The sequence below is a fragment of the Sipha flava genome, unplaced genomic scaffold (genome assembly GCF_003268045.1).
Source record: "Sipha flava isolate LNK unplaced genomic scaffold, YSA_version1 179_pilon_pilon, whole genome shotgun sequence".
Taxonomy (NCBI): domain Eukaryota; kingdom Metazoa; phylum Arthropoda; class Insecta; order Hemiptera; family Aphididae; genus Sipha; species Sipha flava.
The window spans coordinates 1114888-1186976 of NW_020272149.1; the positions used below are offsets into that span (position 1 = coordinate 1114888).

Below are 72089 nucleotides of genomic sequence, written 5' to 3' on the forward strand. Positions count from 1 at the left end.
CCATTTATTAAATATATTTTTAAAGGTTTATACATGAAAAATTTTATCTTATTTTATGATCCTTAATTATGATTACGAGGGAAGTACAAAAAATGAAAAAAAAATCTCGATACTTAAAAATATTTGTGAAATTGAATTGTTAAAAAAAATTAAATTAAAATTAGTGTTTGATGAAAAACTGCGTCATCGGGTAGGAAATTATTATTTGAATACTTAGAATATAATTTTAAAAAAGTATAATGAAAAATAAAAATTTCAAAAGTTATAAGTAGTATTGTTATAAGTATTGGGTCATATATTGGTCAATTTAAAATTTCGTTAAAAATGAATATATTTATTAGCTATCGACAGGGGAGCAACTGTCCCTTCTCGACCCTCTTAGATATGCCCTTGAATGTAATGCATTGTCTTCCGGTATCGTATATTAAGTGAGTAGGAGTCACATGGTGTAGGAACATTTAACTCGTCCTACTATATCGATTATTTAGACGATTTAGGAAGTTGTTGATTGAACGTGATATGCTTTGTTTAATAATCGTTCGTACGATTTAAAACGAGCCGTCAAAATGTAATCTTGAAGAATACTTAGCTCAAAGTGAAGGTCATTTATACAAGTTTATTAGATCCTTGAGATGTGTAAATGGAAAAATATTTAAAAGTAAACATTTAAAAAAGTTTTAAATTTTAACTTTAATTGAGAATGTTCAATGCTATTCTTATTGCAATAACTTTAATTAAAAATAATTAATCGTATATTCTATACAAAATATTGTAATATAGGTATTAAGATATAGATTATATTTAAGTTAATCTTTATCACGAATAATGAAACCATTTTATTCGTATAAAATAAATAAAGGTTGTAATTTTAAATTCAAATATCTGATAACTTACAATAATACTAATTAAATATGTTTAAAAAAGCTCATTTAAAATAAAATAAAAAATAATAATAAAATAATCATTGATTTTATTTATATAAATTTTATATATTTATTAATAAGCTAAGAACAAACATAACAGTAATATGACATAGACGAAAAATAATATTTGTAATCTTAATATTTTTAATCAAAATATCTTGTGATTTTAATGGTGATAATATACTAATAATAGGTGTATCGAGTTACGTTTAAAATTTTATAAATTAGATATTTAGGAAAAATGAACTGACGATAAACATTTTTGTTTATTATTTCAGCATCAACGACAAGTTTATTAGCTTACATCTGCCTTACAATTTAGGTTTACATTATTTACATTACATAATAAAATAAAATTTACATTGGGTCCTGTTACATTAATTTAAACGTTTAAATTTTTTTAAATCAGATTCACCAATTGCTGTTTTGGTATATATATTACTATACGTTATACCATTTAATAATAATTCTTTTAAACGAAATTTAAATCACAGTTTATTAGTTTACTGTTAAACACAATATTATTTAAAGATTAAGTTTTAAGTTTAATAATGTAAAATCATTATATACATATATACTACATCTATTCTTTGTCAATACTGGGATAATCACTCATTGAATTACTGATTAAAAAACTGATTTACTTTAAAACATCCATATGAATCTGTTTAATAATTGAAAAGATAATGAAAAAAAAAATGCTTTGTGATTTGGTTTTTAGCCTTAGTCACTTAAATTACTGATAAGCCTGATTTACGAAGCTCTGACGTGTATTATAAAGGGATCATTTATTATTTTAAATTTAATCATGTTCTATTGACATGGTATACGGTTTTTATTATTAAGCCTACAGTTAAATCTTGGTTTTTTTTCGGGAAATACATTGTGTATACATTCTGAACACATAATTTAAGTCAACGCACTTATTTCCTTCAATGTATAATTGTACATAGGGTTGTAAATTTGAAATATTTGACATGAAATATTGAAAAATATTTTTTTTTACGTTTGAGATAGTGACTGTTAAATGTCATTTAATTAATTGATATTGTACGATATCGTTTCGGTATAGTCTTGGGCTTTTCCATTTAACGTGGTATAGTCTATCAGCTGCCTGTAAATAGGTAACGACGGGGGACTGTAAAAATTCCAAAAATAATTTTGCTGACAGTATTTCAGCCGAAAATATTCCAGCCGGCAGTATTTTAACTGACAAATATTTAGACCGAATAATATTTTACCCGAAAATATTTTACCAGAAATTATTTCAGCCGAATAATATCTTGGACGGTAGTATTTGATCCCAAAAAAATTTAACTGACAATATTTCATTCGACAAATATTATGGCCGAACCGTATTTTAGCCGACGAATATTTTGGACGAAAATAACTTTGATGACTAACAATCATGTCAAAATAGTAATTTCCAGAAAAAAATATGTTATATATTACAAAATCTATAATTTATCAAAATGATACAAAATGTTGTATATTTACACATTTATTATCAAGTATTTAGAAGAATGTTGGTCAATTAGATCACTAATTTTGAGATCAACTAGATCCTTAGGGGGGAAATAAAATCGTTTAACTAAGAGAACCGCGATTATTACAATGTAGATCTATATCTAAATCTATTGATGGCCCAAAGGGATTTAGATGACAGGAGAACAGTTTATCCCACGGGTGATATTATAGATAACCATGGGATCTAGTAGACCCGGGATCTAAGTGATTCATGACCGATAAAATAATTGTCTAAGATACTGTCGGCTATAATATTGTCGGTTAAAATACTGTTGGTTATAATATTGTAGTACAAATTATTTGTCGGGTAAAATACTGCCGGTTGAAATATTTGTCGGCTAAAATATTGTTCTGATAAAATACATGTCCAACAAAAAATGTTTCGGCTAAAATATTTTTTGTCTGATATGCGGTTCGGACACAATATTTTCGGATATTCTATGCGCTCCCGGTAACGACTACAGTTATGTTTAATATTAATATATATGTAGCAACGAAAAAACCGACGCATTACTATTGATAGCAGCTATTTTTATTTTAATATTCGTCTAATAAGTAATAGTTCTAGTCGCCTGTGATTTATTTACATGTTACTAGTCAAGTTTTCTGAAGTGTTTTCAGCTATATAAATTTTAACTTCCATATTTTCTTGAGTATATTAATGAGAACATTATACTTGACTAATTTATGATTTGTTTAACTACGCAAAGGAGCTTATTTTTATTTTATTATATTGTTATCTTTAAATAATATATTTATATTATATGAATTCAGTCATTTTAATTTTAACTTCCATACTTTCAATAGTATACTATTTAAAAATGTATATTTACCTAATGGCTAATTATTATGATTTTATATTTTATACTGTTAAGTTATTTGTTTACCTATGCATAGGAGATAATTTTTATTTTTTTATTAAATTAGATTTATTTAATTAATGCTGGTATAATATTGTGTATTTCACAATATTCACAATATATTTTATAAATATGTGCTTAACTTTTAAACTCACTAGGTACCGATATACTTTTATGATGAGAAACTTCTGAAATAATATGATAGCTGATGAGTAATGGGACTACCGGCAACTTATTTATAAATTCATCAATATTTTGTAAAATTTCTTCAGGTATTACAATGACTATTGGTCTTTTACTTACTCTACTTAACTAATATTGTGTTAATTGTTAATTCATATAAATAAGTTTTTATTTCTATTTAGTACAATCAATAATACAAAAAGTATTCCATAAAACATAAAACATAAAGCATTATATTTTTACTGAAATGAAACATTTTTACTTTTTACTCAAATTATATATTTCATGAAAATAAATTTCAAGAAATTTTTCAACTCTAATTGTACATAACCTATTAATTAATACAATGTTTATGTGAAAATAATATTTCTTATTAGTTTTTTGCTTACATAGAACAACAAAAGTCACCATATTTTAAAATGAATCAACATTTTTAAGCCAAATCATTCACATGATTTTTGATAAATCATCGATCGTTAGACGGTATTGCATTTGTTCGTCAAATTTTTTAAATACACTTACCTGGACTACTCTTTGTAATAGAAAATTACCAAATAAATGTTTATATTATATGAACATCAAACTTATTGATTTAATGTATAATTGTAATTAAGATTATTTTTTCAAAAAAAAAAAAAAAAAAAGATAAAAAATTATAAGTAGAAAATACCAAAAATAAATAAACGATATATTTATGTATTCAATGTTAATACAGAAGATTATTCTTATAATAATACATTTTTTTTTATAGTTTTACTTGTATATTTAGAAAATATGAATTTGTATTTTTAATAATATTGATACATTAATAAAAAAATAAAAATTAATGGCTGACAATAATGATTATTTAGATGAATTCTTAAAAAAAAGTTATGAAATAAAATAAAAGATAATCTATGGTATTTAACAAAATACTCTCAGCAAATTCCGTTTTGACATTTTAAGTATACTAAAATAGAATCAATGTAAAAAATAATGCAAAAATGCAAAAAATGTTTTTGTTTCATTTTCTTGCAATTTTTAATTCTAAATGATTTTAAAAGACCATTACCTTATTTGCTTCAAAATTTCTTTTCTTTGTATATGAGTATACAACTTTATGATACTATTTACTTTTTTAAACTCTCGTCAGAAAATTCAATGGCTTTAAATTCAAATTTAAAGACAACATTTTGTGTTCTTCGAATTGCAATGATATACAGTTGGAATTATATTTATTTAGCTATTGAAGTCATCTGGTTTAATAATTAATAAGTATTTAATAAGTACTTACATTTCTTAGGAATTATAATTCGAATATTTTGAAGTACCATCTTTGGATGCTGTTTTTATTATAACTCCATGTTATTCTCATTATAGAATAATAAAAATGAAGATTTAATTTAATATTCTCCCAACACAATATTTATTTGCGTGAATATTTGCTCAGTATAAACTAAACATAGTGTTGCCGTCGAAATAGAGATAATTATAATATGATATAGCATCGGTCGCGAAACAACAGATCGACCCCCATAAATACTCGCGCACATCAGCCGTTATTTTTGTTTTAATTATATTTTGTGTTTTGTGAATTATATAATATGATAATCAGTTATCGGTGTCGCTGGCTTGCCGATGCGCGTAGTTTTTAACACGGCTGTCGCAATTCTTGTCGCTTTCCGTACGTCGTCGTGAAATAGCTCGTAGCGTCGTTAAAAACAACATTTTTTTTTTTTTTATGCGTGCGCGAATCGCCGTTTTTTTTATTATACTATTATAAAAATTGTTATATGCACAAATTGTATTAATTAATATTATTGTAAATGTGTTAATAATTTTCTGCAATTGTGAGCCATAAGGGCAAATAGTAATATTTTTGTTTAAGTGTGAGCTAATCGCTAATATAAATATTATTTTAATCATATTATTGTTTTATCATTATTTATTTATTTGCTATTTATTTATTACTGGGCCAAGAGAGTCGTGAACTTTTATATACGTTTTAGGGATAGGTAATTGTGGCTAGCCAGTTTTGCGCTCCATCAAATAATGAGTTTTTATTTATTTATTTATATTTATTGTTTTTTTTGTACTTGTGTGATTTATTCGAACGATTATTGAGCTATTTATTTAAATTTTTGTTAAACACGGCTCTAATAGCGATAGTGTGTTAGTGTGAGAAGCGTTATTAATTACCAAATTTTTGTGTGACTATTAGCTTTAATTTTATTAATTTGATGTAATTTAATCGTTTTTGTACATAACATTAGTAATTAAGTATAATACTCACATTTTTTATATACCGATTTATATTATTTATTATTTATTTTTGGGCCAGAAGGGCCAAGGGTTATTATTATTATTCGATTTTAATTATTCTATATTGATATGATTTATTGTTTTTATTATTGATATCTTAATACAGCAACATATCGTTACCATTTTATACTATTTTTATTTATTTTAGTTACCCCTCTTCTAGTTTCAAGTACACACAAAATACACACGTAACACACAATATTACAACATAGCTCACTAGTATTTTCGAGGCGAACCCAACCACTACTAGTTGAACTATCACACCACTACACACCAAAAAAATTAGCTAGTTGGTGGTGTACGACACGCACAAGTCGGTGTCCGGTAGTGCGGCATAATATTTGTAGCACCCGGCCCAAACACACAATTTAATAGGTTTTTAATCAAACAATTATTTTAAAATCAAAGGTCAAAAATTAACGATGAATGATGATCATAGCTCTTACATAATAATTCCAATTTAATTTAGTAATTCGCATGTTTTATGGATTAAGTTTTTTATTTACATAAAATAATTTAATTTATTTGTCTATGTAGAATTTAAATTTCAGTTTTAATAAAGTGCTTCAATAAATTGATAAATTTGAATAACACGTAGTGTATTCTCACAGGCTTATATTCTAAGGTTATGCTTTTTTTTTAATAAAACACTGACAGGAAACACACGAAACATAATCGATCAGTTATTCAATTATTAATATTATTGGCTGATCATCCCAACACATTGTATATTACCAATTGATCGGTATGCTGTGTGAAGTGTGGAAATTCAAGATTCCATAACGACGTGTAACTAATTAGTTACTTTTTGAACTGAGTAATGTCATATTTACGAAAATAATATAAAATATACATCAGTACCTAAAACGTAGTAAAACAACACACTATTATAATATTATTCCGATTTGTAAATAGTATTTTTACATTACATTAAACAGTAATATATTATATAGTTTTTTTACACCTAATAATATTATATCACATCATCATTTAAATGGTTATACAAACATTGATTTCACAAATTCAACAACTTTCATTAAATAAAAGCTCATTCAGTATCCTAAATTTAGTTTTTTTTTTGGTGATAATAATAATTAAATTTAATATTTTATTTAATTAACATCGTTTTGCATTTATATTTCAAGATTTGGATGTATACTGTGCTTGTTATCATTATTATATGGATTTATAATTTGTGATTATGATTATGATTTGTTAAATGTTTCGATGGAGATTATGCATGTGTACAGGATAATGTTGAATGAGTATTTATATTTTTTGTGATTTTGATACTTGAACTACATTTTAATGCGCTGACTTATTAGTTAGATGAGATATTATTTCTTCCGTCTATATTCAATTCATCTTGTTCAGCTGAAAATATTGTTTGAATAATATGTTAATAAAAAATACATGGAAGACATTTGAAATTAATATTGTTATGCAAATATATGTTTTAATTACCTGCTAGAAACATTCTCATTAATTTTTTGATCATTTTTCTGATTGGTTCTTCAATAATAAGATTAATAACCAATGCGTAAGAAAAGGCTGTTAGAATATCGGCATTGATTTTCCAATACTAGAAAATAAAAAAAATATTTGTTAATCCGGGATATGCTTTCTTTCTTCATTTTTAAAAATCAAAATCATTTACTAATTTAAAAAAGTTTTCATATTGGGGTTGACGAATTTGACCAATGCTTTGCAATTGAACAATAAAATGTGACAGGTACAGAACATATGATATTCTTGCTATGACAATGAATATTTTGCATTCCATAAAACTGCTAAAATAACCTAATTAAACAATTTAAAATATATTTTTTTTTGTTTATTTTTTTACTATAAATACATAAGCTCCTTAAATGTATTTCGTAATGAAAATTTATTCATAGTACCTATACTATAATGTGAATAGTATAAAATAAATTATATTACAGTACCTACCTATGCAGATAATTATTTCGGTTCATGAATGAGTTGTTTTCAGTATGCATATTTTTATATTTTCTTCGAATAACGAATATATGATTATAGAATAGAAGCAATAAAAAATGTAAAAGTTATTGAATTCTGTACATTTTAAAATATAAGTATATTCGAAGTATCCATATATTATATAGGTTTATGTATTATTTTTGCGTGGTTTATATACGTAACGAAATCGAGTATAATCAAGCGTTACACTGCCTTAATAAACGAATAATGATGTGTATTGATAGATAAGACGGTTTGGATTTTAGGAACATAAACACTCGGGGAAACATGATAATAAGCAAGTAAATTATGTACAAAGGCTACCACATGAGTTTCGACGGAGCTCGTTCTTGTTGAATTAAATATTTTTCTAGGAATCTCACTGCTGATTCATGCTGCTGAGACATTCCATAATATTCAATTTAATATCAAACAAATGCAGTTACCATATTAGTAGACAATAATAATATTATTAGTTTACATATTATCTATAGTTATATAAAAAGACCAGATTTGATATGGTAATTTTTTTTTTCGATTAAAATAAACTAAATCTGATCAAATATAACATATAGTCGATATAAACCTCATGTATTTTGCCTCTTTAGTCTTATTTATACAACTGTCAACGATTTTGCAATTTTTTGTGCAATGAATAAAATATTTAACTCAATTGAATTAAATGTTTAAAAACGCTATTATGACACACCGATGAGCAGATAATGTATTTCTATACTATAAAACGTAATTTTTTGATGATTTGTCCTATGCATTTGATGCTGCAAATATTATGTCAGTTAAGGCAGCTGTTAATTTGAATATAACGCCTACCTAGTTGAATAGTTTTAAATATGCATCAATAACGGGTGTAGACGTAGAAGATAATTTTTGGTTATACTATTTTTACTATATTTTAATTTTTATGTAATTAATAATAATGATTAATAATTTGGAAATACGAGTATATTCAATTATCAATTTTATTTAAAAAATTAACATTTATCTAATTTTTTTAATACTTCTTTAGAACTATTACCATGTAATTTATTATACTTAATTATATTAATTATAATTATGCGATTTCCGCATAATTTTTGGTGAAACTATAAAATTTTAATAAATTATATTTTTGTGTTTTCAATTCAATTAAATCCGGAATTGAGTTATAAATTATAAGTATATAATAAATAGCTTGTCAAATTCTAACGTTAGTGAAACACTTCATTTGAATATTCAGGATAATACTAATAGGTATAAATTATTAATGTAGAAAAAACGTATTAAATTTGATATCTGCACTGTACCCTATAAGAACGTTTTTTTTTTATCATGTTATTCACACCTCGTTTTCAAAAACTTGAGCTAGTGTTGTTGTATTTATGAATTATTAATTTTGTGAACAAATTTAATGCTTTAAGTTTAGTCAAATACAATTGAACTTTTATTATTCTTCAGTTTATAACATTCTTTATTTCGGAATACAGTGATTTTATAAACGGGACGACATTCAATATTTTTATTTGATATATGTAATGCGTATATTTTATCTTCCTCTCCAGTTGCAGTTTAAATCAATACACTGAGACAGCTAAATTACAAACGAAAAAAGTTTCAAAGCTACGTTTTATAGAATATATTGGTTGGACAATTTATAAATGCCTTTCTTGCGGAGTTTTGTGGGAATATAATAATATATTTTGATATTTTTAAAATTATTAAGATAACTTGTACATAAAATAGGAAATAATGGACTGTATAGGATAAATTACAAGTATTTACATTTTTGCATTATTTTATGATTTCTGAATTTTTCAGGATTATAGAAATAATAAAAAAATAATGATATTTATCGATACCTGTTTGAGTTACTGAGCAAAAATGAATAATTTGAATTGTATTAATATAGTTGAATATTATGCATTTAGCAAAATAAAATGTTTTAAAATAGTATGTGTTAGTTTTATCTTTGGTTGTGTTGTGATCATGAATCTAAACGAGGAAAGTAATATATTTTTAAAAATAAAAAACTCAAGTTATTTTAACTTAAATTTGTAGAGACATAACTTGTAATTCATGTTATTGAAGTTAGGGTTTACATGTTATTAGCTATATGTAAAAAAATAAACGAATTTATATAATACATACATTGGATTAGAATATTCTTTTGATGGAATATTTCTTTTTGAGAATTTGTACAAATACTACAACTGTAAAAACTATCACTTTTTTAAAATTTAAATGTCAGTGATTATATTGTTTTACCTCGAATATTCTTATGAAGTGTTATTATGTTATATGATAATCGATTTGGAATCATCAAGTTATGAAATATTATCGGATTTGATAACTATCGTTTCGAATAGATATCAGATTATTTAATCGTTTTTTTAAGTTTTAATAAATTTGTAGTAGTTTTGATATTTTATTGAATGTTTATTGAATGTACTAAATGCAACACATAATCGTGAACAAAATTCAAGTCTTTGAATCCAAAATCACTCATCACATTCAAATAAAAATAAATCACGTACTGAATACGTTTTAATGTCATATACTTGATTTATTACTTTTGTTAAATCTTTGTAAAAAAGAAAAAACAACGGAATCTTGTGGTTTGTTAAGTTATCTTCAACTCTCTATCATATAATATACTACATATTTAAAGGTTTTAAAATACTATGGTAATATAAATATTTTTTCATCTTGAAGTAATACAAAATAATTTGGACCACATGTAAAATTACTTTCTAAATGATTACATTAACATTTAACTCCACTTTCTAATACAAAAAAAGGATTAAACAAAGCTTCCGAAGCATTAAATTCAACCATTACTATTATAAAAAACTTTTTGAAAAAAATAATTTAATGATTGTAAGCCGATCGGTTAGTGCACACTATACGACAAAGGAAAACTTCCGGGTTTACCGATAACTGATGTAGTTAAATTGAATAAGTGTTCATCTGTAGAATTTGATGGTCGTGAGTTTTAAAAAAGTCTCGCGTATTTAGCATGCACTAAATAGTCTACAAGTTATCTATATTTTGTCTTATAATAATGATTGGTCACCCATTTTCCCGGTAAATAATACTGTGATTGATAACTGAGCGGTATTAAATTTTATAAAAATTACCAAAGTTGGATAGTGAGCCGACAACCAACACGTACGACACGGTCAATGCGTAAACGATTCTCTGGAACGTAAAGTATAGTAAGTGATTCCAAGGGTTGTATTTCAATCTCGGAAGGTATAAGTAGCCGGTCACGAAATAGCATGAGATATGTAGTAAAATGCACAATATTAAACCAATCGTCCTACTTTTCTGGGAAGAAAAAAAGAGAAAGAAATTATATTATTACTATTACTACAAGATCAGAGATAAACAAACGCAGAAATCAATGCAATAAAAATATGTGTGGAAATTAAAAGCTAGTTCTTACCGCTGAGAATTTTAATTTCGATTTTTTCACTTGCATGTAAACGTACGCGGATGCGATGCCAATAAGATACGTTGTAATCCGGTGGTGACTTTTTATGTAAACTCTTTGGAAATGTTCTGTTGTCCTGAGATTTTTTATGTGACTGAAAAACAATTGATTAAATAATTACGTTCCGATATTTGATGATTGGACATTATTTAAAAGGTATGGTTAAAAAAGTTTTATCAATGACTTCTGAAAGCATGGGCAGATAATTACTGTAAGAACAACTACATTAGTATGTTTCACCGCAGATTGTATCAGTAATCATTTGTCATTTACAAAGTAGCAAACTCATAGTTTATGAACATTTCTAATAAGCTTTCGGCTTTAATTTACATAAATTAAAGTCATTATGAGAGCTTTGTAAAAATAAATTGATGACACTATCTGCCTAAAATATTTCATTCTAAAATACTCGTATTATTATGTTTATATTTAAATGGGTTTTTTTAGATTCTAAGAGAAACGAGGACTATATTGGAATCTTATACAATAAAATTTTAGTTGATGTATTGGAGGATAATTTTTATATTTTTCAAAAATTTTTCGATTAACTGAGAAGATGGAAAAAAAATACAAAAAACTTTAATCACAAATGAAATCGACGTTTCTTGCAATTCTCACTTTTCACAGATTAGTATTTTCCCTCAATTTTTTTTTTTTATTTCTATGTACACGATTTGAACCAGAAGGATTATCATTAGAGATTTTTGATAGGAAATGTTAAGATCAATGATTGGTGGTTAATAAAATATTATTTCAAAGCACGATGAGCATTTTGGAATTTGTTTCACAATATTTTTATTGCCCGAATGACTTGCAAATACTCATACCTTCTCTTATATTTCTTCGGTATATTTACTTATTTACAAGTAAACGATAATTGCCGAGGAGTTCCTACTATGCTATAATAATAGTTTTTCTGATTTGATAAATAATCAGAGTATTAGATTGATCAGGAAATATTGTTTACTTTGAACTTCAATGAGGTCATTTTACGATTTTCAAACAGTTTTTGAGCTATTGTTAAAAATTTCATGTTATCTTAGTTTTTTTCGATAATTTTGGTTTAACAAAATTCTTGAAAACATAATACAAAGTTTCTCACAAAAATTGCATATTAATCAATGAAAAATTGGATTTGTTAAAAAAAAATAATTACGAGTGTTTGAATAATACATTTTGTCACATTGATAAATATCACGAAAGTCTGCATTATTTTTTTGATTAATTTATGTTATTACACTTAAAGCTTAAAAATTAGAAACATGATTTTCATTCAATTAAATTTACAGAAAAAAAAAAAAATTTGGAAAGAGATAAAATATTTTTAGAAGTGTTACGAAATAAAATGTTATTAAAATCAAAATGCTATTCACATTTTTGTAACTCACTCGATTGTAAAGTCATACCCAACTTAGTAGTTTTTATGTTATTATATAATTTTTAACATTATATTATTAATGTCTTAATGAAGTTGTCAAGCCCTAATGAAGGGTAAACTTATTCAGATGATCATATAAGACTAACAATTTTCACAATATCTATTTTATTATCATAATATATTAGACAGATAAATATTATACAATACATGGATTCACAACAATTACAAGTGTAATATATCTGACATATAATTTACCTATGGAAATATGGCATGACACCCCATTGTTGATTGTCATAAATATATTTTGCTGGTATGTAAACAGATACAGCAAACATAACACCGAAAATTCCAAAACCAGCTTTCCTCCATCTCCAAAGTATGTAAGTCAAGAATGTTCCAATTATGAAAAAATGCATATCACATGCTAAGTACCATGAGTGAAGCATACACTAAAAAAAAAAAAAATCGATAAAGACGATATAATATTAAAATTAAAAAATTAATAGTATAAATATAGAACATCATAATTAAAAATAATAAATTACAATATATGCATAGACAAATTAATTTACGTATGATAAGCATAATAATATGATACAATATTGTATTGCAAACTTTATCTTACTTTAACATTGTTTTCCAAATCCTTAAATTAAAAAACATATTATTTTAACGACGATACTAGATTTGATAAATATTATAATTTAAAGTATATATATATATATATATATATATATACATTATGATTAAATAAAAAATATATTTTGCTCAGCTAAATTCGTAATATAAAAGTTCTATTATTCAATATAATACTAAAAGACTATAATAAAGTCTTCCTAAAAGCATCATCAAATATAAATAAATATAAAAAGTAAATACCGGGTGTACCGATTACCCTTAAAACCTATTATTATCAGATGGGGAATATGGTTGAATGCTGCACTTGTCTATGCAAAGCATTTTGTAATATTTTAACGTGTAGTTTAAAGTTTTAAAGATTATGGTTTTAGAGTTAAAAAATTGAAAGAATTTATACAAAATAATGCAAGTTGAATGTAGCTTTGTATTCAGAGCTTGTGCGAGTTATTTACGAATATTACAAACGTGCAAAAATCAAATATTTTAGGTTTTGATGTTGTTTTAAATTGTTGACAATTATTCTGGGTACGAAGTATTTTTTGGTGCAGTTATACAACTTAATTGTGTTCGTGCTGTTTATTTTTATTGCTTATAAGTCAAGTGTTAATGATACTATTGTTATTGTTATTATCGTATAGTTTTTCGAAAAAATAATTAGTCCTATTACTATTATAATCATTATAAAATTTATCCAATGCAATATTGTTTTATTACGATGCGTGTATTTTGAATTCATAGACCCAGGAAAAAATTTGAATGGCGCATAATCCCGAGAATTACTCCAGTCAGACAAGATAAACGAGATAGAGTAGGACATGATTACTAAAATTAAAACGTAAATACTCCAATGCAGTACTTAAATACCAAACTTGGAAGTATTCCGAATATAGTATTTTGACACTGTATTCAGAATAATTTTTTTTTAGAGTATTTAATATTGTGTTTTTAATAATTTTTACTAGTATTCTAAATATAGTAATCTCAATACTGTCTTAACCTTCAATCACATTTTTAAACTGTTCTAAAAACAATCGAAAGTGAATCTTTTTTTAGAGCTAAACATTTTTTTTTATCAAAAAGTCTCAAAAAATATCTTAATATATATTTTGAAACATTGACAGTAAAACAAGTGTTTTTAAAATTTAACACACTACACCCTAGCATTGCTGCTATTCGAAGCATATTTAGCATTGATAGGGCTATTTAAAAAAAAAAAAAAGTGATATGATGATTGTTACACATTTTGAAATATATTGATGTTAAAGATTTATAAATTCTTAAATAATTAATTATTAATTTTTAATTTTTTTATGTACTTATTTATATAAAATACAACAGAACTGACCGATTTAGTCTTAATTAACTATGTGATAACTTATTTTTTTATATTTTGTATATCGTATGTATTGTATTGTTTTTTTCGTCAGATATATATTTAGAATAAAAAATGTAATTTTGATAGAAACACAAATTAATGCATATTAATGTTATATGACGGTCAGTTCTTTCGTTTACTACTAGTATAAAAGTACACAAATACTAATAAATGTACGAGCATTAGTATTATATCTGTATAGTACAAGTATATTATTAAAAGTCAATAATAACTTTGAGTATTATTCTTCATAATTATTTAATAAAAAAAATTACCTAATTACAAAATTTAATACTTAAATTAATCACATTATTACAAATATTACAATTTGAATTTATATAATTTTTAATTAATATTTAATAATATTTTATTTATTCATAAATATCGAATTTAAAAAATAAATAATTTTTAAAATTTGAATTATTATTTTAAAATCTCCAAAAAAAAAAAAAAAAAGTATACATATATATTCTAAATATATTAGGAATACTTTTTACGAAATACTACAAATACTTAAGAAATATTTTCATCATATAATATTTGAAATACTTTTAAAAAGTATCTGACGCAAGTGTGTCTTGATACTAATACTGACTGATACTGTCTGATCCAATCGATAAAGTTTTTTAACTAAAAAATCAAAATAATAATAATAATATATTTTTTTTCACTGATTGTTTTTATAAAACCCGTTTAATAACCTTTTTATTTAAAATTAAGCTTAAGGATTTATAGTTGTTTTAATTTGATGCTTTTTAAATTATATTTTCATTTTCATTCTATTTCAATCATTCCATGAAAAAATAATATTTTATGTCTTATGTGTTAAATATTTAATTATTTTAGATATTTAGTATGTACCATAGAGCTTATCGAAAAAAATTAAATTATGTTTTTAGTTTAATATTAATCTGTTTCCATAACGTATACATAGAATACACATATTATAAAATATATAACTATGAAGATCCATTTATGAAATACTGCAAAAATTGCAATACGATATGAATACGAAATGCGGTTTATATGATAGACAGTCAACCGTGTACGTAAAATGTTCACGTTTAGCCATTAACACAAAAAATTGAAGTAAAAATGATACAACAACAATGATAAATCTCTAAATTACAGTAGCGAATTTCGGCGTCACCTCGACTGTCCGTCACGGAACATGATTAATTGAGGTCGTCGCCGTTTATGGTAGTAGCAAGGTCGGTAAAAAGTGGTTCGGAACCAACCATGTGTCACATATGTTAGCAGGATAGTACCGAAAACCACAATCCGTGGCTTATCAGTCACATTTCAATAATTTTCAGCTTATAACACATGGTACGGGCTGAGTCTAGTCATGAGTCGTGATAGTCGGAAGAGCTTTTTTCGCCTACGGGGCTTAGAGAACGAATCCAAACCGTCGTAACCGGTTTTAACGCTAACCGATCGACTAGTCATTACAATTAATTGATAACGTCAATTCAAAACGTAATAGGAACTTACCTATGAAATGAAATATCAGTAACGGACATTGATTAAAATACCGAATTAATATGAATAAAATATGGACGTACAAATATATCGCGATTTACAATACACTGATTGTTCAAGAGTAATATGATATGATTGCATTAAAATTAGAAAAAAAAAAACTTGTTTGCGATTATAACAGTTATGTCATTAACATGGTCTAGTTTTGTAGTTATTCTTTGAAATAATAATATGGATAATGTGATCATAAAAATAAATAATTTGTCCTTGGTGAGAAAAAATCTTTTTGCGATTCACTATTATTATTTCTTAGTATTTATGGTACTTTTCATTTATTATTTTTCATTTAATAAATTAAAGGTTATACCGAATGGTATAATAAAAAAAAAAAAAATAAATAAATAAATAAAAATACGTTCAAAAGACATTTCTTATTTTCTAGAATAAAACTTTTTGGCTAGCAAAATATTAAAATAATATATAGTTATTAAATATATTTCGTTCATGACAACTTCATTTCTCAACAAGTTTTTTCTTTTACAAAACAGTAATGGATCAATCCTTATTATTTCTGAGATATTTATAAAATGTTCACAATTTTTTGGGTTACTTAAAAACTAATATAAATATATACATTAATTTCCAAAATAACGTAGTTTATTTTTTTTATTTAATTGATAATGTAGAAAAATATTTTGTTATGTAAATGTAAAATTATGACATTACGGATATCATTTTATTTAATGGAGATAAAAAAATCTAATAAAAAAGAATTGAAATATGACGTAAAATCCTTTATTAACTCTTAAGGAGTTCAATAATTTTTATGCTTTGTTAATGATTTTATAGACAACTTTTAACGGTTTTTTATTTAAATCGTGGTATATAGTTTTAATAAAAAATGCGATAATGCTTATAGAGTGTGCTAAATTACTTTGTATTTTAAAATTAAATTCAATAGCAGAAACTAGATAATGTTTTTAATGATACTCTAGAGATCAGATAAAATGGCTTACAATAACCAAAATTCATTTTAGCAAGATTTAACATAAATAAAAATAAATATTTAATTTTATTTAATAATTTCATGGGAATTAAATGTTGGTCTTTCTTGAGAAATTGTTACAGGCCAACTTAATAAGTCAGTGAATATCGATCATCTCAAATTTATTTTTAACATACATCTTACAGATTTAGGTTCTTATTATAATATCTAGCGGAATGTAGGGGCTTCAATGTTAATTTTAATGTAGTTTTTGTTTTTTAAATATTTTATACTTTAATTATTGGTAAAAAATTGGCGACATTTTTAGAATCTAAATCTGCAAACGTTTTATTCATTTTGTCAGCAAGTTCATTCTTGTTAGTATTGGTATAGGTCTTTAAGAATATGAATTATTAGTATAACAATATAAATTATTATAACAGTTCAGGGATCAATTTGTGCATGAAAATGGAATCAAATAAATTACCATTTCCTGTGAATTCACGTAATTGTTTAAAAACAATAGGTTGGTCCACCAGTTTTTTCGACAGAACTCAGCTTCAGGATAAATAATGAGTTTCCATAATGGACCATCACCCGTATATGGCAAAATAAATGCAAATATTAAAATGATTGTCGTGTACGTCGGAAGAATCCTAAAATACAATTAAAAACATACACTGAATTATTTTTCCATTAAATATATTAATTATATTATTATTATTACTATTATTCGGTTACGATTTTTAAAATAAAACTTCCGTTATTCACATAATTAATAAACACCACAGTAAAATTAAAAAAAAACACTGAATACGCCTTAACTGAGGTAATGTAATTCTTAATACTTTATTTATTTTAAAGAATACATTTTGATGAGTTACGATTTTAGTTTATTGTTAATTTTGAATTGTTTATTTTAAAGATAAATCATAAGTTAAAAATATGTGTATATATATTTATAATATTTTAATTGATAGAGTTTAATGATGATGGATGGCAAAGTAATTTGATCAAAATACAAACTATTTAACAGTATACGAGTACAAGAAAGGTAATTTTAATTTTAGTTTAAAGGTGTTATTTTGATGGATGACGGATGTAATACTCTAACATTTTAAATCTGAGTAAAGGATTAAGTATGAGAATTTCTATGTTCATGGTAAGAGACAATCACTGATAAATGAACTAAATCAAAATGCATGAATTCAAAAACATTAATTATGGGTATTAAATATCTATACTATAATACACATCGAAATCTAAATCTAGTTTATGTACTAGAATATTGGGTACTATTTTTTTATTCTAAATATAAATATAACTGAATGAAGAATTTTTAATTTGCGTAAAATTTAAAACATTGATACTAATTTCATAGATTTTATGTTCTCAACAACTTTTAGAAATAATTTAAATAATCAATTTTTCTAATTCTATTTCGCAATTTTAATTTCGTTAAATGAATCTTGCAGGTATGAAGTTTAAAAATTAAATAGTTTAATGAAATAAAAATAGTAAATTATTTAGTGTGTTTCAGATATAATTTAAAATAAATTATAATCTTTACGTTTTATAATGAAATTTTTTTTTTTTTTATTTACAAAGCTTTTAGGCTCTTAGCTGCTTCAACTAAATTTTTCCAGCCTTCCCCACCTTCTGAATTTTACAAATTCTTGGATTCATCAATCGCTTTAATATTCTTCGCTACCCTGTCTATCCACGGCTGCCGCGTCTTTCACGTGGCCATATTCCGGGTAAGGTTTTTAATACCACGTTTTTAATATTTTTTTCATCTACTCGCCACATGTGGCCAGCCTATTCGAGCCTTTTGACAAATGACATATATTTTATGCTTGGTTTATTATATAATTTTTTTAATTCTGTATTTTTTCTTCTTTCGTACTGCAAAGTGCTTGAGTTTGTTTCTTAGTATCTTTCTTTCAAAATATAAATACTGATTTTTGTCACTCTTAGTTATTGACCAAGTTTCGCAAGCATAAATGATATTATTCTTCTATAGAAAGTGTACAGTGTTTCTTTCGTTTTCCAGGGTAACATTTTAGATCTAAGTGTCTTATTCATTGTAAAATATGCACGGTTGTCTGTGGTTATCTCTGCCTCACTTCACTGTACATATTATGTCTATGATTGATATTCACTCCTAAATACTTGACATCTTCTACTTGTTCAAACATAAAATTATCAACTTTAATACGAGATACGTCTTCCAGAAATCTTGACAAAATATTGTATATTGTTATGGCATCATTAACGATTAATCCAATTTAATTTCTGGCTTTGATTAGTTTTTCCATTGTGTGTATAACCTCTGATTGAGTATTGTATGATGATTAATATGATGATGTCATCTGCATACGCGAGAATGGTCATATTTCTATTGAGTTCCACGCAGCGCCTTTTCTCTACATTTATATTGAACAGTGGAAAATATATGACTATATTGTTGTTCAATATTTTTTAAATTTTAATTAAATTATTTATAAATACAATTTAATACATTTTACGTCAGAAATAAAATAATCGTATATTTTACATTGTTTATTTATTTTTTATGAAAATAATAAAAAAAAATTAGAAATTAGAAAATATGAACTAAACTGTACATGTATCTGCGTCTGTATATATATGCGCAAATATTTCTTTAAAAAAATTTAATTAACTAATTTAGTAAACGATTTATAGTTGAATTTTGTTTTGTATCCAATTGAACACTTATACTTCATAGGTATACTTTTTATCACATAAACGCATAATACAATTGATCTTATTAACGAAGATCTTTCCCCAAATATGTGTAGGCTTCATCGAATAAATTTATTGTTATCTATGTGTTGAGGCCGATAGCGTAAAATAATATTACGCGCACACCGGTCACCTGTTTGTAAATGCGTGAACTAAATGTGATTTCACTACCGACCGACTATAGTGTGTATGTGTGTATAATTGTATGTAGCTTCGTCAGAACGGTTGGGTTCGCCACACAAATCTGACGAGCTACGTGGTGAGGTGGTGTGTGTGTGTGTGTGTGTGTGTGTGTGTGTGTGTGTGTGTGTGTGTGTGTGTGTGTGTGTGTGTGTGTGTGTGTGTGTGTGTGTGTGTGTGTATGTGTGTGTGTGTGTGTGTGTTTTGTGTTGTGTGTGTTTCTATAAATTATTAGAAAACGAGAGGTAACTAAATAATTGTATAAAGTTATTGGTAACTCTGTTGCTGTTTAATTTATTTTTAAAACAATAATAATAAAAAAGACAAATAAATAATTAAATAATTCACAGCAACAGATATAAATAAATAACAATAAATATAAATAAATAAAAAAAAACTCACTAATTGATGGAGCACGGACTAGCCAGCTGTAACTACGTACCTAACTACTATAATAATATATAAAATAATAAAAATCGGTGATTTGCGCCTACAAAACAATTAAAACAAAATAATAAAAACTGGCGATTTTCGCTCAATAAAATAACAATAATAATAATTTCGCCTATGACGGCTATGGCAATTGTATAAACAAAAATAATAAAATGTTATAGTAAAAAATATAATACTAATTCGGCCTATAACGGCAAAATTAAAACAAAGAAATATGTGCCTATGGTGGCTGCACAAAAATATAATTCAAAAACGGTCGATGTGAACCCAACGACAGTTCGTACGACACAGGCGACAACAAAAATAATAGCACCGGGCCTTTTACAATTATATAACTCACACACATATAAACGGCAAACCATAATCGATAATAATTAAAAGTATAAGCAATGATATGTGTTCGCGAGTACGTGTGGGTAGAGTATCGGTGGTGAACCGAAATAGACCGATGACCGTGAGATTAATAGTTATAAGAATAATATGTTGCGTTAGTGGCGCAAACACTATGATTATGGTCAGTTCGGTATTGATATGAAAAAAATGTTTATGTCAAATCTAAAATATGGAAAATTGGTGTTAATGTTTATTCATCCATACTCCTTGTTCCTTGTCAAACAAATACGTTTTGTGTTCTAACAAGTTATAACTATGTAGTGCAAGGTAATGAATTGTACTTAACTCAATGACTCAAAACATACTATAAAATGCTAATGGTTAATGATCAAAGTTTTCATATATATAGTGAGTGCGTTTGCTTTTTTTGTTTTGTTTGTTAATATGTAGGTAGTTAGTACTTGATTGCTAAAAGCTTAATAAACTACTGATCCATTGAATTTACCTGATCAATCGGAAAGTCAATAGGTACACGAAGTTTAACGATTTTCCACTGTTCAGTCGATCATTGATAATGATGAACGTGAAAAATCCACTTACGATAAAGAATATCTCAACAGTGACCGGAGACTTGAGGATCGACAGCCAAAAGTCAGTTAAAATCTGCGAAAGAAAGGAAATAAAAATTCGAACCGTTTTTCAACAATTTACAGTATTATATTTTCCGTACGTGTTCCGAGTACTCCGTGCTATGTGTCGGCAATCCCAGGTCCAGAGCTACCCTGTGTCCCACGATTACGGATATTATTCCAAGCGTTTTGAGACCGTTGGTGACAGCGAACTCACGATTTTTTATGTCACCCATTAAATTCTTTGTGTTCGACACCATCGAATACGAGTAGAGACATTCACCTGAAAAACCGAATAATTTAAATGCGTCTGAATCGATTATTTTGAATGAATCCGTACCCGACCGATGTACGGACTATAGATAGGTACTCACTCCAAAAAGTCGGGTTTTTGGCTTTTGAACGGTATGAGCATACATCATATAGTGTGCCGATAACCATCAATACGAATCCCGTGATAAGTATGCCGCTACAATTATTTTGATAATACAATAATATTTTAGTATAATAAAATTTATATTATTATTATTGTTATAACTATTTATAAAATTATTGAACGCAACCGAACAGATACAATATCATAATGACATATCATAGTTATTATATTATGTGCACTTGTAAATGCAGTTTTTTTTTTTTTTTATTGATCTAAAAACATCGGCTTCTATGGCCATTAGTTTGGCATTAACTTAAACTATTTTACTATTGTATGGTTGACTTATAATAGGGCTTAAATTAGGTTATATAGCTGAATTTCTTTAATAAATTGTAGGATTTTGGTGATTGATTGAGTGTCGGGTCCGAGTGCTTCTCCGATTTGTTGTGATATTTGGTGTTTTTTTCTCGTGTCTTCGTATTTTTGACACTCAGTGATAATGTGTTTGACTGTGTAGACTACTCTACACATTTCACATATAGGAGGATCATTTTTCTCCATGAGATGCTTGTATGTGATAAATGTATGCCCTATTCGTAAACGATTTAGTATGGTTTCTTCTTTTCTTTTTAATCCTGGGTTGTGCCATGTTTGTATGTTGTTTTTAATTTGGTTTAACTTTGTGCTCTGGTTAGTCCACATTTTGTGCCATTCATGATAAATGCAGTTTTTTTTAAACATATAATGTTAAAATCTATGTATTCATAACTTATGTATTATATAAATTCTATAAACATTAATTGGTTAGAACATAATTAGGTTTAGCTTATAGCGAATAAGGATAAATGGGGACATAGCTGTTTGGACGTGGGGACAAATTAACGTCAAATATATATATATATATTTATAAATTATAAAATCATTGATATTTTATATTCATAATATAACAAATGATATCGTATCATAATATCAAATTTTATCGAATTTTATAGTTTTGGCAATAGGTACTTTTTATATCAATATATATAACTTATTGATTTTTACATTTTGTTATAATTATCACACTTTATCGAAACACGGTGATATACGAGACACGACAATACACATCTATAACCATGTTAATCGTGTACAAATTTCATTAAAGTGTACATGTAAGATGTCATTAATTAATTCAAATCGCGATGGTGAAGTTTTTTTGAATGAATATTTTTGACATTAAAATTTACATATTATAATAAATATAAATAACTTATTTATTTTATTTACTGATTTATATATATTTTTTTTGACGTTCATTTGTCCCCCCGTCTAAACGGTTACGTCCATTCGTCCTAGATCGAACTTATAGATGTGTGACAAAAATCATCTGACTTCCATGTGTTCAATAAAATACATTTTAATAATAATAATATTATGATTCGGTTCCATTTAGATAACTAAAAAATAACTAAATCGATAGTTAGATTATCTTTGAGAAAATGTTTGCATGTCAACACCAATTTTCATAAAAAAAATTTGAACACGTCATTAACGGATTAGCTATAACTAATGAAAAAAATTTTTAATTTTATCACTGCTCATAGACCATAGTATATTATATTTTCAAAATTAAATTTTATTGCCTCAGCGTAAAAATATCATCATTGCCTGTATGAACTATTAAACTATGGAAAACATTGATTTCCAGTCTCTATCTCATCCAATTCCCTGTCAAAATTCTACACTTAACTGTTGCGAGTTACGTTGGAAACTTTTCCGTTTTAATAAATCAATTAGTCGCGTACCACGTATGTTTCAAAACCGAAATCGTATTGCTGTTCTATGGCTCCCGTTACACTTTTAAGATTATAGTTTCCAACGTAACCCGACAACAGACAACGATCACCGTTTCGTGGTACTCACCAGATCCACAGGCTTCCCTCGGTGTTCGGCAGCTCCAAGTCTTTTGACGTGTACATGGTCGAGGGTATGGCCACGTCGATGACCACGTTGAAAGCCCGGAAAGCGGGCACCAGCACTCGGTCCACGGAATACTTGATGTCTTCGCTCGTACACGAGTCCGGGACGCATAGCGCCCACGACAGGGATTCCGGCCCGGTGGACCGAGGAGACGGCGAATCGTTCTGAAAATGATCGTCGAAGGGAAATCGTTACGCGGCTGTTTTTTAACCTACGCCTTTCGTACAGTATACCGACACGCAGCGTCCTGTTGTTAAGCTCGGCGACCGGTAACCGCATGTCACTGCGATCGCCCTTGTCGACTCGACGGTAATCGGTTTCCAACGATGAAAAACGACAGGGGGGGGGGGGTGCGCCGTTGACACTGGTCGCGAACAGTGGCAAGACGAACTTAAACATTTTCAGAAGCAAACATATTCTGTCGCAACCCACCCGTCCCTCAAAATACTGAAAGGCGGCCGCCTTTCGATTACCCATATCGCCACGCCACTGGTCGTCAACGTGTTTCAATCAAGTTACTGCTTACGTCCACGGGACGATCGATTTTAACAACAAGACCATGTGTGCCTCCCTCAAATGCCATTACCGATGTTTGCGGTTTTGTTTCCACCTCCGGCGGGCCTGTTGGCCGCCGTCCCACGTCGTCTTCGTCGGTAAACCGAAAGCGCATGACCGCCACTGCGTAAGCGCCACGGATCCCGAACCGTTCGGACGACACGCTCATACACCGGTCGAAGTGGCCCAGCTCAATTAACTCAGATGCTGTCGGCGCGCCTCCTGGGTATTTGGAGGAGGAGTCGTACACTGCAGAATATTCGTTGATTACAACACTGTCGGTGAAAACATCGAATAATCACTTCCGTCCGAACGCGGGGCGAACCCGGAGCCAGAAAGTATCTATTTTTTAAGATGTTTACCGCCGACGGGTAAGACTACGCGTAATATTTGCTGTGTGATCACGTTTCCAGTTGTCGTGGAGAGATTCACAACGAGTTATGGATCACTACGAAAAAGCGCATTTTTTCGTATCGATTTGGTTTTGCGCTAACAAACCGACGAAAATTCGCCCGAAAAACCTGCCCGCGAACAAATCGACGGTGCGCGACGCGAATGCTTACGGAGATTACTGCGCACCACTAAAACTTCGCCGTCCTGTGCAAACGACAATTTGTCTTTTCAATCGGTCACCGTATCGCATTATCATCATGTCATCATGCGGCTTTGCAATACTGTCGCGTAAGATAATGCCATCGAACGGACTCTACAAGTTGTTTACTTGTTTACTTTATACTAATTTAATTTGAGGAACAATTTAATATTTAGATGATTCTTCGGTGATCTAATAAAGGGTCCGTCAGTATTGATTAATAAAGAAAAATATAAATGAGATTTAAAATAGAAAGATGTTGTGTTGGCAGTTTTATACACGTAAACATACACAAATGTAACTTTAAATGTAAACGTGTTAAGTAAAAGTGTTCAAATGTAACCACGTTTTATATGAAATATACCAATACAAATATCTTTATTGGCAGTTCAAAGGTGTAATCGCAGAGTCAAAACACTGGTTCGGAACCACAAATAAAAATTGTTTCCCAGAACGTTTTATTATACTTGTAACAGCGTCTGTATATATAAGACAACTCTAGTTTTAATTTTTACAAATATACAGTGGATTCCATCTAATGCAGATTCTGGTTAATATGGTTATTCGCGTACTAATAATATAGTCAAAACAGTATAGTCCCAAATCCAATGCATACTAACAAGGTTATATAGTTTATGTGTTTATTTATATTTGGCTTTTGTGAGCAATGTTCATTTTATCATTGCATTAGAATAAGTGTTAAAAATTAACATAATTGGATTTGTTCGTAATTATAAGATTGTGTTTATCAAAAGTCATAAAAATCATTAACTTTTAAACCTTAATGGTGTTTTGTTGTGAATTTAATTGAATGGTATTGAGAGCAAAAAAAAAAAGACGATAAATATGTAGCTTTCTTTTCCTGACGAGAATAATTTCAGTTTTATTTCAGTGAATTCCAATGCTACTTAAACGTTTTTGTTGGTGTATCCGAATACATTTTTCTCTTATACTATACGTCCTAAAATTATATTTTTCATTAATATTTTATGTATTTATTTATCTATTAATATTATTTTACATCTTTTTTTTTTTTTATAATTTCATTGCTTACGTGAGCAAAATAAAAACTTTTCGATATTATAAATGTTAGTGTTTTTGAAGAAGTTCTATTTATATAGCCAAACGCTTATTATGGGCAAATAGGTTAATTCCTAACGTGTCCACATTAAGTGGAATCCACTTTATATAAATTCTTAATTGTCATATTTAAAATTGTTTTTTAATTATTTAAGTTAAATATCATTTTTATTTGAAAAATTTCTATTTTGATATTCAAATTTTATTTTCACCGATGTATTGAATAATTATTATAATAATTATTGAAAAATTTTCATTGTGAGAAATAATATTGTGTAAAATCGACACAATTCAGTAAAATATTTACAATAGGATAACAATATACGAACAAAATAATTCGATGAGTGGTGGTGTAGGGCTTAAAGAACAATTAACTTATTATTGTTCAAAACAATAAAGCAAAAACTTAAATATTAATGATTAGTTAACTGTTTACAAAATATGTATTTTTTAAAACACAAATAATCTATATAATCAGAAACGAAACTCATCATTATTCATAATTCACGTACGGTCTTTTAAATAAATATTAAGGAATTTTGTTGAACAGAGGAACTTTGATTTTACACTCGAATTACGCACAGTGTTCTATTAACTCCACAGCGCATACCTCATTCCATAAAACTGTAAGGAATACATTTATAAAATCTTAAATATTAAATCGAAAGTATTAATTAAGATAATCAAACATCCTATATAGGTATGCAAATGTATTATACACACTTTTACTTACCTATAAATGCTTTATTATCGTAATTAGCTCTTTTTGATTTACTTATTATGATTTAATAAATATATTCTTTACCTTTATATACCTATTATACATTTATATAGTCCAATATTTCTAACAATTCTATACACTTTTTATTACTTCGAATAATGATTGTGTACCTTTATTTTAAAAATACAATTTTTGAAATTGTTTTATTTTTGTGTTCGTCTATTGTTGTTGTATTAATTAATTGTTTTTTTTTTTTTATTACATCTTATAATTCTTTGAATTTTTAAGTCATAACTTTTAATTTGAATGCATACGTTGTTTTGAAATTTCAAATGTTTTATTTGAAATTAAAATTTTTAAAAGTGTAAAGTGATATAGATTATATTGATTTATATTTATTTATAATAGGTAGGAATTACTATTCATGAAATCAATTGTATTTCCAATATTAAATGGCTTATTAAAAAGAGTTCTCATAATAAATAAATAATAATAAATAATTATTGATAATAATATAGGTTGAAAAAGATTTGGCGGAAACAAAAATTGAATCTTTTTCGTTTTAACGAAGACGATACTTGGCAGAAATGTATTGATCACCCCATTTATGTAATTGAGTTTAATAATTATATGCTTATGATGATATTTGATTATGAAGTATCATGATATAACAATGTGAAAATTATTACAGATGAAACTAAAAATATTTACAATTACATTGACATCATTGAAAAATTAGCAATTTTAAAATAATTCAAATATTTATTATTTTTATACTATTATTTTGTTCTCTTGTAAACTAAAATTCTGTAAACACACTAATATTCGTATATTGTGATTAATTTAAGTGGTTATTTTATGTTCATAATGTTTATATTATGTTTTTGAATTTTTATGATTATTATTTCTTTAATTGTGCTTTGAAATTATTTCAAAATTTAATTAATATATCATTACACACACAATATTTCATGGCCTACAATGTCTGTGAAAACCGAATGATTAACTAAATATTGTTCTTTACTTACTTTTTATAGCCCATTGAGTTTGGTTATTTAAGCTTCTCATGAATTGTAGTCCGTCTCTAGTACAATTTTTGTTGACATTCGAAAAAGGTACAAAGTCGTTCATACTATTTGCCATAATATTTCCAAACAACATTCGATGGGAATACATTGTGATGTTATCGTTTTTCAATTGTAAATTGTTTTCCATGTTTTGAGTATCATTTGTTTTCTTACCTGCATTGGGTTCATTATTGTTTTTTGAAAATTGAGCATGAGAAGAGCCAACGAAAAATAATATCACTATTACTGTAGTGATCCAAAAATATTCTGACCACATTGTCCTGCGTATACCTGGGAAAAAATTGTATGAAATGGTATAAATCAGTCAACTTAAACATGTATGAGCAATTTATCAACTATCATTTTAATAGTTGTACAGGTATGCTCCTCTGAATAAAAATCAATGACCCTATGCACGTACATGGTTAAAATCATAAACTCTTAGATTAACATGCTGAAGTAGTAGTAATATTATGGAAATCCCCTAATCACAAATCGTGCTAAGATGTAACTAGTCAAAAATTTACCATATTAACTTTCGAGCGGGTGTGCTTTTGTATAAATGCAATATTTTAGTACTTTTTTTTTTTAGTTATATTTAATTGTTATCTTATTGGTGGTCACGGGTATGAAAATGTTATTCTCTACGTCTTAGACCTTAGACTACTTTTTAAGTGTCTCGGTTTACTTAACAGTCGACAATCGACGAAGGACTTTTCATGTTGTCTCAACGCACAACACGTGCCGTTCCGTCTACCATCTAATTAAAAATATTATACATTTTTTTTTGTGTAGTTAAAATAACAAAACGTAAGTATTTTTTTATATTATCGACATATAATGCACCATACATGAAATATACATAGATATATTTAATAATTTTTGAAGTGAAACTTCTATACGCGTGCTGGGAAAAAATTTTCAAGGTCGCGACACACAGGAATGCAACGAAAATTCGTCACGTTTTATACTAATACACGCGTATGCGCGTCATTAGTTAGTATTAGGAGATAGCAAACGCAGACACTGATAGTAACGTAGGCTGCCGTCAGCGCGTGGCCTACGTTACATACCTTTATTTTATACCTATACACACGCATACGCATGACATTAAAAAAATCAAATGTATATCTATTTTTTTTTAAGTCAGACTTATTACTTCTAAAATTACTATATTTATAAAAATGTATTTATTTTTTTATGACTTACTATTACTTACTATTTAGTATTTACTGTATATTACATTTAATTAAACTGTGATATTATTATACATACAAAAATTTGTGATTTGTGAAACATGAACAGTGGTATTTTAAACTTGAAATAAAAAAGTATAGGCAGATAATTTTAACGGGCAAGTATGTACATTTTTAATTTTTTCTTTACTACATGGATAATGTTAATTTCTTACTGTTAGGGTCTCGAAAAATCGATTTATCCAGGGCATCTGAAAGTCTAAATCCGGTCCTGTTTCCCTCCCTTTATAGATCTTCTCATTTTGATTACTAAATGATTCTCTGCAAAGACAAATAATACAAATGAAACCTCTAAGACAGTAACTGTAGATTGTACATTAATATTTTGATATCACCACGACTGTTTTCGAGGAAGTTTCACTTCTATGACTTGTGCCTGCACATAATTGTTTTTTTTTTTTTTTTGTAATAATGTTTTTTGTTTTTTTTTTATTATTTGTGCATGTTGTTCTTCCAATTTTGGTACGACTTACAACCAATATTATTTATACTTTATTTTAGGTCAAATCATATGGAAGTCAAGCAAATTTAACATTTACTTTAAGATACTTAAATTGAAGTAGACCGTGTGGATGACCTTGAGAGTGGTAGTTTATCGAAAATGTGGATATAATTAATCATTAGAGCAATTAGGAACAAGACTTTTCAGATAAAGAATTAAATCTAAAGACTAGTTTGAGAGACAGCTTATTCAAAATCGAAAAAAATAAAATAACTTAATGGCAACAGAAAAAGTATAAAAATAAAAAATTAGGTAACATAATATAATTTTTTAATAAATAATTATAATCATTTAAATAAAAACAACTTTGTGAACGTATTGTTTATTTTCTTACTGCCATAATTAATATTTATTATTAAATTCAATTTATAAAACAATAAATGTATTATATTTGATAAATGCACAATTTTCACAACATATTAAGACTGTTGTATACTTAACTTTATTATTATATACTTATACATGTAATTAATTTAACATATATTTTGAGTGGTTATTTTATATTCACAATGTTTATATTATGTTTTTTATTTTTAAGATTATTATTTCTTTAATTATACTTTGAAATTATTACAAATATTGCGTGCCAACCGATTGACTGTAAATCAGTATCGCTCAGTCTGTTCAACGTTTGTGTGTAGGTAGATGTTGTTAAATAATTACTACTAATTGTGGTGTAAAAGTAATTTATTTGAATAGTTTAAAATTATTCTAAGTACAAATTATTTAATAACTAATGTGAAATTTTCTAAGTCCTAATAATTTAATAAACTGTGGAGAGTCTAAGTCTAGTGTGGAGGTACTCAGTGTGCTTAGCTAGAACTTGTCTGATTTGCGCTTGTTTCCGGATCCCTTATATACCTTACGTCTATAGTCTATTAACGCAAAGTGTTTGTGCTGTCCCCCATTCGGCCCATGATTAATGACGTAGAGATCGAGGATGTGGCCTACTGTTATTTTGATTATTATTTTTTATTTCATTTTTGCATAAAATGATTATGTGTAATGACGCGTATCCCCCTAGTTGTGGTTTAAGAAGTACGTGTGTAATATTTTGACTTAATTTATCCACAGATGTGATTTTAATATTTATAAAAATTCATTTTAAATAAACGAATTCATCTCTGTATTTCCGTGTGCGTATGCACACCGTTGCACACTTACGCACGATGGGACGCAGGGTGATTATAATACTTATTCCAAACTATTATTATCTAAATACGCGGGATGGGACACAAAATACAATTAATATATAATTACACAAACAATATTTCATTGCCTAAAATGGTTATTTAAGCTTCTTGTGAATTGCAATTCGTCTCTTGTACAATTTTTGTTGACATTCGAAAAAGGTACAAAGTCGTTCATAGAATTTTCCATAATATCTTTAAACAACATTTGATGAGAATACATTGTAATGTTATCGTTCTCCAATTGTAAATGGTTTTTCGTGTTTGGAGTATCATTTGTTTTCTTACCTACTTTGTGTTCATTATTATTTTTTTTTTTTTTGCAAATTGAACATGAGAAGAACCAACGAAAAATAATATCGCTGTTACTGTAATAATTAAAAATATTCTGACCCCATTGTCCTATGCTCGAGAAAAAAATCTAATGAAATCGTCGGGTACAATTCGGGAATAATCTAGAAGGTTCTCGATTGTCCTATCGATGCGTCTGTATCACCGCAAAAACAGTCAAATTTTCTAAACGCGACAAACACCTTTCTTCCATTGACTTATTCGCGCCGGATTAGCCATAATATATACGGTTCGTTGCTACCGGGTGTCATGTGGTGTCGTTGTTTCTTTTGTGTTGGTTGTTGCTGCGTGATTATCTCACGATACCTTGTTATTATTACGTTACGTTAGTGGTTGCCACGTAAGATCTTATTGTCGGCTGTTGCGGTGACGTAGTACGCGGTAAGAATCTTCATTTATACATTTATTGACATTAATATATTGTTATTCATTTATTGGTATTAATTTATTGTCAACTATTACTTGATTTTATTTTAATATTAAAATACATATTAATTAGAATATGTACATATACAGTGCATCTTTTATTGGAGCTTGGTTACCACGATCAAATAGACTTGTTCGGAACCTCCCTTACACATTTTCGTCCTTCGAACCGGATTCAGTATGGTCAATATGGCCCCATCAAAGTCTTCAGAATAAAAATTAACGCAAGCACGCATCGCTTGGGACGTGGCATAAAATTCCATATGGAAAATACATGCGTTGGCCATGAAGGCGAACATGGACGAGCAAAAACGATTAATATTTATCGCACGTCACGAGATATTAGATCGTGCAGTAAAGTCGTTTGAAACGGAGCAAAAAAATATTCTTTCATCACTGGTTGAGTTAAACAGGTCTGACGGATTTACAAGTTTAGATTTAGAAACTACCGAGAATATGGAATAACTGCCTAGAGAAATTACAGGGGTGTTTACGGAAATACGTGGATATCCTTTCAACTACACAACAATGTGCAACGGTAGAGCGCGAGAATGCGTTTTATGTTCGTGCGTTGTTGTCATTGCCGAAGATTGAGCTTCCAAAATTTGACGGTAGTCTTATCAACTGGTGTGCTTTTCGCGATATGTTCACCTCACTAGTGCATTAAAATCGGTCAATGATATGGACCGTTTACATTATTTAGTGTCTTATTTATCAGGATCGACCTTGAATATTGTCAAGTCGGTTCCGCTAACTTCGGATAATTACGCAATCACCTGGTATGCGTTTCGGGATCGTTATGATAACAAACAACTTCTCGCGACAGCACATTGTAATAAATTATTTTTGTTTGGATGCTTATGACGAGAATCGGTTACTTCGTTATTATCAATTGTCAATACCTTTCTCGAAAATGCGACTGCAATAAAGGAACTTGGTATCGTTGATTTGTCTGGATTCATGCTATTCTACATCGACGCCACTGCTATTGACCCTGATAATCGTCGATTATTTGAAGCAAGTGTACGTCAAGGAAGCATACCGAGCCTGGATGAGTAATTGGATTTTGTTGCAAATCGATGTAAAATATATCCACGCAAACATGGCTATGCTATCAATGGGCAACAGTAGTTCTAAAAAAGGCAAGGGCGGCCAGGCGCCCGTAAAGACTACATTATCGACTACTGCCACTTCCAAGAACAGATGTTTGTTTTGCAAGGACGATCACTCGTTATTTAGATGTTTAGGGTTACTAATAAGAAATTATGTTTTGTGTCTGAATCTCTGCGCCTGAATCATGAAGTAAATTTTTGCAAGTCGGAGTACTTATGCAAACTTTGTGAAGGACGACAAACTGTACTGCTCCATTTAGATTCGTAAAATAAAGGTTATGGAAAAACATCAACATCTAATGCAGCGGCAATTCAAAAGACGATCGAGAGCCCTGCAAAATAATACATCTACTGGCTTTTCAGGCGCTGTGAAATCGGATGTAAATGTTGTATTAGCTACTGTGATAGTGAGAATATGAGGTCAATGTGATGAATTGGTGCTGTTGTGAGCTTTATTAGATACTGGATCACAAATTTCGACCATTATCAATCAATGTGCAATTCAACTTGGTTTACCACACCACAAGGGACGAAAATAGGTTAGTGATCTTGCCCAGTAGCCATTACGAACTGTAAAGGGGTCAACCAATTTTAGTTTTATTCCATTATTGTATGATTCACCACAAATATCGGCCACCAACATCGTAACTCTACCGAAAATCACCACCTTTATACCTAGTCAAAAATTAAACCTTTCAATTCTTAAGCAATACGGTCATCTTCTACTTGTTGACCCTAGTTTTGATGTTCCAGGTCTAGTAGACATATTAATTGGAGGGGATTTGTATTTATTAATACTACATTTACATTCTGATATTGTCCATCGTCCCGATCTGCCCTCAGCCTTGCACACGTAGTATGGATGGGTATTTGTTGGAGCAATAGAAGAGTCAAAAGCATGTTCTATAGCTTCATCGTTGGCGGTCCATGTGGCATCTGATAAACATGATATAAGAGAGCTCTGATAAAGGTTTTGGGAAGTTAAAGAGCCTGGTATAATTAGTGGCCCGAGCACGGAAGATGAAGCATATGAAAGATACTTTCAATAAACTGTATCACGGGACAGTAATGGAAGATTTCATGTTGCTTTACTTTTTAAATCCATAATTCTGGATGCCATAAATAAGCAAAATACAAAATGAGACGCTCATTCATTAGGACTAGGATCGTCCTCATATTAATATATTGTTATTTATTTATTGGTATTAATATATTGTTAAACATAATTTGAATTTTATTTAATATTAAAATACATATACATAAAAAAATACATATACAGTCCACATTATATTGGAGTTTGGTTACCCCAATCAAATAAACTTGTTTGGGACCTCGCTCACATATTTTTGTATTGTTTATTTTTTTACTGCCATAATTAATACTTATAAGTAAATTAAATTTATAAAATAATAAATGTATTGGTATTTGATATAATTTAATAAATTTTCATTAAAATTATTATATAAATAACTCAATAATTAGGTGAAAAATGTTTTTTTATAGAATAAACATTTTTGACTAAAAAGGAATAAATCGATTTTACTTATATCAATTCATATTCCTCTTAAATCCGTTGAATTATTCAAATAAAATAAAATACAGTAAAAAAAAAATCTTGTTAATATTAATAAATATACCTTCAATTCGTATGATTGAAATATTTTTCTATATATTTTAGTGTATGTTTTTATTATTAAATGTACTGCTATCACAATTTTCTTGAAGTTATAAAAAAAACATTTGGTTTTAATATATTCATTGATGGTAATCGATTCATTTTAATGAATTAACAATTTTTTAGGCAAAATTCTGAATTCTAAAACATATGACACACATAAAATACGATAAACCATGATTTTGAAATGATATTTTCAAAGTATCAACTTTGTTCAATTTTCAATTTCTAAATATTGCAGTACGAAATTTTTAGTGGGAATCTGCTATCCGAAAATTATGTCTGTGAAAAAATAAAAGACTTCAGTGAAACCAATAAATTCTCCGTTTCACTCAAAATCTTATATGAGTGCCATTCGAAATATACATTCGAATTGATAGGTCACGTGAGAGAGTGAGGTTTTTATTAAATATAGGTATTGTGGGTTATATGTGAATCCGAAATAAAATTCGGATTTTTGGTTTTATCGGATTGTACACAATAAGAATAATTCATACTCTACTCGTACGAATATTGGTTTTGGTTATATGTTTTATATGTTATATGTTTATACTTAGGAAAATTATTTTATTTTTTTTTTTTTTTATTGTTCATTAGAGAGTAAGCAAATTTCCAAGAAAATCGAATAATAGTTAAATATGAATTGTATAGATACATTCAATTTGCGTAATCTTTATTTTACAGAATAATATGTGGTTACAGGTACAAAGATAATATAGAACAGTACGATGAACTGAAATTTCAGTAAAAAAGAGAAAAATATTCGTTATATAATTAAATCTAGCAAATGGTTTCCTAGAAATTAAAAAAAAAATGTATACATAGGAAATTGCATAATGTGGAAAATCGACAATATATTATGTGATTAAATATATTATCACGACGGTTAAATATTAAAAAAAAAACAAACAGAACCATTACCATTCAAAACTAGATATTTTCTACAGGTTAGGCATTAAATATCTAGCTCAAAGTTTAATTGTTTTAAAACTTTTAATTTTAACTAGTTAGTAGATTTACCGATTGACTTGATAATTTACAATAATCCTTGTTATTTTTCTTGGCCTCTTTAGGTTAATTTTAATATAATTAATTAAATAAAAATTAATCATTATTAGATTTTTAGCGTTTGAAACAAAACAAAATTGTATATACAATTTATTAATAAGCATTGTTTTGATAGATAATTAATAAAACCATAAATTATTACTAAAAGTCAGTCAATAATAAAACTAAATATATAATCATTATTTATGTTGTCCTGATGACTAGAAAACTTATTTAAATATTTAATTAGATTTTTACGGCTGAATTAAGTTTATATATTTTAATGTTTTAACGTTTAACTTATAGAGTTGATTTTAGTATTATTTTTAACTGTTCACTTATAATTTAATATTATTTTAATGACTTAACTAACTCAAATTAGTTATTTTTAACAACTCACCTACATTTAGCTGCAGCATGAAATAGTTTATTTAATGTCAAGGTATTGTTATATCAATGTGTTTTTCCATGTATAATATATTTTTATTTTATAACTCTATTAGAGAATAGAGTTATTTATTTTTAGAGAATACAATAAAAATAAATACATTTATTATTTATCATCTGAATTTTGATATAAAGGGATGATAAAAGTTACAATAAATAAATTGAAATGATATAGAAATAAGATAAAATAATAAGACAATTCTTATTTTCTTGATAAAAATTTGTTATTATTGATCGATAATTGCTCATATTGTTTTGATACAAAAATCATCGAAAATCTTGTTAAAAACATGAATTATTTTTAAACTATTGTAGTAGCTTCCAACGAATATTGGTAAAAATATGGTTTGGGTTTATATTACATAAGCAAAATCATCAGATGGGTAATGGCTATTCGATCACTTTTGTTGAGTCTATAGTAATATATTTTATGCGTATTTGTGTCGACCAATTTTCATTCCTAATCAAATGTGTACAAAGAAAAATAAAACAAAAAGGAAACTAACCAAAATACGCTCGTTTGGAAATTAATTCAGTTTTGAGATTATTAAAATAGATAGTCTATAAAAAAATTCACAACCTTACTGTAGATGTAGTTCATATTTTCTAATAAAAATATTTTTATTTATTTTTAAGTACCATTTTATTGTTATATAATTGTTAAATTCTAAAAAAAAATGTTTTGACTCACCAAGAATGTATAAGTTATTTTTATTTTAATTTAGATGGAGATATAATAATATGATGCCCATGAAACCTATAAAAATATTTTAGGAAATCCAAATATGATTTCAAATGTCAAAAAATGATTGTAAAGTAGGTTAAAATAATTAAAATTATAAATGTTGTTAAATTAAAATACCTAAACTTGCGATTAAAATTAAATTTTATTGAGATTTCTATTCAAGTCTAGTTTTTATAATGAAGAAATTGAATTACCTTTATGTTATTTTAATTTCTATAATACAGAATCATATTTTTTAATGAGAATTTACTGTCTTTGATATTTAAATAAAAAAAAAAAAAAATGAAAAAGCGTTAACATTCAGATATAATTTAAAAAAAAAATCGATTCTTAGTAAAGTTGTTAGTTCAAATTAATATAAAATATAACGTTATGATACTAGAATCAGTTATTTTTAGTTTTTAAACACAACATTTTTTTTTTTTTACTTGCCTTTAGGAAGAAAAAATTTTCTAGAAATGAACCTTTGACCAATACGATGAAGAACTTGTTTCACTTTGTGTTCTAATATTACTGTTTTCTAAATATTTTGTTTTACTTTGAAATTATTTATATCTTTGGGTCGTTTAGCGTTTATAATTTGAACACACATTTAAATAATTTTTAGTATTCAGTAGATTGCAATTGTAATCGATTACTTTATTGAACTAAACAAGCACGCACGAGTAAAATATAAATATAAACATATAAATATTATATTCGGACTACACTGGTAGATTCTTAAGTAGTGTATGATTCCATGAACCAGTTCGCCATTCCTTGTACTAGATCGTTTAAAATTCTGAACCATAAGAATAATTTATTGGTTTGTATTGTTTTTTTTTTTTTTTTTAATACTTTGTACGTGTCATTTTTAGTATAGAAAGAATGCTTAAAAATGTATCTTATAGCTTTACACTACATAGATTATGCAAAAAACACAAATCTATATAATTATGACATTTTTAAAAAATGTTGAAATACAATCAAGAAATCGTTAAATGTATTTGATAAATAGAACTATGAAAATAATTTTTAACTATTTTAAAAAGTTTATAGATTATTTATTTAGGGTTATTTACATTTTAGAATATATCAAATATTTAAAAGTGACATTAAGCTGGGATATGAAATTTTTAAATTTATATTTTGTTTATTATGTTTTTATTTTATTTCATAGAGATGTAATATGACCGATTACAATGTTTTAAAATGTTGTAGAATTGGATTAGTCAATTGCTTATTGTGAGTAATATTATATCATTACTAAATATTTTATCTGTGTTTAACAGACTTATAATGCTTAATTAAAAAGTTTATATTTTTTTAAATGTTTTAAATTATACATGACTATGATTTTAGTTATTACTCTATATTTTACTGTCTAAAATGTGTTGATAACATTACAGTGAACAAACCTTCAATAAAATTAGTATTTTTGTGTTGAGAATAAGATAGTTATCGAATATTACAATAATTATTAATATAAAACACTCATTTATTTTTAAGTTAAACAAGTGAAAAAGGTGAAATATTAAATTGATATCATTCCCCCCCCGTACCCCCCCCCCCCCCCCCGTTAGTTGGTCAATGAGTTATTTTATATTTTAAGACTAAAATTGAGAAAATATCATGAAGTAGATACGCGCTGCAGATTATTGTATAAACTAATATATTATATTATTTAAGTATATTTCTCTTGAAAATCGCTACATTTGGTTTGATTGATGAACTGAAATACAAGGTTTATCGCCAGTTAATAAATCATTACGTATGTTTGCGTATCTCCAACGGCTTTAGTAATGTCTCCATGTTAGTACACTGATCATTTTTACTTTACATTATAATACATTAATAAATAATTAAATGAACACTTGATTTTAAATTAGATTTGTGAAATACAAATACGTAATACGATCTCAATGGAAAATATGAGTGTACGGTGGAAAACAAAGGATACGCAATTGCAAACAATTTACAAACGACTGCCAAAGGATATTATATTAAAGATTTTAAAAATAATAAATACTTACTCACAATAATATATAAATTTGTTTTTCGATATATTTGAATTTTCAAAATATTAATTGTTAATGATTCTTCCAATATCTATGTTTATTCACTATAATGATAATGCAGTTACACTAATATAATATGAACTGTATACATAAATAAAAGTTACAATTATTTGTTGTTTAAATATTTAATTCGCATGCATACAAAAATAAAATCCATTTAATAACGGCGGAAGTTAAAAAAAAGAAAAACATGAACTGTGCGAATAGTGTTCGTACAATATCAAGATTCCGTGGCTAATCCTATAGTAGTTCTTCCTTGTAAATCGCTTTGACCAAACCCCCTTCTACTACTCGATCGTAAACGAATCCAGAGTTCAACGTTGTGTAAACTCTGATATATGTCCACCAGAATACAAATGGAAAAAATATCGTTTTTAATTTTGAATTCAATTCGCAAGAATACGTGCATGATCCAAGTCTTATAATTGCTAGTTTTTAAAAATATGTCACTCAACATGAAGCCGTTGAACCAACAGTTAACAGTTAACAGATTTATCAAAAAAAAATAATTAATATTATTCGTGTATCCTATCTATGTTCACGTAAATCACAAATAATGCTTTCAAGTAATGAGGAACTAGAGTAAACGAGTGTATTCAGTTACAATATTGTACTTAAGAAACCAAGATTCGAAACGATAGTTTAAATTTTTGTAATTTAATTTTTAATCAATTTTTAATAACAATAAGCATGAACGTATACATTTCTTGTATCCGACCATTATGATACCAGTTATACCAGTTATACTATGAGTTGTTTTGCTGTAAACTATTGCCAACACTATCTATGTTCGTGATAATCACACTTATTTTGGATACACAAACCAAGATTGTTTAATCATATGTACTCAGAAAATAATATTTAAAAACAACTCGAGAAATATTTTATTCCTAAGTTTAGGTATTTACTAATGGTTTTATAGACGTTGTTCGATAATATGTTCCTTATAATTAAAAGTTATTGATCATTTATTTTTCTAGATCTTTGAATATAGCTAATTGATGTAAAATAATAACTATCAATTATTAATTCAAAGTTATTATTACGATATTATGACTTATAATTAAGTCAAAGTATACCGTATGGATATAAGTTAAAGACTATGTTGATATATGTAATTTAGTTTGAAATATGTTCTTCAGAAATTTTGAAATAAATAAATCAAGATTTATCTTTTAAAATTGAAACTTAATAATGTAGGTATAGAAAACATTTCATGCTAGTTGTTTGCAATATGACGTATAAGCAATTATTGCTTTATTAGTGTAGAGATTAAAAAAATGTGAACGGTTTATATAAAATGTATAGATAATGTAGAAGTAGGCGAACGTCACGTTTCATTTTAAGTTGAAAAATATGATATACATTTTTTCAACATTTGTATGTAACAATTACTGCAGTCAGCGAAACCAATATTGTTAATGAAATCTATGAAAGCCAATTATAGATTTACACAAAATTTCATCTTCATCTCAAGTATTTACACGATTTCTTAAAAGATAATTAGAAATTAATCGTAACGTATTTCAATTGCTTTTTGTGTTATATTTGAATTCGTTTAAAAAATCCTCGCGAATACTTTATTGCACATAATTATCGATTCAAAATAAGTCACATTCAAAATAAATAAATTAGTGTGAATCTTATTGTTTTTTTCTACGATCAGCGTCTGACTAGTTAGTCATCCATGGGAAAGGCAATTTTTATTATTGTTTTACAACAACCAATCGTACAAAATACTGATAATCAACGGTGGTGGTAAAAATTGCATATATGATTAAAAATTGTAGGATATTTTTGTTATTACTAAAACACGATTATATTTTTTCCACAAATAATTTTGTTTTGAATTGTTTTGTGTGATATATTTTTTTAATAAAATACTATAAAAGCTAATACATCTGATTCATCTTGATTGAAAATTATTTTATAATACAGATTTTGAACATCATAATATTTTTACAATGATTTTGTCAAATTTATTAGAAATTGCTTTTTAATAACCAAAATTTACTATAATGATATAATAAAATACTAATTTACAAGAAGTCTGGATATGGCACGTGGTAATTTAAATAATACAGCAGTATAACAACCAGTTTAAGCATACAATTTGTAATGCGCTAATGGCTAATATATAAATTTATTTTATTTTATAATTACTTATAACTAAGTCAAAATATATCGTATGGATATAAGTTAAAAACTATGTTGATATATGTAATTATATGTAGTTATATGATTAACTAAAAAACCAAAATTTGTCTTGTAAGAATTTAGAAAATATGTTTTTCTATTTATACGTACATTATACATCTTACCTTCTATTTGGTTATCCATGTTCAAAATAAAAAAACTACAATGAGTTGGTAAAAATATCAAAAACACAATCAATGGTGTAATTAGAATATACTTGTACAATATGAATTAATATAAATATTGTACTGTAGCTAAATAAGTAGGTACTTTTCACGTAAGATTGTCACAATAGTCATTTTACCAGATAAAAAATATGTGTAGGTACTACTGATTATGCCTTATCTTTATATTATTACAATCTATAATCTTAAATAATAAAAGCAAAAGTATTATTAAATTATATCGATCAAAATTAAGTATTTAAGCAAAAACCTAATTTTTACAGATATCTGGTACTTTTGAAGTGATAATAATTTGTGAACGTAATTGCTGCAAACAGCCGCTAATAAAATATACATAATTTAATATGCAAGAAGTTCTTCTTTAATATAGATGTATTTAATATAATGTAAATTTGAGTAAATTTTATTCAGTCTTCGGAAAAAAAAAAAACGCGTAATTCTGAATCAATTTCATTATGAATGCAATGAAAAAAAATAAAAATATAACGTATTATTATTTCTATTTATAGAACAAGGATAGAACTATTTGAAAAATAATTTTTTTTTTTTTTTAGTTTTAATGTGCCAAAAAAAAAATAAACAATTTATGCCCTAAATTAAAATAAAATATCCGATATATTGAAAAATATCTCATTGAAATAGCTATAACTTGAGTTATAAAAATATTTATAAATTTCCAGTTACATGTCCGACCACGACAGGATGTAGACATAAAAAAAAAAAATTCAATTTTTAAATCAGACAATAAAAACCGCCTAATTTTAATTTGTGGACCACTGTGTGGCGTGCTTATGATCACTGTAAGTTAGAGTACCTACAGAGAAAAAGATGGTATCATGAATCCAATAATTATCTTGTTGATTTGATATTTACCATAAAATACAGACATACACCTACGTGTTATTTTTGGACCAGTGTAATTAAGAAGGTCAGTTGTAATGTTCATACGGTGAAAATCTCAACTTCACCAGTTCAAATAGAAAAATAATAGATCAGTGCAGATGCGTCGAAACATCTACTGAGCGAATATATACAATAGTATGTTGTTGCATTGTTGCAGATGAGTGAACATTTAATACTCATTAAAAAAAAGGGGCGTAGCAATACTCGATAAAAATTTAGTTGATGTAATATTTTTTTATCGGTTTTATTTTTTTATTTATTACAACATTTATTAATAATAACTTATTATTTTCCATGCAATAACAGCATTCATAAAAAAAAAAAAAAAAACTATTTATTTGTCGTACACATAACACGCGACGTGTTTTTGACGATATTTTCTTCTATGTGGTCGATGTATGCGGTCTCGATTATATAATATGTAGCCCACCGAAATTTGGATGTAAAATTACATGCAAGCTACCTTACTCTCCTCTCCCTATCTCACCAATACCGTACGTATGACCCACATGGTTATTATTATATTGCATTGTGCCTTTTTTTTGTTACCAACAACGTAAATCGACAATATCTACATTATTTAGTAGTTGGAAACAGTGGAGCAAAAAATTTTTATAAAATGTACTTTGTTGACTACAAACAGTTTTTAATACTAGCTGACAATAGTATACGTAATTACCAATTAAAACGTTTAATAACGTTTGGTATACCAAAAATTGTGATGTACAAGTTTACATATGATCTATAAAGGTATGGGTGAACCATATATTTCAGTTTAAACATACAATATACATATTATTGATAAAACTGAATTAAACTTAAATGCCATTAAAAACGTAGTTATTTAGTAAGTTTATTCATCGAGTTACACGACAAAAATTATATCAGTTCATAAAGAAAAGTCCAGTGAACGATGCTTAATCAAAATTAGCTGTGCATATTTACGTAATTTATATTAACCGGTGATTGAAATTGAGTGTATTCGATATTTGGTATAATATTTCTTTATAATGAAATAATATATTTATTTTTAATTATGGCTTTATTAAATAAAATATGGTAGACTAAAGCAACGTCGGTTAGATACAGTCAAAAGAGATATGAAGGAGCTGAGACCAGATTGGAATGAAGACATGGACCATGCGTATAATAGAGAAGAATGGAAGAATTTAGTATTGACAGCAAAGGGCTAAATTTCACTAAATGGCCTGTTACGTAAAAAAAAAAAAAAGTATACTAACATAAAGTACTACACATACTATCCAGGAGAAAAAAATAATACATTGAATTATGTTTTAAATGTTTTAAAAATCAACAATGATGACGATGACGTACAAAACGTTATTGAAGAAATTAGGAAATGTTTGGCTACTTCATTTTTTAGTAGGTATTTGTGTATTTGTTTATTTATTTATATTTAAATATTTATTATATTTTATACAAGTGCTAATAATAGCAAATTTTATATAATTATAGATATTTTATAAAATAGAACAGTAGTAATAGAAAAAATGAAAGATATACTAATTGAACAGATATAAATAGTTCTGAATCTCTAGGCCGCGGTCGTCTAACTATAGCATTTGACGAAAGTAGTACGCGTTCAAAACGACGAAAATGCCAAATTCTTTACAAATCATTAGGTTAAAGTGAATTTAGTGAGACAACTTCATATGCTTTAAGGAAAATAGGAAATAAATATACCGCTAAATTAGTAAAAGAAGCAACAAAAACTACTCCAACAGGAGGAGGCAAAATTCGAGGATGAAAAATAAAATTACATTAAAGCCGTCTATAATGAATCCAGAAGTCACTTTGTCTTTAATTATTGCATGTTCGTTATTGAAATTCCAATACAATATACTCTGCAAAAATGTTTTTGCTGAAAAGGTTAGGTCCTAATCAAATATGTAGTAATCGAGGTCACTATGACATACTTAAAACTACTTTATATTCCTTTCCTTTACTTATTTCCTTGAGCGTGGTTGTAAACAATGAATATTAACAAATTTTTATATCTGGAGACGGGTTTTTAGCCAACAAGATAAAATGGGTACTTTAGATAGTAAAAATATTTATATTATTTTTGTTATTAGCTAACCATTTAGAAAGGAATAGTTGTATAAGTTTTAAAAGATTAATATTATTTTTTTGTTTTTAACGGACAAGGAAGAGACTCAAGGCTTTTTCTTGTCCTAAATTACTATTGCGCATTATGTTTAACGATCAATGTATAAATAGGGATGTAGTGCCAATACTTATACAGATACAATGTAACCAGACTTATGAGTAGACCGATACGGTCAAACTTACAACAGTTAACTTATCGGGCTACCATTATGTTGTTTCTCAGTAATATAATAAATTCACATTTATAAATTAAACAGTATTTTTTTTATTTTACTTCAACGAACGTGTAATTTACTGCAACAAGAGGTGACTTCGTTGTAAAACGTTTTGATTGAGTTTTGATCAGACCGGCTCACTACAAATAAAATAACATAAATGTGAGGTGATAAAGAACCAGAATATATTTCAAAATAAAAAACAATAATTAAAACAAATTGTAATATATTTTGTATTAATACAAATGTATTTCAACGATAATTAAATATCATAGTTTCAATTATTTATTTTTGGCCACCTTTGTTTTTCGACCACTGTGCGACAGTCGGTGAGCACTTATAACCAAGAGCTCGGTATGTACGCGCTGGCAGCCTATTGCTAAAAGCGTAGTATAATGCTTTTGTTATATTAGGAAGTATGACGAAATAGATCTTGGACTGGTCCTTTGAAGATTTAACTTATTTAGGATGTTAATCGTATATTGTTGGATTAGGCTTTAATTATTTGAATTGCGTTGTCTGTGCGTGTTTCGAAACAATCGTTATTTATTGGTTTATGACATGTTTCATAATCAAATGGTATACATCATTACAATTTATTTATGACATGTTATGTAGTCGAATGATGCACATTATTATAGACTACTGCATTATTAATACTATTTTTGTGTGTTACCAACAGCGAATGTTGTAAATATTATTCGTCAAATGTAAATATAAAATAATATACAGTACGATAAAAATGCGCGAACATTTTATGCAAATTCTAGTAAATAAAAAATAACTATTTGTTTTTAAATTAAACTCACCGTTTTTTTCAGAATTAATTTAAAATTAAAAATAATCTTATGTTTCGATATGTTTTTTTCTTTTCTGTACTTATTTGATTATAAGTAAGCAGTTCTGCAAAATTAATGATTGATGATCGAATTACAATTTCAGTTTTATTGTTTACGGTTCTTGGTCACTTTGTACGGTAGAATAAAAATAAAAATTTCAGAACGTGGACGCCTTGTACTATTATATACATACTATATACATTTATACATATAATATATATACATTGGTAATGTGGACTGCAGTATAGGTAAAACCACGTAAAATTTTACGTATATTATATTATAATAAATTGATTTTTTAATGCAGTCCATATTTAAGGTTGTTTTTTTCATTTATGGCAGTCTGTATGGCGACAAGTTCAATAACTTAGTCTCGCAAAATTAAATAAAGAAAACGAAGTGAAGGGTAGTTCATTCAATAAATTAGTTGGAACAACTAATCCGAGTTTTTGGACAGTTTTACGGGCAATCCAGTTGGATGAATGTGAAAATATACTGAATAAGAAACATATATCCAAGGCTAAAGATAGTAAATTATTTGATTTATGTAACCAGCATAAACAAAAACAAATATCTAATTACGAATTTTCAAATTATATTTATTTTACACGTCGTTTTTAGTTTTATTTTTAGATTTTTAATTTTTAATTTATATAACAGAAATCTTTGCAATTTTATTTTCTATTATAATACATAACATACCTACAATAAAATTTTACTGTTCATTACATGTATAATATATACTATGACTCGGTCTAAATCTTAACACCGCAAATACCATATCGTAGTAAATTTTACGGATCATGCTTGTTTCAAAATTTTACCTATACTGTAGTCCACACTACCAATATATGCATATAATATATATTATACGTATATAATATGTATAAATGTACATAATATGTAAATAATAGTACAAAGAGTCCGCATTCTGAAATTTTTATTTTTACCCTACCATACAAAGTGTCCGCATTCTGAAACGTACTTTTTTACCCTACCGTATAAAGTGTCCGCGTTTCGCATTTTAAACAATAGACCGTACAAAGTGACCGTTTACCATTGTTTACAAATTATCTTTTATTGTATATATAAATATTGGACACCTATTACGCGTATACATCAGTATATAAAATACTTCTTAATTTATATCATTTTATATTTATATATTATGTATTAAATATTTACTAAAATTATTCGTATATATTCAGGCTTTGTTTAACATTTACATACAAATTATTTCATTCGATTTTAATTTTAAATTTAATTTTAATTTCTTGTTTCTTCAACTACTACTAAATAACATACCTGCCAATCTAAAATGTAACCAAATACTTAGGAGTTCACCTTGATAAGTGAATTTCACAACATACAAAAACAAAAAAAAAAAAAAACAATCAATCACTCGCTCTCATCCTTTTCGCCCATTACTATCACATTCAATGAGTTAAAAAAAACCCAACTTTAATATATAAAACAATTATAACTCATTTTTGATCATATGGTATCCAAATTGAAAGAGTATATATGAGAAATATCACAGTTCATAATTTTCAAAAACTAATGAAAGATAAAACAGTTTTTTTCCATCATAAATTGATTATAAATGCATTATAATAGTCATTATGGATATTTTTGCTAATACCTATTTATTAATAAAACATCTGAAAACGTATGGTTATAATATTTAATCATTCAGTACGGGATGATGTGAAGATTATCACGTTACTAACACATTCGATTTTCATTGAACTTTTTTTTTATGTAGCTCTCTAAATGTCATCCTTAGGGACCATTTAAAATGTGTCTATATCACAGATTCTTATGAAAAATTCCGTTATTCAGCTCAAGTTTTCAAGTCACATTGATTATTTAATAATTTAGATCTATATTTTATGAGCGATAAGGGTTCATATTTCTTTTGTATTACGATAAACAAATAAATTAATTGTTGTTGGTAATCGCTAAAATAAAGAAAGCAATTCAAAATAAAATCGTTTTTTTTTTTTTTTAGTTTTCTGAAAAATTTGAATTTTCAGATATGAACCCTTTTCAAAATTTACGATTCAATTGTTATCGTCTGTACAGTTTTGTAGTCTGTACGAAGATTTTTATGTTTAAATATATATGTTACGGGCAAAGTATACAATTTGGGCAATATAGATAACATATGATATGATTTAATGAAATATGATAAATCGTAAAATATAGTTAAAATAAAGTCAAATTATTATCTGTAACTAGTTTATTTGTTCTTATCGTATTTTTACAATGGGAATGTCCGCTTGTCCACATATACGCGTATGCGGGACATAATATATTATTACTATATTTACTGATTTATAAGTTATATTATATGTAATTGTAGTGCTTATTGTGTAGTCGGCCTTTTATCTATTCTCAAAAAAGAACTATTTAGTAACCGCGAATCGTTTGTATAGTGCAGGTTAATTTATTCAGTGCGTACCTAACTACTTATTCGAATATGGAAAAGTTTAACAAAAATTTAAACAATTTGTTAAAAAAAAAAAGATTCAAATACTTCATTTTTTACCAAGTTAAAATATTATCAATTAATTTTACACATAAATCAATTCAAAAACAAATAAAAAAAAAAAAAAGGAACTGAATGATTATAAACATTAAAAAAAATATGACGTGTTAAAAGTTACTGATGTTAACAAGTTAATTGTACCAGTATCTGAAAACAATGAAATTAAATATTATGTACATAATGAAGAGTTATTTGACGTTATACATAATATTCATTTATCGATTGGACATGGTGAACGAAACAGGATGGAATACGAGGTAAATACAAAATATAAAAATATCTCCAGAGATATGATTATGCAATACTTAATTGCGAATCGTGTAAAAAAAAAAAGGATGCACAGCCAAGAAAGGATTGGTGGTGCAACCAATTATATCAACAAAGATGAATTAATCAATAATATAAATACATGTCATTAATCATTAATTTATCATTTTTCATTAAATCATATCATCCGTTATCTATATTGACCAACATACGAAGGGCATTTTATATACTGTCTGGACAATGTATGAAATGCCCGGGCATTGTATACTTTGTCCGTAAAATATATATTACAGTTGCTTAGATATGTTGGGAAATATAATGGTAGATGTTACATTTTAAGCAACAAAAAAAAATTAATTATAAACGATTCACTGATATTATATGATGATGAGAATTATAGATGCGTATACAAATAAAACACATACAATTACAAATATACCAATCCAATAATTTTGTAATATCAATCGAATAAAGTTTCATATAGCAATAACTTTGAATAAATTAACGATTACTTTATGGTTGTATGTTTAATATGATGTACATGACACGGACTGTGAATTATAAAACGTAATAAACAATACATTTTATGGGAACATCATTGTTTGGTCACTGTATAATATTGCCATTAAAATACGAGCGCTGACTGCAGTATAAGAAGAGAATTGATCACTTCTGCGTGTGGTTCTACATCCCATCTGTTGTTTAACAATTTTAACTTGTTTAACAAGCTTTATCTTGTACTCTTATAATATTGTTATTAAAAGTGCCTTTCTTTTTTTTTTTTTATTTGAACGATTGTACTTTAGAATAGCGATTCAAAACGCATAATACGATATTGCGATATTGTTTTTGACATCAAAAGCCATATCGTAATATTCTTAAATCAGTTTATTTGATTATTTCCGTACATTTTTTCTAGTAAAATTTTTCGCTCTGATTGTTGGATTTTTAATTCTGAATTTCGAACAATATTTTTATTTGTTGCGTAAATAAATATATCTAAAAAAAATCGTATTTATCAGTTACAATTTTGAAACTCATTAGCCTTTTTATGATGCATAATGTTATATAAATTGGTTCACATAAACCATCACAAATGTCAACATAGGCGTGCGCAGACTTTGTCCTCAGTGGGGGCCCCTTAAAAAGGGTGAACCAATGTTTCTTGTACTAAAGACTACAAGTATAATTAAATATTTTAAATTTTATAAATTATTTATTTAATTTAATATGCAAATATAAAAATAAATACTATTTAAACTTACACAATTTATATCTAAGAAATCGTTATTTACATACTATTATACTATTTAAAACTCCATCTTTCTATCCACGGGAGTAAGGTTTTTGAATGTCTCAATTACATCTTCAATTTTTATATTATATGCAAGTTCTAATTAGTCTGATTAATAACTAATAACTTCATTACATTTATTCACAGACATCAATTCTATACTATGAGATTAAAACTGGCTTTATTTTATTCATGTAAAATGTAAAAATGTCCGCTATCTTGTTTAGTATAGATATACGATTATTAAAGGAAAAGCCAGAGTCCGCAGGGGGGGCAGCCCCCCTCCCGTGCGCATTCGTATGAATGTCAAACAAATATAATATTTTGAAAAAAATACCTCACTTTACTCTTGTTTATTGTCAAAAGAAGGTGAATAACAATTCAAGGATTCTTGCGGTTTAACTAACCGTTTATTTCGTCGTTAATATTTTTGTGTACCCCAATCAACGATTGCCACTACAGTGGTTGCTAATGAGCTCAGTGCTTAAACTTAATGCAGGGCATTCTGTACGCAGACTTGCTGACGACGATATTTTTTTGTCGATAAAAGTAATTAATTTTTTTCTTTTGGTAACTCATGTGACAAAAATACATTTATATGATACATTTTGGAATAATTATCGTTCATATTTTTATACATACATGTCAGATTACAGAACAACAGTAACTAAACATGACTAGCGTAGTGATAGGTTAGTGAGGTTGCTTAAATTACATGTATTTAAGTGAATGTACATCATATGATAGGAGAAACATGATTATGCGGGGACAAAATGTCTCCAGAACGAAAAAACGTCAGATTGGCCGATAAATCCTCGGACAACTAAACAACGGCCATGTATATTTATACTTATGTGCCCACTCGAATAAGGGACTTCGGGCTCGGCTTTATCAAAATGCTTATGTTTTATATACCCAGGTTACACCGCAATAACCCAAACACAGTGGTCGTATAGCAGCTCCGCAGTCAATTGTGTAACAGCCGATGTACATTAAGAGGAAGGTATACAGTAAACCGAAATCACTATACCGTGACCATCGGCACGAAACATTTCATAAGTGGTGCTTGTAATAATAATGATAATAACAACAGTAATAATAATAATAATAATAAATTATATTTACGTTTCATAATTGAAATAAAGAAAATAACACAAAACATTAAAATTGTAATTGTTTTTTTTTTCCGACCTTAGTAACGATGTACCTACCAAATGTTTGCTTGTTTAATGTTCACTATTTTATGTATAGCAAGCTTTTCGAAAATTAATTCACCGGGATGCTTACGTTCACAAATTTGATTTAAAATATACCATCTAGTTTTAAAATCATAAACTTTGAAATTAACCATAGATAAGGTATTTACCTGAGCAGGTAATCATAAGTATATATTAAGTGATACAAAATAAATAACAAATAAATAATAAAATATAAATTACTCTAATTATAGAAAAATAGATATTAAACTGTATTACTTGTATGGGTTGACTCGTTTCGAAATCATATTCAGGATAATATCTTACTGATTTTACAAGATTTTAAGATTTATAAAATTTTAAAGATTACATCTTTAACATAAAAAATGATCAAATAAACATTATATTCTTTCATGTTCCATCAAAATATATTTTAAAATTGTTAATTAATATTAATTTAAATATTTATTGTTAATTTCATGTACTAAAAACAAAAAATGTGTATAAAATATATATACATAAATCAAATATTAAATCAGTTTTTAATTTAAAACGAGACTAAGAACTTTCAAAAACTTAGCATTTTGCTGAACCGTCAAAAATATTTTTCAAAGTAAAAACAACAAAATATGTTATCCATGTATTATAATTTTTAAAATATTTACATATACTTTTTAAGTATTTTTAGTTTTAATATTTTTTATATCTAACACGTTTATAATAATTAATTATTTTTTTTTAACGTACATATTTAATTTGAATTTTATTATTACATAAATCAATCTGAAAATAATAATTAATAAATCATAAATTCCGATTTAAATTAAATTTATTAGATCTTAAAGATTTTTTGTATGCTCATTGTAAACGTAAATTTATAAGTTGTAAAAAGCATACATGTATGCATATATTGTCATTTTTAAAAGCTAGAAGTGTTCCACATAGTTTATAAGCACTTAAAATACCAATAAAAAAAAGTCGAATGACAAGGATACTTCGTAAAATGGCAGTAGGATACTCCTCCCACCTGAACGTTAAATACTTATAAAGCTGCTTTTGTGTTCGATTTTTATTTTTTAAAATACAAAATCTTTTAAAATATTATGATTAAAGATATACATTTACATTAATAAACTTCAAAAGATTATTACGACATAAATGTAATTTTTTATTTTTTTTTATTTTACAATTTGAAATACACAATCTATACAACATAGCACAATAAGTATATATGATATTATAATAGTAACATGATTATTTTGAATTAAGAAATCACCTATTGGTGACCCTTGGCTGGGAATGGAATGTAAATTTAAAAATGAATATCATACTTTTATGGATTTGTATGAGTTAAATAACACGTAAACAATTACATTTGACGTTTAAATAAATTTATATTTTTATAGACACTAAAATATTAACTATTCAAATAACATATTTTATTACCAGATAAATTACATGAAAATTAGCTTTTACAAAATAATTGGAATAATGAGTCCATGGGCGAATGTTACAAAAAGTTATTGACTATTGTAATAATAATATAACCATAATAAATGCATATTATCAGTTAGTCCAGTCTTATATGATCGGAAGCCATAAGTTTTCGAGCTACAACTGTTTTTCACTTGTAAATTAAACAAGATGAAAAAATAATTGTTTTACATTTTTTCCAAATTATATTTCTTATATACGCAATAGTAAAATAATATTATAAAAATCTAGTTCATGGTCATTGAAACTGCCTTCTGAACACGTATGTTTAACCGAACATGTTTATCAAATTGTCATAAACTAACCAAATGTAAAAATTTAAGTACCTTAACACGGCCAGTGACATTATTTCAAACAATCAATATTTTATAATATTTAATATGTACGAATGCGCAAATATAACAGAACAAAGTTGTATAAATAAGTTAGGTCTGTTCTAAATTATATTTATTGTTGCAAAGAGCTCTCGTGAAAAGAAAAAAAAAACTTTTTGTGTTTTATTTTATTTTATTTATTTATTATTTTATAGCACGCTCGTAGGAAGTGAAAATTCTTTCGCAGTTGTTAAGTTTGTAGTTCATTTCATTCATGATACTGATATTAGAAACGAAATGAAAAATTTAAAATTAATCGGCTTATCTTATCCCAAAAATTATGTTTTCCGGATTTCCATTGACTGATTTTCGGTTAACTAAATTAGCACCACATTGGTTATTGATCAACGCCTCCACAGTAACTAAAATAGGACATGCGATTTTGCGTATTTCGTATGAAATTAATATTGATATATTACTTTCGTTATTGAAAATATTTATATTAATACCATTGATAACATTTACGAACGCAGAAATGAATGTATATTTTTCTGCTCACATGATAATAATGCAACCCTCTATAAACAAATATTTTACTTAAACTCGTATTTATTTTTATTTTATCTAAACACATTGATTTTATATCATGCGGATCAAACCCAATTCGTAAATAGTGTCGCTGTACAGCCACAGATCAAGTGATATGTAATCGTTAAACGTTTACTTTTAACCAAAATAGCGCAGTGGGTTATAATGTAAATCAGTGGTGCACAACCTTTTTTTGATTTCTCGGATATATTTATTTTGATGAGGTGGTAGGGGAAGAAATACGAGGTGATTCATCTCCTGGCGTATAACTGTAGAGGTGAAAATTATCGTAGTATATAATTTACTTTACGCTAGCGACATACGGCTCAGAGTCATGGACAATCATGGACCGTTTGAAATTATGTCGTATATGAAAAAGTTCCACGGACAGCCTACGGAACAAATTTACCGATATTAGAGGAATTAAAAATGCGTGAGGACAGTCGACTCTTCCCTTCGGTATAGCGTCCAATCCTAATGTTGTGTGGTCGTATATTATTAGACGAGATGGTATAAAAAAAATGAAATTAATTGTATTAATTATTGTATTTATATTATATATTATATTAATTTATTGTATTAATTAATTAATTGTACAAGATAAAGGGAACTAAGGATGATGTTCTAGTTTTATTGACCGAATCAAAGTTTTTACAGGGATCAGGTGAGTAGCAGAAATCGTGTAGGGCATAGGAAATCGGGAAGTTTGGAGAAATATTAGTAGACTTGTTCGAATAGTCACGACGTTCGAAATCTCTAAGAAGGAGCGTCTATTATCGACTGCTAGTCCGACATATTAAAATTTGTCACCGATAACATGTTTGTTACTCGATAACTACGATTGTACGTTAATAATTAGGAAAGGTGTTCGATTGTTGGTCGGTTCATGGTCGGGCGTGAGAATAACGTTTTTCGTGAGTGCAAGAACCCGTGGTTCTACCCCCGGGTGGTGCGTTGCATCCTAACAGCGACTGATCGATGTCGTCCGGAATATCAGATCAATTTTAACAAAGTACAAACATTTTAATTTAATTTATCATTCGATACGTTTCCGAATGAACATATCGTACGTCAATATACGGTACATGATAATTAAATGCTTATTTAGCGATATGATTTTTCAAATATTTATAACTATTTTTTCTATTATTATATTACAACCACGATTTAAACCAACTAAAATCAAATCTTCATCGGTTCTATAGGGTTTTGATTATTAACGTATGATATATTTATTTGAGTACTTTGGTTGTACATTACGAGACACATTAATAATATATTTTAAACGTTTAAGAATTTAAAAAATAGACAGAGTTTGTTCTCGTCCACTAGCCTTTCAAGCAACGAACGAATATAATCACTTTTAATCGTTTCGGATCACTTACAACTTATTTCATAAGGTATTAAGAGTTCAAATTACAGATTAATTTTTCTTATTCTAAAATTAGAAGAGAAAAAAAGACGTTGTATGATATTTATTTAGCAGAATTAAATTCATTCGAAAGAGATTTTTCAATCATTGATACATATTTGATAAAAAATCGTTAAAACTATCGTAATTTATTCCAAATAGTTGATAATTGGATCACGATATATGCTACATTTAATTTAGATACAGTTTGTGTGTTGAAGGTAGCACCATGAGCATAACGTTAAAGCATCTACAGGGCAAGAAGGAAAAGACTTAAAACAATATTAGTTAATAAATTTATGATTTCTTCTTTTAATTAATACTAACCTCACTTGTTATTGGTTTAATGTTTGCCTGAGAGTTAAACTCAGTTTCAGTAATATTTCAAAAATATTCATAATCCCATGTAATCTACTACATTAAAATATTAAAATACCTAATAGCTGATTCTATAATTTTTTTCTGCTTATTATAACTCCGTTTAAATATACTTTCTTGAAAATTCCTGTAAACAATAAATATTAAGTTTTAAGTTTGTTTATTCGGCCTATTGTAACGAGACAGCGTAGTCTCATGCATATGTCGTGTGTGTGCGTCTCTCCCTGACGGAGTACTAATGATTTACGAAATTGATATTATCGATTAATTATCAAGATTAGCATGGCGGTCATCACCGATTGCGACCCGCGCGTTATTCCTACTGTACTGTATTGTATTCATGGACTACGCTGGTAACTGAACATAGAACATTCTTGTATATAAGATCAATGAAATGAACCTACAATCAACTTCCTCCCAGTTTATAAACGTGCTGTCCACCGAATATACGAATACGGTTATTATAGTAAACCCGTTTTAAACGTATAATTTAGTGCACAGACAATCACACCCTTTTCCACTGCTGCTCAATAGCTGCCGTACGGATCATCGCCATCAGGTACATCGGAGGTCGACGTCCACTTCAGAAATCACCAGGAGGAGTCAAGGAGCCATCACCATAGGTCAAATGAGCCATTGCCGTCCAAGTTTGAACGTGGCACCACCAGGAGGCGTTATTTATATATATCTAGATAAAAGTGGTTTAATCTATCTATATCTAGATAAATTCAATTTCTACAGAATTTATCTATATCTAAATCATTTTTTTTTATCTAAGCTTTACACTAGTCGTTCGATGCTACCATAGATTACGCTATATTTTAGCGTAGCATACTGTAACTAGCACGTTGGTAATTGTGTAAATTGTCTAATACGTCTACTGATATTTGTGAGTAGCCCAAACTATTATCTGAATGTTGTGAATTTTTTTGAACTCTGTAACGAGTAATGTTTATTGTAAATGTATACTTATGCATATTTGTGTGATACTTATATCTCTTCTTCTTATCGTGTTGTGAGATGAATATTTATTAATATATATTGTTAAAATTGTAAACATGTTTTTATTATACAAATAAATATAACAAAATTAAGAATGCATATATCAACATCACGTTTTGTTAAACCATGTATAATCAATGTCATATTAAACGGGAAGTAAAATTTTTAAAATCTATTACGCACAATTTCAGAGGTTTCATCGAATACATAATTTTTTTAATTTTTTTTTTTAAATATATTTATTACATAGTGAAGTTTGTAAAACAAATACAGTACAGGTAACAGTACATTGTATGTCTACCAGCATCCACGAAGTGAGTATTGATCAATGTTGCATGAATAGCAGTTTTTCGCAACGAAACGAATCGGTTTGAATTTTAAATTGTGTACCGTTTTAGAGTTTAAGCTATATCGTCTTCGTTAAAAATATTATACTTTTATACTTCTTTTGCCGACAAAACTACACCAGTGTCATTGTAAATTATTTCTAAAGCGTGTAATGAATATTTAAAACATTTTAAATATTAATACAATTTATTTTACAATGTTATATTTATAAATTAAAAATTATTTTTAACACAGATTATATATTTATAGTTTAACATTAATAAAAAAGTATTAAATTTAAATGTATTACACAATTAAATTCATATTATCATTTATGATAAATATTTAAGATAGTAGTTTTAAATATTAATATAATTTATTTTATAAATTCATATCCCCCAATTCTACAATTATATAGAAGATAGATTTATATTTTTTATTTCAATATTAAATTTATTATACAATAAAATATACATAATCACAACTACGGTTTAAGGCTTAATGTATAGGTTTAATTTCAGTTTTTACTAACTAGTGTTTGAGGTCAATACGGCAATCGTAATACTCATAATTTTGACTTAATATTAAAAATGTATTGGTGACGTCAATATAGGCGTCGTACACATTTAATAACTACTAAACACTGTGATTAATCTTAGTCGGCTGAATGATTTCACTGTATTAGTTTATCCCTATCAAGCTGTCTTAACAGAGACCAAGGGATAACCAAAGACAGTGAAAACCGCTAGCCAGATACTAATGGTAAGGGTCGCGTCGTGAGTTATCATTTTTATGTTTGTTACAAGCGTCATGTACATAATAATAATATAACTGTGTTAAATCTATTTTAGCTTACTTACACTGAATATTGGGCGTATTTTTTTAATCACCAAAATGTATGGAATAAATCCGCGGAAAGTTTTAAAATGCGAGCAAATAGACAAAAAAGGTCGTTTTAAAACGCACAACGCAAAAATGTTGGGTACATCAATTTCCAATTCAGTGCATACATTGAACACGAACAAACTTTGGCAATTAAATTATTTGTAAAGGGTTTATAGATCGTTGTGTTTTAAGTATAAACTGTAGGGGAAATTTGGAGTTTAGACCCAAAGTACATATATTGTCGAAAGTAATTTCAGGTATAGTATTTATCGTTAAGTAATTTAATTAAATGTGTTATGAGAGTGAATTCCATAAGTTCTTAATTTAAACTCCACAATGGAAACATTTATAATGGCGCATTTATATAGATAACCATAATAATTAGATCATGATCAAAAACGGTGTACCAAACTGATCTCGAATAATATACCTGTAAACGTTGCGTTTAAAAACGCTTATAACCGTTTTTTAAAACGAGTGCGATATTGTCATCGGTATCCGATAAGAATATAAGTACGTTATGACACATTATTTTTGGTGAACAAACATACCACGTGGTATACCGTAACATACGTATACATACATGTAACATACCACCGTACGGTTATAGCGGTATTACCAAACTAAATAAAAAATTTAATTTATTCTGTTCATATTGCATTTGTTTAATTTAATACCTATTTTTGAATTTTTAAATATTTTTTTATTCATATCAGATATTATATAAGTTGTGCTCTTATTTTGAAAATAGTTTTCATTAAAAAAATAACATGGTGCCAAAAACTAACATCGATCGCTATGATCATTTACTGCATTGTGTTTATCACTTCATGATTTTATAACGCGTTGTTAACCATTATGTGTCAAACAATTAGAATGTATTTTACACTTGTGAAGATAGATCACAAATATTTTTCGTACTCTAGAACCGAGAATTTCTCCAATAAAATATACGTGATATTCAGTAAATCGATACATTTTTACATAATACTTAACAAATTCATACTTAAAGTCTACACCAAAAAAATATAATTACGCTTGCAAACACATTTCAAATGAAGGCCACTCGCTTTAAATAATAGTACATAAATAGTATATACATAATATTTTACCAATAAAATATGCGGAGTGTGATAAATTGAGCTCACATATTTAGAGCCTGTAACTAACAACCACGTAGTGCGCGTACGGAACCACGCGAAATATTGAGTACGATTATTCGTGACGCCAAGAATACCAAATCCTTTAGTTATATAACCGTTTTGAGTGATTGAAGAAGGAATCAAATTTATTATTATAATATGTATGCCAGCACCGGACTTCAGTTTTGGAGCACCATGGTACAACAACTAATCGGGAGCACTTACAAAAAAAAAAAAAAAGAAATTTAATCGACATAAATCTTGTCTACCTGCTTTTTCAATAAATGTTAAATCGAACTAATAATAATAATAATAATAATACGAATGAGTTAAAAGTGAATCAAAGATCAAGAATTTTATCATTTTTACAACGTATTGAATGATAATTCCGTACTTGATAGGAAAATGATTTCGTTATGATATATTATCACAATAAAGTATTATTTTATGTCGTTAAGAAAATCTAGGCCATCCACCTGAAACTCTGGTACACAGAACATCATTCTCTGCCCACACATTAAATTTGGCACTGATATCCGCGTTACGAACCTAGGTGATAATGGATGCGGGGGAAAACTGTGTGACGTAAAAATGAACAAAGAAAAGATAGCCGGAGAAAATTAATCCGACAAAGAAAATGGCTGTACACAAAAACGGCAATGGGTAAATTAATCCGACAAAATGACCGAAGACAAAAAAAAAAAAAGTTCATTGTACATTTCTTCAAACGGACTTTATTATTATTATTATGAAGTTTAATACACGGTCCTTTTTCCGAGACGTCAAAGAGTAACTTTGTACTACAGCAGGTCGCGGAAGAACAACGTGTATCCACTTCTCTAGTATTCTGTTAGTCAGTCTACGTATGAAAAATATATATACGATACGCGATTATTTGGATGTGTTTCATTGATTAATTTATCAATTTGTTAATTAAAATTATGGAATAAGGGATGAACCTTATCGATTTCCATGATCATAACATACGGTTGTACATTCATAATAGTGCTTGTTACTTCACGTGAACACTCTTTCAAGTATTCACATGAAATTATAGTTCGATATTGAAGACCCAATGCTTAAAGTTTTCCGTGAATTTAGTATATTATTCACGTATATACATAAATCATTATATTTGTGTATAGCCTTGAGTTTGTGTATTCGCGTATTTACGCCTTAATTTACTTAGCTTTCTATTTTTATCCATAGAAGAAAGATGGTTTCAATTTTTATTCATATAAATTAGAATAGTTTAATAAACGATACTGCAAAGTATAATTACATCAAAGTGGCTCAACAAATAAAAATAATAATTAATGTTTTACTTTAAAAAACATAACCTATAGATCAGTACAAGACACTTTTAAATATGTCTATTGATATTAATTATAAATAAATAATAATCAATAAATAAAAATAAAAATAAAAAATAAAAAAATAAGAACAAAACAATGATTGTTTGAATCATTCAATAGCAATGTAAAATATGACAACATTCTAGAAATCATTATTTGAAAATTATTTCTTTTTATAATAATATAAACAGTAAATAGTATATATTTTCATACCAATTAAAAATTTTTCCTAATCATTTCTCGAAGCACAATTCGTTGACGTGGTGGTAACAGCGAAGCGTTAAAAAGTTAAATTATACATTAAACATAGATTTTGATTTCAAATTTCAGACCAAGTTTAAACAAACGCTTTTATTCCACATAGAAAATGTATTTAATTAAAATTTACCGGAACTGTTAACCGATAGCTATTTATTTTTTATTTTATTTTTTTAACACATATTTATAATAGTTATCATGATTATTTTTCAACATAACAAAGGAAAGAGTACGAAATTAAAATTATAAATAATCAATCGGATTAAACTGAAATCAAATAATATGAACATAAGATGACAATATATCAATTAGCATATAGTTTTGCACTTTTGTTAAATGTAATACTAGAATTGTACAATTATTTTAAATATTCCAAAATTGAAACTTATTTGAAGCTATCTAAACGTAATGTTTTCGATTAAATGTGTATGAGTAGTAGTATTATAGGGCTTCTGACCATGGTTTTTCAGTTTTTATTTTTCGAGGTAGTTTTGCTGCGGTAAATTTACGAAATTTGGCTTCTTTTCAAATAATGATTTTGGCTTCTTTTATTTAGTTTTACCACGGAAAATTTACGAAATTTGGCTTCTTTTTAAATGATGATTTGGCTTCTTTTATTTAGTTATACCATGGGATGTTTATGAAATTTACCTTATTTTTAAACCATATTATTAGTTACATTTTTTTCAAATTAATAAACATTTTATAATTTACTATATAACCTACTATTAAATTATTTGCTAAATCTTTTGATTTATATGTTATCATATTTGTCGGTAATATATTTGCAATTTGAAACACTTCCGTAGTCCAAATCGGAGTATAACCATTAGCGAAAGCATTTTTGTATTTTGAAATCCTAACTTTAAAATAAATGAAAATAGAAAATCGAAGTTTAAAATTAACTTTAAAATAAATGATAATTTTAAACTTCGATTTTCTAGGTTTTTCTTGTTTAAATTTAAATTTTATGGATTTTGTTTGAACTTCGTGAGGTGTACATTTAATTGTAGTGTGAAATGAATTATTATGACTGTTTATTAATTTTGATATTGAATTATACCAATTCCAAGAACATGTTACTATAAAATGTTTATACATTTTATTTTTTAATGCTTTTATGACGCGTTCGACCATTCTAGTCTTTAAATTAATAACCCAACCCTGTGATATCAAATTTTAAGTTTAGCGGGTTAGAAATGTTAGATCCACCATATTGGAATTTCGAAAAAAAAAAGAAAAAATAGTTGATTTTTGATACACACTATCAAATTAGTTATTTAGTGAGAATCACTAAAAAATGCAGTTAATTAATTCCTCTCGACACTAACATAAAAATTTATTAAAAATTAACTTTTCTACTTTTTAAATCCGCAAATTGATCAATAATATCATCATATTTTAGGTCCCTGGGGTTCGATGTGGCGATCCCAACCAATATTCCATGGTATATATAATATACAATATTTTAAATATTAGATTAACACTTTTTAATTAGGTGATTAACTTTTGGGAACCCCTATTAAAATTTTGGGATCTCCAGGTTGCCTACTATTGTTTAAACTACCAACATTACTATTTTTTTATGTCTAGTCTAAATTAAAATAAATTATATTCAAATCTCCAATTATACGAGTATTACATATTAAAGTTTCATATTAAGGGGCTTCAATACCAAGTAAGATAATGCTCCTATAATGTCTTATAATTTAGTACCCAGTGATCATTTTTTATTATTAGTATTACAAATAATAATATATAACAGATTGGCTGCCAAGCCCATTTTTTTCAAATTTGTTCATCCCACAATGAGACCCATAATTGGATCTCACCTAAATACTCAAAAAAATTTGTGAGATCCATTTGGGGATCTCACATATAGTTCATTTTAATACTTGAGATCTCAAATTGGGTCTCATATATTACGGTAAATTAATCATCATTAGATTCTACCGTTTTTCTAGTTTTATTTGGTAGTTTTAGCAAGGAATGATCATCTTTTGTTGATTTTTTATGATTATATTTGTTTATTCTATTAAAACAACTTTTAATATTCTTTTAATTAACTTTATTATTACATTTAATACGTTAACGAGTTGCACAAAGTTGAATGATAGGAATAGTGAACATCGGTACAAATGTACAAGACCTCATAGTATTATTGTTAAAATTCCCTCCATTATTGTTATCATGATAAATATTCACATATTCATATAATATATTGTATCATAAATATTCCAATTTGTTAAGTGTTTCAAAAATTCTATCATAGTGCCACATTATTATTAGTATATAGGTTAGCAATACTATTATTTTACATAAAATCTATGAACCTATATTATAAAAATACACAAATGGTTAATTTATATCTTACACTTAATAATTTAATACCTTTTGTATAAATATTTGATAAATTGAGGGGTCAATTCGGATCTCGCTTTGTATGAATATAAACTAATTAAAATATCGATAGTGTTACCCACGTCATGAGGTTCTATTTTGGATTTCATCCATAAACAATAAAAAAAATACCTAGAAAACCTTTAAATACCTTTGAAAATATATCTACTAATTTTGAAATAGATAAGGGAACTTTTTTCGGAGATATTTTTTTGAGCAAATCAACTAAAAAAACTCTTGGCAGTTTGGATACGGTGAGGTGAGATCCAGTATGAGATCTCATGGTAGTCAACCTGATAAAAATAAGAAAATATAATTCGATTTTGTCATATGTTAGTAATAATACTCCATACAATACGAGTCAACCTTATTTTTTAAAATTTGTTTTTGATATTTTTAAAACAAAATATCAAACTTATTAGGTAAGCCCTTTAACCTAACAAGACTGCAAGACTGCTATAATTTGATTTTATAATTTTAGATAATATGTATGATGTTTACAATAGTTTTTCGAATATCGGTATTAACCGGTATCAGAACCAGAACCAGAATCTTAATTATTTATTTTTAAGAAAAAGTAATTTGTAATAATTGCGCTTGTTAGAAATATGATCCATTTTGAATATAAATACTCTTAAGCTTAAAGAGTGAATTAATTATTATTTATAATCTATTTTAGTATTTTAATTATTATTAATTAATTATTTATTATGTATTTTTATCTGTTAGTGAAGTATGTTCAACTAGATCATCGTTTACTTCAACATAGGCTACAGAGGGCGTTATATTTGTACGTACTATCTAGTACTTGGTTTGTTACAGTACAGTTATCAATATTCCTGCTATAGCTATCAACACCTAATTATTATAAGTTAAAATTTATATAGCTTCGAAATAATTTAGTCAGTAACTTAAAATTTTCAACAAAAATCTACAATACTTTTTATAAAGATATATAAACTTTAGGGCTAAATATGAAACTTGAAAGATATTAAAAATATCATGTTTTTTAAGAATTTTTCTCAGATATATTTTTAAAATTCATAAAATAACATATTGCAATATCAAGCAAATAAACGAACCTATGGATACTCTAGATAAAATAACTTGATCTCCCCTTTGGAAAGGAAGCCGAATGGCTTTTTCAATAATAAAATGTGTACTGATTTTCTGGCTTTTATTGAAGAAAAAGTCGACAGTGACTACATTAAAATTAATTGTCTATACGGTTTTATGTACCTACCTAATATAAAATAAAACATATACGCACCAATATTTTCTAATTTTTGCATCTTCATAAAAAAATGTTTAATTGAAGCATTTGTTAAATTTATTTTTGATGTTTTAATTTTAAACTTGCAACTATTGATGTGTTTAGTCCAATTTGTTGGATTCATGTCACCTTTTTGTTGCCCACAAATTTCGTAACTTTTCATTATCAGAAACAGGATCAAGCTAAATCCATCAAACTTAATAATTTATATATTTAATTACTTTTAAGGTTAATAATGTATCACTGTATAAGTAATTGTTTAACTACCGTTCGTAAATTTATAAAATTGATTTCACAATTGTGTTTAAAATATTAAAATAAACTTATGTTTTATAATATTATAAATGAAAATGTTTAAATTATAAAAAATATTATAATGTAATATATTATATTGTATATATTTATATATATATTGTATATTATATTGTATTATGATATAAAATATATAAATAAAAGTATACAAGTCAAAAAGAAATAAAACAAGAACGGCCAACAATGAAAACGCGCTGAGCACAAGCGTAGACCATAGTGCTTAACTGTTGAGGTATTAATTTGTTGCTGTAAACACTTTTTGCATTAAAATATCAGAAATCAGAACTTGGTGAAAATTTGACTGCTCATAGTACTCAGCTTGGTTGGATCATCACCGGAAGACTCTTCGATCCTCCAGAACTTGTACCATTTTCGTTTACTGCCTCTCAAACTTATTCGGCTTGCAGTTTATCTGCTATTTCCTTGCATGCTACTGAATTATCATTGAGAATCAGGAAGGAGGATGCTACAAAAGTGCACTTCCACTGTACAGTACAGCGTGATGTTTCAGGCAGATTTATAGTCAGACTCCCATTTAATCAGAATCCTAAAAATCTTGGTCACTCCAGATCAATAGCAGAAAAGCGATTTTTGACACTTGAAAACAGAATAAGAAATAATATTAATTTATCCATAGAGTATCACAAGTTTATGAATGAATATATTAACCAGGGATAGATAGAACCTGTGAAGAATGAAAATAGTGCTCCTAATCCTGTTTACTACTTACCTCATCAAATGGTAACGAAAGCAGATAGCTTAATAACTAAAGTGAGGGTCGTCTTTGATGGATCTGCCGTTACATCTTCGGGCTTATCACTTAATGACGTACTTCTTCAAGGCCCCACAGTTCATCCAAATTTGTCTTCGATTTTGCTAAGGTTTCGTATTCATTCGGTTGTCATCACTGCTGATGTCGCCAAGATGTATCGCCAAGTAAAAATGCATCCTGATGATTGCGATTTGCAGCGAATTTGCTATAGAGCGAATCCCAGTCTGCCAGTCGAAGATTTTCGCTTGTTAACAGTGACGTACAGTACAAATCAGCAGCTTATCTCGATACTCAAGCGCTATCGCAAACCGCAGATGATAGTAACGATCCAGTGATCCAACATGTCATTAAGAATGATTTTTATGTAGATGATCTGATCACTGGCGGTCCAAATATTGATTATTGTCTAGAGCTGTACACAATAGTCCCAAAATTACTCTATGGCTCAGGTTTCAAATTGCGAAAATGGTGCACTAACTCGTAATCTTTATTAAGTCGTTTACCTTTATACATAGATCAAAATCATGTTCTCACTTTGACCGAAAGCGACACTGTGAGTGCACTTGGTTTGTCATGGCAACCGTCTTCAGATTGTTTTAAATTTAATATCAAACCATGGATTTCACCAGTTAAAATGTCAAAATGATCACTGTTGTCTGATATAAACAAAATTTTTGCCCCATTGGTTTTCTAACACCTGCATTAATAAAAGGTAAAATATTCATTCAAAAATTATGGGCATTGAAGATAAATTGGGACTCTCCGCTCCCTACAGAACTGCAAATGAAGTGGGAAAATTATTATAAATCATTAAAGTATCTCGAGCAGCTTTCAATTCCGAGAAAAGTATGCTGTAGTAACTATAAATCAATAAGTGTTCATGGGTTCAGTGACGCATCACAACTTGCCTATGGAGCCTGTATTTATGTTAAATCCATGAATGCATCGGGAGCTGTTTTTTCAACACTGTATACTTCAAAATACAGAGTAGCTCCACTAGGTCAAACCACAATTCCCCGTTTGAAACTTTGTGGGGCACTCTTGTTAGCCAATGTCATGAAAGAGGCTCTCACTGAGATTTTTATGCCAAAAGCCTTGGCATAAAATTCGAAAACTGTGATGTAACTTACTGGACCGATTCATCAGTTGTGCTGTCATGGATTAATTGTTCATAACCACTTAAAGCATACGTATCAAACAGAGTTGCACAAATTCTTGATCTAACAAAGAGTAATCAATGGTACCATGTATCGACAAAAATCAATCCAGCTGACCTTATAACTCGTGGGATAAGCGCCAAAGATCTTATAGACAGCTCAATGTGGCTAAATGGTCCATCATTTCTTTTACAAGATAGAATATTATGGTCGTCATTCAATTTCACTCCTCTTAATGCAGTACCGGAGCTAAGACCCATGAAATTAATGTTAATTAATGTTGATCATACAAATGATACATTTGAATGTTTTTCCAACTGGTCACAGTTGATACGAACAACTGAACAACTGCTTGGATAAATCGTTTCATAAACAATTTGAGAAGCAAGTTAAGTTGCTCTGCTCCGCTAACTGGTCCATTGTTGGTAAACGAATTGAATTATACAACAAACATTTGGGTTCGATATGCTCAACTAGAGTTTTCCGAAGAATCAAGCAAATTACGTAAGGGCCAGTCAGTGGATACCAAAAGTCGCCTCAAGTCACTCAACCCATTAATAGATAATGTTGGATTAATTCGAGTGGGAAGAAGGTTGAACATGTCCATGCTATCTGAACCACGCGAATTTCCAATTATATTACCTTCCCGACACAGAATTACTTATATGATATTTATTCACGAACACATATGACTTCTTCACGCCGGGCCTCAGGCACTAATGGCAAGCATACAGATAACCTAACCTAACCTAATTGGCCACTGCGAGGACGTACCATTGCACGCAATATTGTACACAAATGCACTACTTGATTCAAATTTCATCCAAAATTCTCATTCCCGTTGATGGCGCTATTACCCAGGGAACCAGTAGTGATAGACCCATCCTTCAACCGTTGTGGAGTGGATTTTTGTAGACCATATTTGTTTCATTTGTGTTTAAAGGCCGACGGGCCTAGCCGTTGAAGGCACATCATTATTATATTGTAATTTATTATTTCGTTTTAAAATTTAAGAATTAACATTTATGCTTACATATTTGTAACTTTTCTTGAAAATATGTTCAAATAATTAGCTTGAAACTAAACATTTTAAACAACTAAAAATAATATTAAATTACCTACTAGTTCAATAATTTAATTTATGATATTGAATTTGTGTGTATGTCTCTATGTTCAATACATGATTAATAGTTAAATGTTTTTTTAATTTAAGTCTAATGAAGTAAATTATAAATCATAAGTTGCGATAAAGGTGATTTAATATTATTTAACCTTCTCAAATTATTTAGGATCTTTTTAAAAAAAAATACGTATTTTTTTATTCAAGTTTCATTAACCGCAAAAAAATTTACATGTTTATCAATTTTTTAGAATGAAGCATAATTTGTGATGGTTGAATTATTATAATAAGAATACAGATTTTAATAATAATAATTTGCAATATGATATTTTTATGATTATTATAATTAAATTACTATTTTTTTCTTTATCACATTTTAACTAATACCTAATTGGCTTGTTATTGTATTTTAATTTTTGCAAATACAGCTTTTTCTAAAGGTTCAATCTCTATTTTTAATTTTTATACATCTGTATTATATCACACCACTTTTTTAAGAAGTTCAAAAGTAAAATCACATCACTTTTTTTACCTATATAAGAGTATTAAATATAATAACTGATATTTAGTGTTTTTTAAATTTTAAACTATCTATTTTCCTTTAAATCATTCGTTTAAATAATATTTATCTTAAAAAATGAAAGGTATAAAAAAGATATACTGCTGTAACAGAATATTAATTCTAGTGATGTAAGTATGTAGATTCCTACTAAAAATATAAAATCAATTTTTAATATTTTGCTATTATTATTTAAGTTTACAAAAATCGATGTAGAAAAAGTTAATAATAGAGAAATAAATATAAGACCATAAAAAAAGAAAATAACAAAACCATTGATATCAATATCATCAGTAAAAAATATTTAACCAATGAAAGTACGTTTTTTAAAACACCTTAATAAAATATGTTTTTCATCCATTTTCATTTATAGTTGAAATCGTATATGGATAAAATCACAAACATGCATTGAAAAAGAAGATACGAGTGTACTTGATGAAAGTGTGAATTCGATGATAGTTAAACTGGATGGATATAATTTTAAGTTTAAATGTCCGGTAAATAATGGAATAATGGAAAGGTCTATTGGGCATTACAGCATTACAAAATGAAAGACATTAAATATATACCGGTTAATGATAAGTAAGAAATATACAGTTAAATCATAAACAAATTAATTTCGTGACCCAATATGTAAATTACAAATGATTTATAATTATTTGGTTATAAAATACATATTTATAAATTATTTTTGATTAAACAATATCAGTTATAAAATAATATTTTGTATTATTAGGTGAAAACATTCAAACTGTTCAATTAAAGTATATACATCAAATGATAATACTAGAGATGTGAATATTTCAAATAAATTCACTAATTTGATTGAAACAATAGCAGGAAGATTTACTTCTGACCCGGATAAAAAAGTTACCAAGCGAAAAAATGATAAAGCATGATTGTTGAAAATATTTTTAACAAATTGGTAATATCTTGTTTTAATAATGATAAAATTAAATCGAAATATGTTTGACATAAATTTAATTGTTTCTGTTTTTGTAGAAATACATGCATTAACACAATGTTGTAATTGTTTCAAACGCGATAAATTATACGGTTTTTAACGACTCTTAATGTAATAGTTTCATAATTTGTATTAATTTAATAAAATATATCATCGGTTAATACATTTTGTTTGGAATGAGTATAAAGTACACTAAGAGTTGTGTTAAAACTAAATTCAGATATTATGTAATTCTATTTTTCTTCATCTAATTTCAAAGTCTGTTTTGTTAATTCACATTCGATTAGAATAACAATTTTAATCTGATAATCAACTAAAAATCCAATTGAATTTTTTTTTTTTTTTGTTATTAAAAGGTTGGATAGTAAAAACTGATTTACATACTACTGTTGAAGTCATTATGTTTTAATAATATGATGTAGAATATAATTAAAAATATTAATAACCTAATTCATCGTGAAAACGTTTTGGTGGTTTTGAAATCCTTGTGGACTTCCTTATAGTTTCAGTTTTGTTCTTTAAATTATATTTTAATAACATAATTTTTTTCACATGTAAACATTTAAAATCGGCCTTAATAACAATATTCGAAGGAAACATAACTTAAAAAACATATGCAATTATTTGCTGACTATTATCATCATACTAAATGATGTAATTAGTCATTCTAGGAATAAAAATTATAAAAATTAATAAGAAAGAAAAAATATTAATTGATATATTTTAAGAAGTTATATTATTTACTAACGACATCTAGTTAATTAAAAAATAATTTGATTGAAATAGAAAAATACCAATTAAAAAAATTGCTAAAAATTTAATATTTTACTTGAATTACAAAACTGTATAAAGTATAATACAGGTAACTATTGATTGAAGAAAAAATTTCAAAAAAAGTTAAATTAAAAAAAAAAATGCAGCTAATAATACGGTTTAAAATTAAGGTAAATTTCATAAAAATACCGTGGTAAAACATCTTTGGAAATAAACAAAAGAAGCCAAAATCATAATTTAAAAAAAAGCCAAATTTCATAAATTTACCGCGATAAAACTAAATAAAAGAAGCCAAAATCATCATTTGAAAAGAAGCCAAGTTTCGAAAATTTTCCACAGCAAAACTACTTCAAAAAATAAAAACCAAAAAAACATGGTCAGAAGCCCTATAATACTACTACTCATACACATTTAATCGTAAGCATTACGTTTAGCTTCAAACAAGTGTGTATGTATACGAAAAAATTAGTTTAACTTTTTTCTACAAGTATGTAAACATTAAAAACAACGATTAGTTCCTTTGAAAACTTTATGAATAAATAACCGAATAGTTGTATTTGAATATTTACTAAGTTCATTTTAATTTATTTTTTACAATCATCCATAAAAAAAAAAAAAAAATTTGATTTTGGTTTTTCGAAGAAACATATGGAGAATTATTTCATATACTTCGATTAGGGTATTTTTTCTGACTAATCCGATAACGGAAGTCAATCTCTCCGTGGATAGGAACATTCACTGCAATCGATAATCATATGTGCCACGTCGAATATGATTTCACGGGTTCACGTTTGATTAATATTCGTTCAACTAATAATAATGTTAAGTATTATGAAAACTTGAAATCACTCAAGCAAATAGGTTATAAGTTATAAAATTATTTATTTCAATAATTTCAATAAAATTGTTAGTTGAAAATCAAAATATAATTCAGCTAAACATATAATTATTTGTTTTTAATCAAATTAATTCAGTATGGCTGTTATTCAATAATTAAATAATACATTCGATTACCAAAATAATATTATAATTCGATCGGAAATTTATTTTAATGAATTTATAATAAAATAATTATTTTTAGGTTTTAAATAAATTATATTAATCACAAAAGAACAATTTGTTGAGTTTGATACTGACAACATATGAAAAAACTAGCTTCTATTTATATTTATAACGCTTTGTTTTATTTCAATTTAGAATTTAATAAATAATTACGAGTATATCAACAAAAATATGTATCAGTCGAAAGAATAAGCATTAATTAATTCAAAAACAAATTTGACACTACATTTTAAATTAAGGAAAACTCATTAAGAAATTACAGAGGTAATTTAATGAGGAACAATATTTAAGATTCATTGATCATTATTTTGAATAGTAATCAATCAATTTCATTATAACAATTATTATAAAACTTATAATCTTTAAGTAAATACCTTGTATTAAATCCAACAATGAATGAAAAGCCACAAAAAGTATTGTACATGAAAATGATTGGTGATAAATAAAATTATATTTTGAGTGGTAAGGGGATTTTCGATGATCGTATTTTCGGAAAATATTTTAAAAGATAATGAAAATAATTGAAAATATTTCTATAAGATATTAAATAAATCTGAAATGAAAATAAAAGGAAACTTAAGAAATGTAAGCAGCAGCAAATTCCGAAATGCTTATGTTTGCGATATTATCGAATGGAAAAATATATCATTTTCTTAGAATTCTGGAAATTATTAGTTTTCAGTTTCAATTATTTTTAAAACGTAATAGTTATTGTGTAATACACTTATTTACGTGTATAAATGTGTATGAAGTGAGATGAGTAATCTGCGTATTTCTATTTAAGCTAATATGATATCTACATGATTAAACTGACATAATATCGTTTTTGAAAAGGATACTATAGCAATACCTCTGTAATTAATCTAATACCCCACACAGTTCGATTATCTCTCATGAAATAACACAAAGAGCACAGTTTGTTTATGATCCGAATTACCGAATAGAATAGTTCATAGTTTATCTCTTAGTTTTTTGGATTTTGAAACTTCAAAACTGCAATACTAAACATATAAGAGATATTGACTATTACCATAAACCTTCAAATGGTAAATCAACTGTAAAGCTACGTATTAAACACTACTCGAGCTCATAAATTAATGACGGGGAATAATACTATTTATTTAGTTTTTATCCTATTCGGCAGCACTCTCAACGCTGTTTGCATATATATATATATATATATATTTATATAATATGTAGAAAGTTTTCAGTTTCCCCAAGTGAGAACCTAGAATGTTCCTAAATAGTTACGAATGACGTCCATTTATATATTTTTAGATGAACTGACTTTGTTTACATACATTCGAATGCATATTTTAAACGTGAAGAAAAAACTATGTTTTTATTAAAACTTGATGCGACTTAAATCAGTGGACATGTTGCAACATTGATGGAGAATGGGGAAGGTTGGAACATCGATCTTCAAAATGACGGATATAAAAATAACAAAAGAAAACCAAGAAAATAGTTTTCATTTTATATTGCGTATTTATTGGCAATTAATTTTTTTTCTTAATATTGAGAAAAGAAAAACATAAAGTAGCAAGATGTATGAAAGGCAAAGCTTAAACCATTATTCGATCCTTGTGAACATTGCAATTTTTAATTGTTATCATCAGGATTATTGCAGGTTTTTTTATTCTGAAAATATTTTAGGTTTAGTCTTAAAAAAAAAAAAATAATAATAATAATAATTAACAATATTTAAAACTGTTGTTGAAATGTTTGAACTATAGTTCTAAAAATCAATTTTAGAGTGCCATTTATGTGATTGTTTGATAAATTCAAATTTCTTCGTTGAATACAACATAAATTATTAATTCTAACAAATTGTGCGAAAGACGTCTTAAGTATTGATAAATTAGGCCTAAATTTACCATTTATACGTCGCCTAAAAACAGTGTTAGGAAGCTTTTTTTCATATTATATGCTCTTTGAGATACCATAGATGTTGCAGAAAACCCATCTGTTCCAATTGCCAAACCATTGAAAAAACAGGTTTTTCGGAATGCTATTACAATATAAATTTTGAAATATAATTTTTTAGTAGAATCAATTGTAGTGATTATATCATATTTCAATAATCATTTTTTAATAATGATATATTAAAATTTCTTACATCAC

The 72089-nt window shown here is 27.2% G+C and overlaps 1 protein-coding gene across 6 annotated transcripts; it reads right to left on the reverse strand.

The window, feature by feature from the left end:
• Positions 1 to 6326: 6326 nt before the first annotated feature.
• On the reverse strand, positions 6327 to 41060 carry LOC112680680 (nose resistant to fluoxetine protein 6-like). Of its 6 annotated transcripts, XM_025550860.1 has the most exons (15): positions 38598 to 38891; positions 29246 to 29351; positions 27796 to 28125; positions 24406 to 24623; positions 23763 to 23983; positions 21859 to 21953; positions 21586 to 21767; positions 21361 to 21518; positions 17611 to 17779; positions 12898 to 13091; positions 11217 to 11358; positions 10909 to 11098; positions 7452 to 7594; positions 7259 to 7376; positions 6327 to 7168 (listed from the first exon to the last, which is right to left on the reverse strand). In XM_025550860.1, the coding sequence occupies exons 3-15, from the start codon at positions 28109 to 28111 to the stop codon at positions 7116 to 7118; spliced, it is 2199 nt and encodes a 732-aa protein (XP_025406645.1). In that variant the 5' UTR covers positions 28112 to 28125; positions 29246 to 29351; positions 38598 to 38891; the 3' UTR covers positions 6327 to 7115. The 6 variants fall into 6 exon arrangements, with proteins under 6 accessions (XP_025406645.1, XP_025406643.1, XP_025406648.1 ...); XM_025550858.1 differs by lacking the exons at positions 29246 to 29351; positions 38598 to 38891 and adding an exon at positions 40964 to 41060; XM_025550863.1 differs by lacking the exon at positions 29246 to 29351 and having other exon boundaries at positions 38602 to 38891.
• Between the last annotated feature and the right edge of the window lie 31029 nt (positions 41061 to 72089).

Coding starts and splice junctions, on each gene's coding strand:
- LOC112680680 (XM_025550858.1), bottom strand. Junction 17,780..21,360: donor TTGACTTTCCGATTGATCAG/GTAAATTCAATG, acceptor ATTGTATTTTAG/GATTCTTCCGACGTACACGA. Junction 7,169..7,258: donor AATGAGAATGTTTCTAGCAG/GTAATTAAAACA, acceptor CAATATTTTCAG/CTGAACAAGATGAATTGAAT.